Source organism: Amborella trichopoda, chromosome 4 (assembly GCF_054954075.1).
Source record: "Amborella trichopoda isolate Santa Cruz 75 chromosome 4, AtrichopodaSantaCruz75HAP2 v2.0, whole genome shotgun sequence".
Classification (NCBI taxonomy): domain Eukaryota; kingdom Viridiplantae; phylum Streptophyta; class Magnoliopsida; order Amborellales; family Amborellaceae; genus Amborella; species Amborella trichopoda.
In genome coordinates, this window is record NC_142339.1 from 58,419,238 (window position 1) to 58,491,326 (window position 72,089).

At 34.5% G+C, this 72,089-nt stretch overlaps 4 protein-coding genes and 1 long non-coding RNA gene across 7 annotated transcripts; 3 read left to right on the forward strand and 2 right to left on the reverse strand.

The window, feature by feature from the left end:
• Positions 1-2,373: 2,373 nt before the first annotated feature.
• On the reverse strand, positions 2,374-5,783 carry LOC110006720 (uncharacterized). 3 transcript variants are annotated; one of them, XR_002279921.2, is made up of 5 exons: positions 5,352-5,783; positions 4,955-5,250; positions 3,473-3,534; positions 3,306-3,383; positions 2,374-2,679 (listed from the first exon to the last, which is right to left on the reverse strand). It is a non-coding gene; the product is annotated as an uncharacterized LOC110006720 (long non-coding RNA). The 3 variants fall into 3 exon arrangements; XR_002279922.2 differs by having other exon boundaries at positions 2,374-2,653; positions 2,759-3,383; XR_002279920.2 differs by having other exon boundaries at positions 2,759-3,383.
• Positions 5,784-8,998: 3,215 nt separating this feature from the next.
• On the forward strand, positions 8,999-14,428 carry LOC18422217 (large ribosomal subunit protein eL34). Its single transcript, XM_006827169.4, has 4 exons — positions 8,999-9,139; positions 9,662-9,741; positions 13,490-13,599; positions 14,089-14,428. The coding sequence occupies exons 1-4, from the start codon at positions 9,061-9,063 to the stop codon at positions 14,180-14,182; spliced, it is 363 nt and encodes a 120-aa protein (XP_006827232.1). The 5' UTR covers positions 8,999-9,060; the 3' UTR covers positions 14,183-14,428.
• Positions 14,429-24,458: 10,030 nt separating this feature from the next.
• Positions 24,459-28,469, forward strand: LOC18422219 (alpha/beta-Hydrolases superfamily protein). The gene is made up of 4 exons (XM_006827171.4): positions 24,459-24,674; positions 26,248-26,563; positions 27,256-27,415; positions 27,776-28,469. The coding sequence occupies exons 1-4, from the start codon at positions 24,492-24,494 to the stop codon at positions 28,242-28,244; spliced, it is 1,128 nt and encodes a 375-aa protein (XP_006827234.2). The 5' UTR covers positions 24,459-24,491; the 3' UTR covers positions 28,245-28,469.
• Positions 28,470-29,041: 572 nt separating this feature from the next.
• LOC18422220 (uncharacterized) lies at positions 29,042-32,918 on the reverse strand. The gene is made up of 2 exons (XM_020664089.2): positions 32,731-32,918; positions 29,042-30,791 (listed from the first exon to the last, which is right to left on the reverse strand). The coding sequence occupies exon 2, from the start codon at positions 30,768-30,770 to the stop codon at positions 29,358-29,360; it is 1,413 nt and encodes a 470-aa protein (XP_020519748.2). The 5' UTR covers positions 30,771-30,791; positions 32,731-32,918; the 3' UTR covers positions 29,042-29,357.
• A 15,479-nt stretch (positions 32,919-48,397) lies between these two features.
• Positions 48,398-54,831, forward strand: LOC18422221 (aquaporin NIP2-1). The gene is made up of 5 exons (XM_006827173.4): positions 48,398-48,540; positions 48,641-48,865; positions 52,602-52,796; positions 52,950-53,011; positions 54,443-54,831. The coding sequence occupies exons 1-5, from the start codon at positions 48,418-48,420 to the stop codon at positions 54,615-54,617; spliced, it is 780 nt and encodes a 259-aa protein (XP_006827236.1). The 5' UTR covers positions 48,398-48,417; the 3' UTR covers positions 54,618-54,831.
• The last annotated feature ends 17,258 nt before the right edge of the window (positions 54,832-72,089 follow it).

Below are 72,089 nucleotides of genomic sequence, written 5' to 3' on the forward strand. Positions count from 1 at the left end.
ACGATCACATTATTAATGTTGATTCTAATATTACTATAAAAACAATTAACGATAATAATTTAAATTATTATCTTAAATTTTAATTAATTATAATAAATCTATCAAATTTTATTTTTATTAATTGAGTATATTAATAATATTTAATTATATTGTTAATAATTCTATATAGTTTTCATAATTGTAATTAATGAAACAATGCTTATTATTGTCATAATACATGAAATATTACATTAATATTAATAAAATTATAATAAAAATAAACACACATTGGAAGATTTATAGTTAGAAACATCTAATTATGATATTCATGAAAAATCATGATTACTTTGTTATTACTTTATTAGTAGTACATTATAACTATTAAAGACATCTTCAAAATAAATTAGTTTATTAATTCTTTTTTAAAATTTAAGATTTTAATATATATAACTATGTTTAATATAACATGTAGTTTTAAAGAGTTTGAGTTTTTAACAGTATGGTCCTAAAATTTCTATATATTTTGAAATAAATATTAAAATATAACATGCATCTAGCATTTTATTATGTAGAAGATACTATTTCTATTACATACTTCATTTATGTGTGATTAGGCCCATGCTTTGAATGTGAATGGGCCTTTATAGATGCCCCGTATAGGTGCTTCATTTACCATTTTAACTTCAATTTTCAAACACCGTAGAATTCAAGATCCATTTGAACTTGGATGAGAGTTAATTGTAATATTTTTCTTTTCAAATAGAAAATTGGAAGAGAGTTACCTTGAAATTTTTTTGACAAATATTATTAGCTTTTATCAATGACTAAGAAAAATAAATTACATTAGAAGAGATAACAAGAGACGGTAGGGAAGCACTACCTTTAGCCAAAGAATCAACTAAAAAATTAGCTGCACAATAAGCATGGGATAAAGAGACTCTCAGAGGTTCCACCAAAACCATGAACTGCAACCATAGAGAACCATGCTCCCAAGGAACTTCTTCTCCTTTTTGCACCATCCAAAGAGTTACCTTGAAAATTGGAAGAGAGTTATAGGATCTAGCTATTAATTTTAACTTTAACTTGGAACATTGGAAGAGACTAATGGTAAGTATATTTGAATTTACTAATAAAAAAACCAATATCCCCTACAATATTGTTTCCTATATAGGTTAATTTTTTTTTTCATGCTGAACCTTTTCAACTTTCCTCTACAAATATCTTTACTTCATTTAAAAATTAGTTTTTATAATAAAAAAATTCACTTTTTAAATGATAATACATGAATTACTACATTATTATTTTATTAATAATATGTTATAACTACTAAAAACATCATCAGGTTAAATTGATTTATTAATTCTTTTTATTTTTAATTGTAAATTTTAATATAAAACTATATTTAATATCATCTATAGTTTTAAAGAATTTGAGTTTCAAATGTATGATTTGAATATTTTGAAATAAATGTTAAAAAATAACATATATTTGGCATTTTATTTCTGTAGAAAATACCATTTTTATTACCAACTTTATTTATATGTGATCAATATGAATAGGCCTTAACAGATGCACTCGTATAAATACTTTATTCCAAATACCATTTCAACTTCAATTTTCAAATATTCTTTCTCAAGTAGATTAAAAGAAAATATTTTATATCCATTTTCTTTTTGACACTGTAAACCTTGTCAACTTTATCTGTCTATTTCCTTTGACTTATTCTCACCATCTCTCAGGCTTGTTTGATAACAGGAAGCAAGTTCATGAACCATAAATTGAAAGTTCTTGAAGAACTGTAAATTAGAAATTACTTAAAAAGTTTTTGGTTTCTGTATTTGATAACCTGGTATTTGTATTGGATTAGCTTTGAGTAATAGTCAAGATGTAAAAAGTTAAAATTGAGATATAGATATTATTTATTTATTATTAATTTGTAGAATATTATTTTTTAGAATACAATATCAATTGAATTATTTTATTAATTTGTAGAATATTAATTTGTAGAGTCTCAAAATAGAAATCAATATATTTTCTTAGCTATTGTGAATATACAATTTGTTGAGTCTTTTTACAAATATAAAGTGGAATAGGTGTTTAAATTTCATAAGCAGGCTGTCGACTTTCTTCTTAAACCGATTACAAACTTTCTCGCTCTCTATCTATTCCTCACACACACGTGCACACATACATGCACACTCATATCTGCCATGGCAATTGTGGGTTTGGTTTCCTGTATTCTATTGGATTGTGCTATAATAGCTTCAACACAACATACAAACACACATGCGCAATGAATGCATCCATATGCAAGCAATAAGAAAGCCCATTCAATAATAACCTATAATAGCTTGAATACTACTTAGACATACATTCACCACTGATACATCCATATCCCAACCTCAAAAATATATCTCATTCAACAATAAAACAACATTGTTATTTGTCCCACAATGTTACCAACATTAAAAAAAGAAAGAAGAAAGATTTAGACAACAAATAGAACTTTAATGAAAGGACAAACTAGATGCTTTAGAAGACAGTCTTGAGATGCTGAGATCCCTTGAGGAAGACATTGACACTTATTTCTTCCCCCTTCCACATTACTTCAATCTGAAGCATCCGTGCCAAATATCTTCTCTAATCATTGAAGTATATAAGCAAAGACTTGCCTCTGTACTTTGTCACATAAGTAAACTCCTGTAAGAAAAACACCCATATGTATTGAATTTGTGTGAACATTGCAGCTAAACTTGCAAAACAAATTGCAGTTGAGTACCTTATCAATATACCCAAAAAGCTCGAGGTGTATTACTCACCATCAATCCATGCATAATACAGGCAAACGGTTATTATTCACAGAGGACCAACTATATGGCCCTTTGAACCCTTCAAAATAGATAGTCACATGAACACATGTACACACACGCACACCTCTACCCCAAAACAGCCCTGAGTTGCGTTTGGATGCATGTGCTACAATAACAGTATATGGCAGCAAAAATGCACGCTCAAACCAAATTGAGCCTTTAATTTTGCTTTGTTCCATTTTGTTTTAGATACTGAAGCATGTGGTTGACAGCATCACTTTGAATGCCTTCTTGAAGACATTCAAAATGCTGAACGTTTGTGCATTTCTATAAAAAGACACAATCTAAAGAACAAAATTTCACTAACTAAATGAGATCACCCACACACTCGTCCAAGATGGAAGACAAAAAAGAATGTGTGCGATGCAAAACACCTGAAGAATCTAAATCATGAAAGCAACATTTCCTCAAAATTTCTAGGTGTAAAAACAAATGAACTAGGGAACCATGACATACCCATTTATCAACCAATTCCTTTGCCAGCTTCCTATTTGCTGTGGTCTCTTCTTCAGATCGTGACAAAAACATAATGACCTTGCATGGTACCAAAAGCAAATTTTAGTCCCACTACTTCCATTCACAAACTACAAAGATATGTGAAAAAGGCTAGTTTGGTAGCAAACCTTCCCCAAGCCACTTTTTGTAAGTTGTTATTCCAGTCAAACTGCTCCACATCAATCAGCAACTGTATCATACATGCAACACAAGCATGTATCAATCAGATCAGATGCACATAGAACTAGCACTGAAGACCTATGTTTCAAACAAATACAACTAAGCCTCACAATGAAGTTTAAGCATGATGAGGTGCAAAAGGTGCATACATCAGTTAAGATATTCACTAAAGCAGTTTGGACATTGATGTTGGGCAAACATCCATCTGGCAGGGGCTCTAGCCAATTTTTTAAGTACAAATAGCACACCGCGATCTAAAAACTCTTGTTGGAGCTGCCGTCATTAGAAACAGGCCAAATTTTGAGAAATAACTCAAATAAGATTTAGGATATCCATAATAAAAATAATGAATAATGTAAATGCATTTGTTTTTTGGAAGGAAAAACTCAAGTAATTTCAGTGTAGGGTATTAATCAGATTAAAGTTACAATGAAGCAATGAAAGATGTCTGGCAATTTGACAGTAGATGATACATTTGACATTTGTCCTTTTGAAATCCTTATCGGGATGGAAGGGGAGGTCTCTAAGCCAACATGCTTGGAGCATTCCCCAAACCATCCGAAATATCACATCTTGTTGACTCAGTATCAGCAAATAATGCATCATGGGGAATCCAATTCCCCAATAAGAGTTCCCAAACTTGTGTGTTATGTCCATAGAAGATGAGGAGATTTGGATTATTGCAATGCCTTTTCACTTGGTGGATCCAATAGTTTTTCTTTGCCAATTCTGGGTGATTCATATAACATTGGGGGCCTGGGGTGGTAGGCAGTAGCCATCTTCATTTTTTACCGTTGGTCGTGGTCAGTAGATGATGTGCATAAATTTTTAACGTAATTATGCACCAGAAATATATACATTTCAAATAACTAAAACCTATAATCCCATCATAAATTCAGCCATGAAACCATGATTCAAGGGCATAAACACCAAAGGCACTCAATTCCATCCTTAATTTCTACAAATATCCAAGAGTTTCAATGTGACCATATTTCACTGAAAACGATAAGTCAAATTCCAACCTTATACCCAGATTTAAAAACTAATGGATTGTAAACAAAATATAAACAAAAATTTCTTTGCAAACATATTTTATAAGATAACTAGGATTCGAACCCTAATTCCCACCTTGAAAGACTAATTTTGCCATCAAACCTTACTTAGAGAGAAATGAAATTCAGACCTTTTTTTTTGTGTAAGTAATGAAATTCAGACCTTAATCCCCGAATTGTGCACTAATGCTAGCTGCATTTTTCTGTTTCACATTTTACTCATAGATAACTAAAATTCAAAACCCCAATGCTTCGTTTATCTAAAATATCCAACGATTCACAAAATCAATCAATCTAACTTTGTAGTATTGACAATAATTTATCGACAAACACTGACTCCAAAAAATGTAAAAATAAACCCAACTCCAAATTCTTTACCTTTTGCACCCTTTCTTCCTTTGGTTTTATCTTGTTGCTCGATCCCTCCTTTCCCCTCAACTTGCCAGCTGAAAAATCCTCATTTTCCTGAACTTCATCAGCCAAAAAAAATCATTTTCAGGCGAGCTTTCCTTGTTACTCTTCTTTATAAGCCTCTTTCTAGGTTTAGCTTTAGGCTCATCTTCTTCACCAGAATCCATGATTGGCGTGGGTGATCGCTCCGTTCCCAATCTTCTTCTTTTGGTTCTGAACCCATGTCCGGATCCATCAATGGCTCTCCATCCTCATCATGGTAACTGAATTGAAAAAAAAAAAAAGGAATACTTATTATGGAAATTCACGCTGAAAAAAATGGCAAAAAAGAATTGGGAAAATCAGTGAAATGAATTGAGCTCACGGATCATCTTCATATGCCATGACTAAGAACTTGAGCTGTGGAAGAAAAATGGATCACTGGCTTCGCAGGGAATAATAGAAGGGGATTTTTAGGGTTTTCAGAACGAAAATCTTTATTCGGTGGAAAATCTATGAACGAACAAAGGGGTGCTTAGCGGCGAAGAGAGGAGTGCTCAGCAGGGAAGAAGAGAAAAGAGGGTAGGGTTATCAAATGACAGGAACTTACGAACTTCCAATTTTGAGTTCCGACCTTGCGATCAGAACCTTTTTTTTTTTTTTTTTTGTTACAAAGGGACTTAAGGAGATGAACAGTAAATTGAAGTTTTGATTTGAAGTTCTCATCTTTTATCAAACACGAAAGTTGGAACAGTAATAAGAATTTCTCAAGCTCCACAAAAACACTTGATGTTCCCTTGCTATATCTCTCTCTTATAAATTGGAATAGCATGTGAGATTACTGTATTTAACAGATTTAATAAATTTTTACCGTGATTTATATTTTAAAACTCATTATTTTCATCATCGTATACAATAAGGATTTGCTAAATTTTTTAGAGAGTAATTATTTTCTTTTAAATTTTTTTTATTTCTAGTACATCTACCCTACTTTATCTTTATATATGGATCTTGTTTTATTCTCACCGACGCAAGTCCACCCTTTAATTCTGGCTTGATAATGTAGTATAAATATTACAATGTTTGTCCAAACTTGAAAAGCATTCTACAATGTTTGTTACGTTCTAATTTTTTACTAATTTCGTTTCATCACATAATAGTTAAGCTCTCAATGATAATATAAATTTAGGAAATAATTTATGTTCTCAACTTTTGAAAAATAATAATTTTTAGACACCCAAAAAATAAAATAATTAAATTTAACATTACTTTTATTATATATTATCATTCTTCTTAAATCTACTTAAATACACGTCGGGCTTTTCTATCAATCTTCTTATTTATCAATCTTCTTATTTATGGAGTTCATTTTGTTATTAATTATTTCCGTATACAATTTAATTATTTTTCTTACGTTATTAATTTTTCAGTTCACTTCACTTTTATTTGGAGAAAATTTTATTCCTTTTTATTTTGATTTTTTAACACGAGTTTTTCAGACTTTATGTTTACTTCAATTTAATAAATGAAAATTTAAATGACACACATTCTCTCAATGGTTTTCAAAAGGGAAAATTCGGTAGATATCCGTTTTAGTTTACGTTATTATCAAAATACCGAATATTTGTTCGTTTTTTTGGACTTTATAACCATTTTTTATAAAAAAAAATGAAATTACCCATTTTTCGGTTTTTCAAAAACCTAAATCACTTTTTAAAAAGTGAAAATTTAAAACTTTTGTTCTTCAAGAAGGAAAATTTATTTTTTTCCTCTATTGTGGTCTACCTCTCTTTCTTTGCATTACATGGGTAAAAATGGCTTTTTGGATCTCTCTCTACCTACCCTTCATCGAGCGTCTTTGTTTTGGGTAAGTTTCACCCAGAGTCTTGAGAGAGGAATTCGGCCTGGTCTGGAAATTCCCTTAGCTTAAAGAGCTTGAATTGACGAAAGTTGGGCATCATGGGCTGTGCCTTCAGGTTTCCATTTTTGCTATGATGTATACAAGCTAAAACTGAGTCATATTGAGAGGACCTATCAAAACCAATCGAAAGTGAGAGCATAGAGGGTCTATATAGCATTTGGCAGCTGCGAATTCGTCTTTCAACCAGGGCAAGAGAACATTGTTGGGAGTAAAAGTGTTGAGAAATTGAATTGGGGCAGGATTAGGTGGTTGCAAAAGTATTGGGAGATTGAGTTGGGGTAGGATTGGGTGTCTGATGAAGGGCACGAGTTGGATAGTTGGTGCCATTAATGGAGGAGAGAGAGATAGCATTGGGGCGTGAAAAATAAAGGAAGGGAAGCCATTAGAGGTTGAGGTTGAGACCTCGTTTGCCCATCATAGATGCAGAGAGAGAGAGGTTAGTCAGTTAAATTTATGAGAGAGAAGAGAGAGAGAGATAAAATTGAAATTTTGCTGTTTAAACTTGATTAGTCGATAGAGAGAGAATACCCCACAAGAGAGAGAAAACATTTTTCTGTTATTGAAGAACGGAAAATTTAAAATTTTTGATATTTGAAAAACTTTTGGTTTTCGAAAAACAAAAAATAGGTAGTTTCATCTTTAAGAAAAAATTTGTTATGAAGTCCAAAAAATAGACATATTAGGAATAATGGAAAGTATTAAGTATTTTGGTAATAACATAAACTAAAACGCATATTTACATAATTTTTCCTGTTTTTAAAGTGTATAGCATTATAAAAATTTTATTAAATTATATCATTTAATATCAATTCATTTTTATATTTATCTTTTAGAGATTTATCAAAAATGTACTTTCAGATTAAACTTTGTTTATTATTAACAAGAAAGAGAAGTAGGAAAACAAATGTTAATATTGCCCATTATTCTCATTCCCATAAGTTCGAACAGTAGCAAATGTCCAAGGCACAACAAGTCCCTAGCAGAATCCATCATAATTTTGAAAAAGAATTTCTTAGATGGTCAGTTTTCATTTGTAACTTGAAGTCCCTAGCAGAATCCATCGTAATTTTGAAAAAGAATTTCTTAGATGGCCAATTTTCATTTGTAACTAGAAGTAAGAGAGTTTATTTCTCATTGAAATTGTACTCCTCTTCCAAACTCTACTCTCTCCCATCATAATTACATACTTCTAAATATAAATTAGTATACATGACCAAAAATGATGGTGAATTCCCCTAAATAGAAATCGTCCATTTTTTTAGTACAAGTTGCAAGCAGTCAGTCTTTTCCTTTTTCCATAATGATAAAATTTAAAAAACGATCCAAATCGAGTAGATCTATAAACTCTTGAAAACATTAAAAATAGACACTACAAATAACTTGTTATAAGATATATTATTTTAAAAGTGTGGTTTGTATAGAGCCTATGCTTTATAAACAATAAAATTAGAGCCTACATTCAAATAATGTCAATAAATGTGGTTTCAATATTGGAAATCTTTTTGACAGTCTTAAAATATATTTTTATCTTTATTTATAAAGTTTAAAGATTAAAAATTAGTGTAGATCGAGAGATCTATAAAAACTTGAAAATTTTGAAAATTGACGATCCAAAAATGCGTTACAAAATTCACTATTTTCAAAACTTGAAATCCATTTTTTTCTATGTCCATGCATCCAGATGTGTTGATGATCACTTTGAGGATATTTGGGCATCATAACAACATCTTTTGAGAAGATTTTTGAGGTAGGTTTTAATTTGATTGTTTAGAGTCTCGGTTCTATATAAACTTTTCTCTTATTTCAAAGATTTAAAATTATTCTTTATATTCGTAGATCTTTAGATCGAGAAAATTAATTGGAAGGTTTTATAGCTTCTAAATACTCTTTTTTTTTATTAGATTTTTGAGGTACGAAAATATATAAGTCGCAACTCATAAGTACAAAATGAAAGGATATTTTTGACATTCTGTAAAGAACAGAGGGCAGATCTGACTATTTACGTCTATCGAATCAAAATCAATCACAACCGTTGGATTAAACACTTCCTCACTGTCGGATCTAGAGTTTTCCGGCTTGTAAAAGCCTCTCTCGTTGCCATAGACCCTTCTGTTTCACTTCGGGGTTGCTCTGTTGCAGAGGAAGAGAGAGAAGGTTTAGAGAGGGAGGAAACATGGTGCAGCGGCTCACCTATCGCACGCGCCATAGCTACGCGACCAAATCGAACCAGACCAGGGTCGTCAAAACCCCAGGTACTCTGCAAAAAAACATTAGCTTCTCTCCCTTAAGCCCTAATTCTGAAGCCCTAAATGTTACCATAACGTATTGCCATTTTAGGGTTTTGTCTAATCTATTTCTGTTCATTCTGCCATTTGTTTTGTTCCGAGAATTGCAGCTTTCATTGAAGTTCTGTTTATTGGTTTTTGGTGTGTTGCATTTTCTGCTTCCTCAGATCGCTTAAACTGGAGTTCTACAAATTGCGTCTGTTGCTGAGGTTTTTTTTTTTTGAATGTTTAGTCTCCAACCTAAATAGTGCATTTTTTGTTTCATCTCTTTCTGTGTCTTTTTTATCTTATTCTGATTTAAAAGTAGTAATCATTTTAAATCGATGATTTTCTTTTGGTTTAATGCTGCATTGTTTCTTTTGATTCTCTAAGATCTGACCTGGATCCTTTGATTGCATATTTTTATTACTGGCCTTTCTGGTTTTATTGGATATTTTTTTAGAATATATGGATTCCCTCTGAATCATTTTTCTTTTGGATTGAGTGCAGGTGGAAAGCTCGTGTATCAGACTGCTAAGAAGAGGGCAAGTGGGCCAAAATGCCCAGTCACAGGCAAAAGAATCCAAGGGGTATGAAATTAATTACTGTTTATGTTTCTCAATCTAGATTATTAGTGTTGCATACGGATAATTATATGGGTTCATTGATTGAAAGATATTAAATTTGTTCATCTATTAAAAGCTGTTATATTTGTTCATCTATTGAAACCTATTATGAAAGATGGTGATGCTTTTGATTCTTCTGCACAATACTTTTCATGAATGAAATATTGTTCAGTGATAGAATCATCTGATACTTGTGGTGAACTTCTCTCTACCACTACCATGTCTTAGACATTGCCGTTATATATACACAATGGATAGTGGGTTTGATTGTTGAATGGATTTTCTTGTAATACAAAAAAATTATCTATAAGGATATTTTTGGATCAAAGGTACTTATGTTGACTTGTGTTTGGAGACTGCTTTTTCTGGTTGTGCAGTAGCATGTTTGAAACTGAGAATGTATGGCTGGTGAAGGTAAGGTTTGCCATATTTGTGGAATGGAATTTATGGCAACCATTTTGCTTACATGAGTAATTAATATGATGCTTCAGGTGCCCCCCCCAGTCTTTTTGGTGGCTACATAAAACTTGATGGTCTTTTTTTTTAGTTAATTATTATAATCTCGTCATATGTTCCAACTTATATTTGAAGCTTCTGGTAATATTGAAGGACATAGTGAGAGATGCTACTTGCAGATGTTCATATGGCTTACCGGATTTCAATATTGTATTAGGGGAGTGTGTTCAAATCTATGGGTTTGGAACACTAATTGGGTTACCGTTTAGTTTATAGAGATGGGGATTAATTTCACCCAACTCTTTTTGTTGCTTCAAGGTAGTACTGACTGTCCTGAAGTCAATGGTGTCGCCATTGTAATCTATTGTTGCATAATGTGATGTACCATGTCAACTAATATATTTGCGGAAATTAGTTTCATAATGTGATGTAATCTTTTTGAAATTACCATATATTTGCAGAAATTAAATTTTTGTATTAGACATCATATTTGAATGCCGGTTGTTTACCACATTCAGATAAAACCCTTATAAGGGATTTGTCGATAGTTCAGAACCGCACAAAATGCAGAGGATATGGTTGGGATGGATTATGATAGGCGTATTCTGAATTGTTATTTATTTTTTGGGTAAAAATGTGCCCTTTATAGATAAGGATACATTTGAAATTTCCACAAAAGTAGGTTGGTATCTTCAAGTAATTGTCTTAAACTTGATTAGTGTGAAAGCCATTGGATTTGGTGAAAATTTCTGCTTTGTCCTTTTTAAAATGGTAAAGGTACCTCTTGCCTTTTAGTGATAATTGCACATATGCCCTTATATATGAGCAAGCTACTCATGTAAAATATGCTTTTACTAAAAGGTAGTGACTTCTTTTATTAAATGCACTATTCACAACTCCATTCTAATCTTAACCTTTGTATTTTAAAGTGTTGTTAAGTGTAGATTATAAGGATACACCAAACTTAAGATTTCAAAATACAAAGGTTATGGTTATAATAGCTTGTGTAGGGTGTATTTTCTTGATGTGTTATTTTTTTACTTAAAAGTTTTTTTTGTGGGTGGCTTGGTTATTGAGTAAGGGTACATGTTTAAATATCAGTAGAGGACATTGGGTGTGTTTGTCATCTTTATACTGACACATTTGAAATTTTAACTAAAGTGTAAGGGTATTTGCTCGAATAAAATTTCATGATGATTACATTTGAAATGCTACTGTACTTCTCTGAGAACTTGAAATGTGTATTTATTTGAGGGCTTTTTAAGAGAAAAGATCTGTGAAAAATACTTTGGACATGTGAAACTCTCAATTTTTCTTCGGGCATCCTTCGGCCTTGTGGTCATTTAAAATGGGAAATGAACTAAATAGGCTCCCTTCCAGTCCTTCTCTTTTGTCACTGCTTTCTATTGAACTTGAAGGCCACAAGGATTAGAGCAAGAAGGAAAGAGAGAGCGAAGACTTGGGACCTTAAACATTTGGACTTTATCTTAGTGAGGATTTGTTCTGAAATCTGGAGAGGTGTCATGGGTGAAGATGTTAGGGATGAGCCAAATAAACCCCATTTGGAGAGGTTTTGGTGCTCCATTGAGATTTGGATGGAATTCCTGCAGGTCCATGCTGCTATTTCTGATAGCAGATTATGGAAATGGTGAACAAGTTTGGCAGTCCTTTAATTTTTGTGGTGATTTTTGGGAAATTGCCGACAAGTTTCCTTGGTGCCGACTTGTTGGAGAGGTATAATTACATTTTTTTGGAATGGAATGATCAAGATTGGATGGCTGTTTTCTGAGATTATTGAGCTTTCTGACTGGTTTTGGTGGTGGTTCCTCTGAATTCAGCATCTATCAAGGTGGTGTTGCCTAAGCTGCAAACATTTGATGGTGTTTTCTTGAATGGGAATAGTCACAATGTTAAATGTTTGGTGAGATTGAGGGAGGGGACTTTATTTTTTGAAAGATGATAATGGTTTTGTTGGACTGAAGAATATGGTTGTGGCATGCTTCTGAAAGTGGTGGGCATTCTGAATATTTCTCTATAGCCCCTACTTTTAGTAAAAGAAAAACAATGGACAGCAGGATTCTCTCTAAATATATGAATGGATTCTCTTCTCTTTGTCTCTACCTCTCCCCCTCTCTCTCTACAACCACCGTCCCTCCTCTTTCTAGATCTGTTCTGTTTCTCTTAACTACCTCTAGACCCTTAACTTTCTCACACACTTGCATTCTGAATGTTTACCTGTGGAAAGAAACTACACACTCTATCCAAATTGGATTTAGAAGAAGGGAATTCATTTGTGTACTTAGAGAGAGTATTTCGAGAGATTGTTATTTGATTTAATAGAGAGAGTGGGGTTGTGGGATTTTTTTTGGATAATGGGGTAATTTGGTCACTTGCTGCTATTAAATGATCACATGGGCAGGGAGCATGCTTAAGTCATAACCCATATTCCTAGATTTCCAAACTAATAAAAAATATCTCACATGTTTTTTATCTTAAAAAGCCCTGTAATTAATGGTTGTGTGTGCGTGCGTGTGTGCATGGGCTTGTGTGTGTGCGTATGTGTGCATGTGTCCTTGTGACTATCTATTTTAAAGGGTTCAAAGGGCCATATAGTTTGTCTTCTGTGAATAATAACTGTGCAATTACCTGTATTATGCATGGATTGACGGTGAGTAATACATTTCGTAGGCTTTGTGGGTATATTGATAAGGTACTCAAGTGCAATTTGTCTTCCAAGATATGTCCTTTGTGTATTCCTTTTTTAAGCTTGAGGTGATCCATTTCCATCTGTGAACTAAAAGACATGATGATATGTACGCCACTACTGCATCAAAGTGTTACATAAATATCACGGTTCTTCTATTGACTCAGTTTCAACATGATAGTGAACTTTGGTGGTTTATTGACTTGAATATGCCATGATGGTGGATTTCATTATCATGTTATCTAGATGTTCTATCGATGTGAATGAAATAATGTATGAATTATGTAAGTTTTTCAAAATGATAAAGTTTTTGAACATTCAATATTTGTTTTGACTTTTACTCATTACCTATTGTCTTCCTTGATTGTATTCTCAATAAAAAATGGCCCCTTCCTTCTTAATACTCTGATAATCACCTTTATATCAGTCTTGAATGTATCTTTACTGGATTGGTGAAGTAGATGTTTTACTATAATGTTTTTTTCGTACCCTTTGTTTTGGGGAAGGTCGTTGTGGAATGATAGTTAATTTATTGGTGTTTTTGTTTGACAGATTCCTCATCTGAGACCCACTGAATATAAGAGGACTAGGCTTTCAAGGAACCGGAGGACCGTGAATCGTGCTTATGGGGGGGTTTTGTCTGGTGGTGCTGTTCGAGAAAGGTATATGACATCTCTCTTCACATGTATATTCAAGTCTTTCCATTATTATCTCTAAAATACACTGAAATCAATTCTCGATCATAATAATTTCATGAATTGGTGTGTGGGGCACTTGTTTTATAAGCTTCGAAATTTCCTTCATGATGTATTTCATTTTTGCTTTGCGTATTTTATTTTTCCTTTCATCATTTATAGAGCGAATCGAATTTTGCAGTACATCCTGATTGTTTTGCAACTATAGAAGACTGACTTAGGAAAAGCTTAAATTTTCGAAGAGAATTTAAATAAACTAAGATTTTACAGTTTATTTCATTAATTATATGTTCTGTTTTTTCATTCATTTTCTTTTTATCCTTCGGTGTTTTTTCCATGAAAAGAATTTCCAAATGTAAACCGTAGTCAAATAAATATAGCCTGGAGGCACCTTCTACTTCAAATACTTAAAATTTAAAAGGTGGATATCAAGATTTCTGTTTAATTTTGGTTTAGGATCATTCGGGCCTTTTTGGTGGAGGAGCAAAAGATTGTCAAGAAGGTTTTGAAAATCCAGAAGGCCAAAGAAAAGCAGGCTGCCAAGAGTTAAGTACCAAAAGGCTTCCGTGTGCTCTGTACGCGAAACAAATTTTCAAATTTTGGATTACAGTTAAATGCAGCGAATGATAAGAGACTGTAACGGCTGTTTACTTGGCGACAATCCGTCTTTTCAATCTTGTTGGTTTCTTATAATTTGTTCCATCCTGTCCCTTTTCTGGTGTTTCTCCAGCAACATGAGTTAGTGATTTCTTTGTGAAAGGAACTGTTAAGGTTTAAAGTTTTCAGTAGTTTCCTATTTGCTTCTCTGTTTGCTTCTCATTCCTTTTAATACTATCTGAAATTTTTGTAGTGATGTTTTTCTTTCCTGTTATAATTTCTTTGAGGGCTTTCATTGCTTCCCAATGTTGGCTGCATCATGATTTTTAATGGCTTGTACATTTCCCTCAAAAAGTAGCAGTTCTAGGATGGGTAAGATTTAGATGTCCCTTGAAAGCAATGGAAAGATTTGTCTGCGTTCATAGTTCTCTGAATATAGGGTTACAAGTGTTCGACATAGATACCAGTTTTGGAGCTTTTTGTGCCAGAACCGGTAGCTGGGACATGACCTGTTTGTACTATAATTTCATTTTCATTGTCATTTAGGTATTGAAGAAGTTTGTACAGTGCAGCAACTTGTAAACACAAGGTTGCAGATTTGCAGTGATCTACACCAGCCATTACAGTTTGACGCTGTAGTGTTGATGCCTTTTAAGATTGTGTCAAAGTTTGGCACTTTATTAAAGGGTGTTGATGCGTCTATATGGTACAATATAATAGATGGTGTAAAACGGTTTTTCTTATATCTACTGCAACCATAAGATATTTGGAATTTGCCTTATATCTACTGGAACCCTTATATAATTGGATTCTGGGAAAGAAGTATCACTAAAGTAACAGGAAATAACAGAGTTGCTTTGTGTTATAGAGGGGCAGAAGAATGAATGGATTGAAGTCTTCATATAGTGAGATAACAAATAATAACAAGGTTTCTTTCAGTGGTTGTGAGTTGGCAACTAGTAAGATGAAACAAAGTTGAGTCTTTTGAAGTATGAAGTTTTCAAACGCTTCCCATTTCTTAGTTCAATGACCCTGTTATAACGTTGATCTCCATAAATGTGAACTAAACCAATTTATTATACTTATTTGAGTGGTATTCTTTAAAAATATGGTGCCTGATTGGATCCTTGTCTTAGTGTTAATTCTGTGCCCATCTAGTTGTGCAAATTGGGCTCTGCCTAACACTTCTTGAAGGGACACATTTTTACCTCTATTTAGGGAAAAGTTTATAAAAAGTTTCAACCTCTTTGCATGAGTAATATGCACTTCATGAGTCGAGTTGGAAAGGTGGTTTCGACACTGAAAAGACCTACAATTGATCATTTTGATCTCATGATGATGAATACCAAAAAAGAATGAATTTTAAGTAATAAAAATAAAACATATTATGTAGTTAATCTATTTTCAAAATTTTTAAATATTTATCGATTTCGATCAAGGCCATTTTATGGAGCTTTAAACTTCAGAATTAGATGTGAAAATGGATTGATAGACCACTTTTAAGTGTTTCCATCGAAACTACATCTTTTAGCGAGATTTTGAGGTGCGCCTTATTCTGATGGTTTAAGGTTGGCACCTTACACAAAACACATCCTTTTATTAAACAATAATAAATAGACATCCAAGATAACCAAAGTATCACATGACAATACACGATGTTTCTCTCTCACTGCTTTGGTCGACTTTCCGATTGCTTCAGCAGCGAAAACCAACTCAAAAGGGTTTATTTTGGGTAATAATCTGCATAAATACCCTTACAACATGAGAGGCCTCCTCATTCTCTATATTCTTTCTACTGATGTTTGGAGAATTCAAGTAGGATCCCTCTCCTTTTCTTAGCAAAGGCCAGTAGCTTGGCTTGATCCGGCAGTGCTTCTTTAACCATCCCAAATTCACAAAAATCAGTTATCCATGAGAACAAAAATGGGGTGCTCTCTTGATCTATCAGCTTTGCTCCTGTTTTGTGTTCGAGTAATTTGAACCATCGGATGCTCGAACCGATGACCAGTTCGAGATAACCGGGTGTTTCACCATTAAAGAAGGGTTTGTTGCTTCTAAAATCTATTTTTAGGCCATTTTCTAATATATTGAGGAACTCCTTGAGCGCTGGTACTTCCTTCTCTTGCTCTTCACCTTGAGTGGAGAAGATGGTCTTGCCGCTGCCTGACATCTGCAGGTGCAATAGAAAACATTTCTTACATGATGAATGTGTGTGTTAGGGGTGAGAATTTAACCGGTTTGGAATCAAAACTCGAATTGTGGACCCTATCCGAATCTGGGTATGGATCTCAGATTTGGATCCGACGGGTGGGCTCCAGATCTAAAATTTGGATTTAGTAATTTGGATCGAAACCAGGTTCATGTGGATCTGATTTGGATCTGACCCAGTTGTTAAAATATTATATAAAATAACTTGTATGTTACATAGTATTTTTTGTTATATATTATATTATAGATATAAACTAATATATAAATTTTTTTTTGGAGCTGATAGGGTTTGTATCCAGTTCCAAATCCCATGTATACTTCTTGGATCTAGATCCAGATCCGAATATTTTGAATCCTTTCGGGTTCAGATCCGAATATTTTGAATCCGTTCGGGTTCAAATCCGAATCCGGATGCCATGTATAGTTTTTGGATTCGAATCCGAATCACAGTGGATCCAGACCCCATCCGACCCATTCTCAGCCCTAGTGTGTGTGTGAGATTAATTGAGCAATGATAACATTGGGTAATGTTTTTTCTGCTATTGCTTGATGAGCCTTGCATTTGCTCTTCGGCATACAGATTTGAAAGTCCACCCCATCTCTCTCTCTCTCTCTCTCTTACCCTTTTGTATTGTGGTATCTCTCTTTGTGGTCCCATGCTTTTATTAATGTTTTTTTAAATGAGTGGATAGATGCACCACTAGGGCTGTTATTAATCAAAGGGTGTGGTTTCTATAAGGCTGCAACCTTAAACAATCCAATTGAGGGGCACCTCCAAATTTTATGGTAACTTGTAATTTTGGTTTAAAAAATTATTAGCGTTACTTGAAAATCTATTTTCATATCTAATTATAAAAGTTTAAACTTAAAAAATGGTTAAACCCAAGTAGATCTATAAACATATGAAAATTTTAAAAATGGACGGTCTAGATAAAGTGTTGCAAGATGTACCATTTCTGGGACTCTAAATATTTTTTTATTTATTTATTCATATTCGTACTTCTCGATGTGACGATGATCAATTAGATTATGTAAATTTTTTCCTTAAATCAAAACAACATATGCAATAGTGAAAATAAGCTAGCTTGAGTTGAATTTTTAACTTCTGATGAAGGGATGGGGTTTCAGAGCAGCCGTTGCATCTATTCAAATGCGGTCATTTGAGATCTAAAACTTCACAGGTCATTAGTCTCAACTCTCAAGTATCTCGTTCGTGAATTTGCAGAAAATAGCCTGAAGTATCATACTCATGAATATGAAGAAAATACAGATTTTGATTTTTAAAATTGTATTCTTTTAGACCTTGTTCTGCAATGCTTTTTGAGCTTCAAAATCATGGATCTAAAATAGAAATGCATCTAGTGTGCATGTTTATCGTACCTTAGTATTGAAGAAATTGGCCCAAAATCGAAGCAGAGCTCTCTCATGAGGATCTGTCGGCATCAATGGCGAATCCAGCTAGGTTAAATCAATGTATTTAAGAATAATGAGGGACTCCGCTAGAGGCTTTCCCTTATGCAAAAGTAACTGGTATCTTCTTGTGAATTGGGTTGAGTTGTAAGAGGAGTGGACTCTTGGTGATCAAGTCTTCTTCTATGTATTCATAGCATATGCCTTTGAGCTTGAGAACCACCTCAATTCTCACACACCAGGAGCTTGCCCACAAACCAATTATCTTTACTTCACTAGAGGTGGCTATGGCCATGGCTTCCTGTCTGAGCTAAAGACTGTTGTTTTTCTTTGTTGGTGGATAACTGAGTAGGGTTCATATTTATAATTTTGGGGGTGATTGAATTTATTAAATTTTTTTGGCTGTTTTTGAAGTATTTGATTCACGTGAATTGAACTATGAGGTGAAGGAGTGCTTGTGTGATAAATATAGAGGAGACTATGAGGTTTACCCTTAGGGAGCAAAACCATAATCTTATTCATTCAGGCAAGAGAGCTAGTTAGGAGGACTTCTTTCATCTAAAACTATGGCTTCGATGTTACAGTCACCAAATGGGTATTTTCGAAAAAATTTGGAGTTTGAGTTTAAAGGTATTTAGATTTATTTGAATTTTGAGTTTAAGAATACTATTGAGTTTTTTAATGCTTAGATCTGATCATCCGAAAATTAGCCCCATCAATTTTTAGGATGTAAATTTTTTTGGTCTTCTTTTTTTAGGTTGGTCGCTCCATCGGGGAGGCTACATCTCTAAAATTTAGGGCTCTAGTCATAATATTGAAGAGGTTACATCCTCAATATTTAGGGTCCTCAGAAATCCAAGGGAGTGAACGGTTGCTGTACTCCTGTATATGTAACCTTTGAGTAGGGCTTTCAATAGGCCGGGCCAGCCGTGGACTTTATAGGGCCAGCCCGAGCCTGGCCTGGCCTGCACCACGCCGACGAGGCTCTGGCCAATGCCGGACCCTAGTTCAAGTCCTCGTGCCAGACCTAGACCCTAGTTTTTATGGCCTGGCTGACTGGGTTGCCTGGCCCATTGTAAACAAAATCCATATCTTTTCAGCAAAATCCTAGTTCTTGTTATGGCGTGTTCACTGTTCCTCTCACTCTTAGTTTGAGTAAATCTCATAGGCCATAAAGCCATAAAGCTAAAGAGACATGAAAGAAAATTATTAAATGATATTTAATTGATAAAGCTTGGATTGCTCAAAATGCTACAACCGACTCTAAGCACCATCATTTCCTATCTCTGCTCTTCCTATTGATAAACTCTCTCTCTACTGATGTTTAGAGGACTCCATTAACATCTCTCTCCTTTTCTTGGTAAAGGCCACGAGCTTAGGTTGATTAGGCAGAGCTTCGTTTGCCACCCCAAGGTCACAAAACTCAGTGAGCCATGAAAACAAAATTGGGGTGTTCTCTTGGTCTATCAGTTTTGCTCGTGATATGCCTTCGAGGATTTTGAGCCTGCCAAAGCTCGGACCCATGACCAATTCAAGGTAACAAGAGGTTTCATCATTAAAGAGGGGTTTCTTATTGCCAAATGTTGGGTGTATGTGTCCATTAAAAGCCATATGAGTGCTTGTAAATAAATTATACAGTGGAACATGAATTTAGTGGGAGTGCGGTTCCGTGTGGACCATATTAAGCAAACGATGTTTGCTGATACTGGACTGTGCTTAACGTACTAGGTCAGTCTAGTTAAAAAAAATCCCATATTGCTTGGGCATAGAGAAACAAACCGATAAGGGTTAGATAAGTCATCCCTTGATGAGGTCGGAGTATGTTCGGAAGAGTGAGCTGAGGGACTGTGTACCTTTGTGTATGATGAAGGCCTTCAGAGACGGGTGCACATTAATAGCCGTTTTCGAGAAAACGAACCACTTTTTAGGGTGAAGCGTATGCATGTGCGAGAGATAACTCCTGATCCCCTATGCACAATTGAGTAATGGATTGTATCAGGTCAAGATGATATTAGTTTCGTCTTCAGGAGGAACCTGAAATCCATAGACTGAGACTACGACCTTTTGCCCATTGGCTAGACTTTGGTGACCTACTAATGATCCCTTGCATGAACTGTAGGTCATGGGCAATCTTGGATCGGTTTGAAAAAACATGTGCAGTTTGAGTCTGCAATTGGAGATGGAGTGCCCCAATATAAGGGAATGGATAGGAGATGACACGGATTTCTCTCTTCTCTTACCCCTTTTTCTCTATGTTTTCAGGCTTGCTCCTTGTTATCCCTTTCCCTCTTACTCCCTCTTCTTACCCATTTCTTACCAGCTGGTCGCACATTTTTGTTTCACAATTCTTCAATGAGACTATGTACCTTTGCTTTTTCTTTTTGTTTCACATTTATTCGATGAGACTATTTACCTTTGCTTTTTCTTTTTGTTTCACATTTGTTCAATGAGATTATGTTACCTTTGCTTTTTCACCTCCAATCATAGTACATGGACCATTTTTCGCCTCAAATCGTTGTACAGTAAACCAACCTTCACACAGTCAGAAATACCTTCACATGACATGCACCACTAATTTTGCTTTTTCGCCTCAAATCGTTGTACAGTAAACCAACCTTCACATGGTCAGAAATGGTAGTAGAGTACCACTAACTTGCACCACTACCCTTACATAATCAAAGAAGGGAAAGGTTTCTATACTTCCCTTTCGCATAGAAGACTTCCCCTACCATCCAGCCTTCCAATTTTGATCAAGAGAGTCATTCACTGTTTGATTTTAGATCCGACGTTTCAAAGTATTTTATTTTTAGTTTTTTTTTTATATAAATTGTATGAATATGAAATTTGGTACATGCATCTTTTCATTGGGGCACACCTATAAAAAATATTAAAAACAAAATTTTGATAAAATATAATGACCAAAATACCCCTTGAAACTTTCAGGGTATTTTTATCATTTTATATTATCGGAAATGTTTGTGTGTATATTTTTCGCTAGTACGAGTTTAATAGAGGATTGGACGAAGGTGTTAAAATAGTTTGTAGAAAGAAATTAAAAATAAAATAGTGTAGAGATGTGACATTATTATTAGAGCAATCTTAGCCCTCCATTCAGAGAGTTGGATAAGGAGAAATATATAAATTTTATGATTTAGGGGAAGCATAGAAAGCTTGTCCATTAAAAAATGAAGCTTTCATATATTTAGTTCCCCTTCTCCCGCTGACTGTTACCCCTTCCCCTCCTACTGGCTCCTCCTCTCCCACCCCTGCTACCATCATAACCAAGGACGACCAGACATTTTTCACCAACTTTGTTGGCTCCCTCTCTGTCTCTTAAGCTTATTCCTCCCCTTCCCACCTCCTTCCCTCCTACTCTCCAACCGTCACCAATTTTCTTTCCTCGGACCGAGGCGTGCTGGAATTATGCCTCATTGTCTCGGTGCAGTTGAGTGTGGCGGGAATTTTCTTTCCTCTCTCGGACCGAGGTGTACTGGAAGTATGCCCTTGCTAGTCATTACCCTCATTGTCTCGGTGCGGTGCGGTGCAGTGCAGTTGAGTGTGGTGGCTTGAAGTATGCCGTGGCGAGCCATTACCCTCATTGTTGCATAGCGAGTTGATAAAGAAAAGATAGCAGAGGTGCATTCGTTCATTCTTCGAGCCTGGCTAGCCATTACCCTCATTGTTGCACAGCGAGTTGAAAAAGAAAAGATATTCTCATTGCATCCAAGGAATCATTCTCCATCTATGTACTGAGTGTAGTCATTTAATCATATCATCTATTAACTGTATTAGATGTCAACCTTAAAATCCAAGTAAGGTTAACCTCCATTTTAGATGTTAACGTTAAAATCCAAGTAAGGTTAACCTCTTGTCGAAAGAGTTAAAAGGACTAGTCAAAATTTACTTATTAAATTATGAAATTTAAAACTAAAAAAATGGTAGAGATTGAATATATCTATAAGCAAATTAAAAGCTTCAGGATGGACGGTCGAGCATATCTACAAACAAATGAAAAGCTTGAGAATGGACAGTCTAAATAACGTATTACAAAATGTACTTTATTTATTTTTTTATAATATTTGCACATCTTGAGGATGAGATGATCAATTAGAGGGGAAATCTTTTTTTGATGGACTTATGAGGCGTGCTTTTTTTCTACCACCTTATATAATTTTTTTCCTTCATTTATTAATTAATTGTACCAAAAAAAATGAGTTTTTTCTGCATTCTGATTTAATATGCTTAATGTACAATCAGCCCTTGTTTTGATTGCAAAGAAATATAGTGTTTTTTGTTGCCATATGTCACAAAACACCTAATGTGGATCCACTCCTCAAGAACCGGACGACCCACTCCTCAACAACGCATCACCAACTGCGAAGACCCAGGAGACCCACGAGAAAAGGAAGGACCAAATACTAAGAAGAAAGAGAGGAGAGAGAAAGTGAATCATACAAGTTGAGATAGAGAGAAACTGGTTTTTTACATAGAGGTGTCCGGCAATGAGAATGCCTGACAGCATTAGAACCACTTAGAAAAAAAAAAACCGTCTCTGCATGGCCGAACAAGAAGGCAACTTGACGGAGGTAATGCTCGTAATTTCAGACAAATAACACAGTAATTAACCACTCCAAAATATTTATGTAGTTTGCTATTTAGTTTATTGTTTTGGACATATCCAATATAATGATTGCATGATATATTGACATTCAATATATTTCAAAAATGGAAAAAGTTTATATAAAGTTGCAACTTTAAAATATAGAATTACATATACACCTAAAAAATCCATAAAAATTTGTTGTTTTAATATTGAAAAACTATCTAATTGATCATCTCGATATCGAGATATATGAATATGAAAAAAAAAAAAAAAAGACGACTTTGAGTCTTAAAAACAGTGCATTTTGCAATACATTATCTAAACTGTCAATTTTCAAGATTTTCATATGTTTATAGGTCTACTTGATTTTAACTATTTTTGGAGTTTAAAATTTTATAATTAAAAATAAAAATAGATTTTAAGATAATCCTCAGAGTTTTTACACCAAAAGTACATCTTATGATAAAATTTGGAGGTACGCCTTAATTAGATTATTTAAGGTTTCAGCCTTATAGAAACCACGCCCTTCAAAAATTTATTACAAATTCAATATCTTTTTGAGATATATTTGATACATGCTACATTTATTTTTGTTGCATAGTAATTTCTTTATGACACCATTTAGTTAACGGACGAGTTTTGAAATTCGAAAAAGAAGTTGAGCTTGGCTACGACTTAGAAGCCATGTAAGCTGTCCCAATATCTAAATTTTTTCTCTTAAAAATAGTAATGAAATGGATACTAAAAATAGATCTAAAAAATCTTCCACTTCTGTTCAAGATAGTAAATGTACATTATAATCCCTAGGGAGTGCCATACACATGCTCTCTCCGTCTTTGAATCAAGAGCCTAGTTTATTTATCCAATTTTAATTCTAGATCAACGGTCATAATTTTAAATTCCTTGATTAATAAATTAAATCTTCTATCATTGAAAAAATCACTTGGCTCTACGAAAGACTAGAAAGAACATCCAAAAATTGATTGTAGACCATCCAATAAAGTTTTAGGAACTCAAAATCTAATTTTATGTAGAAATATTTATATTTCGATTCCAAAACGGTTTTCAAAAGTTAAGATCCAAAAAAACCTCTTTGCTTTTCACCCAAGGGACGATATCATTTTTTGTGGTATCTTACTATGTCATGGATATGTGCGCTTCCGGTGGGAGTATACTTTCTATTTGGGTATATCTCGAGCTAGAAATACTTTTATAATCCCAAAATTTGGGGATGTAAGCTCTCGAGCCTAACCACCAACTTAAAAGAAAAAAAAAAAGAAAAGAAATTCAAATCATGCATTTTTTGTGCTTGAAAAAAATAACGTTCCAAAATTGAAAAATGAAGGTCTAATTTTTGGCTGCAAGATCAACAAAATCCATGCTTTTGTTTTTGACAATACATCATCTAATTCTCACATGGATCCCAAAAATACAAATACTAGAAAAGAGAATCCTACCAAGTATTTCTCTTGCACAAGGGAGTTAATTTTAGCAATAAAAAAGCTAATTTTTTTTTATACATTTTCTCCCTTAGGTAAAACCTAATGAAGGAATAATTTTAGAATGTCTAATTTTTTTAGGAATGTAACCTCTTCAACTCATACATTAACATTTGTAAAAAGAATTTCCAAATTGTTATGAGAAAAAAAATTGTATCAAATTTTAAATGAAGACTGTCTAATTTTTGAAGGTGGGATCCAAGATTAAAAAACTAAAAAATTTAAAATATGTTCCTTAAAAAATAGTCATCTAGCAGTTCTTAGTTGGTTCACAAAATTTTAAATGAAAAAGAAGGAAAAAAAAAAAAAACCTCCCCAAATATGTCTTTTGACTAAGGGTGTATATCTACAGTAGGATCTCACGGGAGCATAGTATAATGCCGTCGCGAAGAAAAATCAAAAAAGAAGTTGGACTTTTGGACCTCATCGCGGGGGCTGAAAAGTCTCTGATTTTTTCCCTTGAAAACTCCCGAATATTTATGTAATTGTAATTCTTTCCTTTTCCATTCGCTGAATTTCTTGCAATTCTCTGTGTCTCTCTCATGGCTTCCTCTGCAACTCTCTTTCTCTCTCTTCCAAGCCCTAGTCCAATTTTGTCAGAGAAAGCCTCTAACCTCTCTGCACCTTTTAATCGTGGGTTGCTCTTGTTTAAATCAACTAACAGAACCCTAGCCATCAGATCAGCTCTAACTTCTCTCGACTCAAAGCAGTTATCCTCTTTAGCGGTAATTCCGTCTTTTTCTTTCGATTATTCTTAGATTTTCTCTACATTTTATTGAAATTTAATTCAGATTCATTGAAAAAGTTCAATTACTGATCCATAAGTTAATTTTATTTCTCTCTTGGATTGGATTTTATGTATTAGATCTAATTTTTTGTCATGTATTCATGTTTTATTCGTTTAATTATCAATCGGATTTTGATTAGCAATCCTTGGAGTAGGTTTTACTGAGATTACGTATGGAGCTGAAATTTTGGGACTAATTATGGAAAAAGAATGAGGATATCGTCTGAATTTCGGTATTTTAGTGCAATTTCTGGGACACATTTGAAGAAAGAAAGTGGATTGAAATTAAGTTTGCAAGACAAGCGTGAAGTTTGGATTTTTTACATGAAAAAGTCTCACGAGTTTAGGCTGCATATGAGAATTTAAGTCCAAATTTTCTTGGAACTTCATCATTTTTCATTTTGTATTTTTAAAAAATTCGCCTCCATTTTTTGACACACTTTAGCTGAGTTCATCGGAATTTGTAGAATTCCTGTGCAGATTTTGACTGAAACTTCTTAGAATCTTGTCTGATTTTTCCATCAATCTCAGTTTGGGATATAGGGGTCATTACTGTAGTTTCAGGTTTTGCGAGATTGAAACTTATTACGCCTGAACTTTGAAACTGAAAAGCAAAAACACAAAAGTTTAAGAAAATGAAATTAACTCTACTGCTTCTATAATGTGATACATGTGATAGGTTGTCTGTCAATTCACCATTTTTCTACCTTATAAATATTTGGATTAAATTTTGTTGTCTCAGAGTATACTTTTTCTCGATAAAATTTTGATGGAATGATTAGTTAGTTACGCCTTTTTTTTTTTAAGTTTTGGGTTTAAATTCACTGTTTTGGATTGCACTTCTTTTGGCTCAATTGTTATAATTGCTAGGGTGTCAAGGAGCCAAGCCAACCCTAGCTTTGGGCATTTTCAAGCTTGGCCTTCATGGTGGAGTACTGGCTTGAGCGAGACTCGAGCCTGAACCACCCAGCTTGAGGTTTGCTTGATTAAGGGAAGGTAATCCTGGGCTTGGCTTGGCTTGATTTGAAAACCTGAACAAATCCATAATCAAGCTTGAGTAAAGAAATAAACTAGTTGAGAACAAGCCCATAAGCAAGGCAATATATAGTAATACCTTTATTATATAATGTAACATCTTAAGGTGAGGTTTCTTTCTGAGGTGGTGCTAATATGATATAATATATATACACTGTTGTATATTAGATACCTAATATTGAACAAGTTCAAGCTGGTCAAGCAAAGTTTATCTAAGCTTGAGCTTGCCTTGTTTAATAAACCTGAGCCCATGGGGTTGGATTTTGGAATGGCTTGTTAAGTGGCTTGAGCCAAAAAGTATTGTTCAAGTTTTTCTCATTACGAGCCTTGCCAAGCCAGCTCATGAGCAGGCTTGGAGTGTTGCGCAAAGCTATATAATAAATCTGCTATTTATATCAATTTGGTCATCTTCATTTTCCTTTGTTTTGTAATGTTATGATTGTAGCCTCATAATGGTTTTCCTTTTGACGAGTCAGACTGGTACTTGGCAATGGAAATATCAAGACAACCCCATCAATGTGTATTTTGAAGAGCATAAGGGAAAGAAACCTGAACCTTCGAAAAGAATTCTTATGCTACCCACTATATCAGATGTTAGTACTGTCGAAGAATGGCGAGCAGTTGCTAGCGATATTGCCAATCGCGATGGTGGGGACAATTGGCATACAACTATTTTGGACTGGCCCGGATTTGGCTATTCTGATAGGCCTTCAATTAATTATACTTCTGAAGTCATGGAGAATTTCTTGGTTGAATTCTTGAAAGCGTCAGACAGTCCTTTGAATGGCTATGGTGAGATATCTTTCATATACCTGTATGTTGATAGTCTAAATTCTTGATTTATCCATGAATGATTACAAGGTCCTTCTGTGTGTTCAGCTATTTAAGGGGCCTATAATTGTTTTCAGCTATTTAAGGAAAACAGAGGCCTTTAGTTATTCCCCCATAAGGTTGGGATTTTTGGGCTTTTCTAAAATAGTTGGGGCGTATTGTAGTCTTCCAAGAAATACCAGAGAATTGTGTCTTAGTCCCCCAGGAGAGATGTTAGGAGAAAATAGAGAAGGTTGACGCATCATCTCTCTCTCATTTCTTATGAATAGGTGAGTAGATCCTCATATTTTTCCAAATGTTTTGAAGAATATTAATTAAAAATGATGCTACAATTTACTACAACCATGGCTTTTCAATTATATACCTCCATAAAATTGAAAGAAATTACGGACAGGCTTACATCCAGCTATTCCCTGCCTCCATATTCATGCTTTTTGAGTTGCCTGTTGATCCAATAGTTAACATATATCATCAAACACGTCTGGTTCATAATGACTAATGATCCACTCACGTGTTTTTAGCTGTCTTCAGTAGATTACTTCCTAAAATTGTTTTTCTTTTTTCGGATTGATAAAATATCTTTTTTTCTTTTTCCAGTCATCATATGAATATTCTCAAACTCTTTAATCATTAATTTCCCTTATGATCACCAGATAATGAAATAGTAATTGTTGCGGGAGGACATGCAGCAACTATAGCCCTTCATGTAGCAAATAAAGGTTTGGTGAAGGCATCAGCAATTGCTGCTGTTGCACCTACTTGGGCTGGTCCTCTTCCTATTGTATTTGGTCGAGATACAAACATGGAATCAAGGTAAGCAAATGACACAGTATTCTAGTTTATATATCATTATAAACTGATGTCTTGAATAAAATTGGTCATTCTAATTATCTGGACAAAGCCAATAAGTTGTGCATGATCCATCTGTCTTATAATTAGATTGTGTACCTCTGTTGGAAGACATATGACTTAGGCTCTCTTGGTGTTTTGATCATTAATTTTTAGTTTAGCTTCATTGTGCTGTACTTGCTCGATTAATTTCTCTTGACATGAAAAATCATTTAAGAAGAATTACTTTGGAACCTTTTCACTCCCTATGATTCTAACCAGTAGACGAACTTCAATGAGATATAAGGAAGAAAATCTCATATTTATATTGCTTGATTATTACAGGTACGGGCTCTTGAGGGGTACACTCAGAACACCTGCTGTGGGTTGGATGATGTATAATATGCTTGTCAGCAATGAGAAGTCCATACAATCTCAGTATGAATCACATGTATATGCTGACCCCGAAAATGTGACTCCATCAATTATCAGTAGCCGATATGCTTTGACGAAGCGAAAAGGCGCCCGTTATGCACCTGCTGCCTTCTTGACAGGTCTCTTAGACCCTGTGAAATCTCGAGAGGAATTTCTTGAGCTGTTCAAGAAATTAGCTGGGAAGATTCCAATTTTGGTTGTATCAACTAAAAGTGCACCAAAGAGATCCAAGGGTGAGATGTCTGCCTTAAATGGAGTTGAAGGGGTTACAAAGTTTGTTGAAGTTCCTGGCGCCCTTCTCCCTCAAGAGGAATACCCAGCAATTGTTGCCGATGAGTTGTACAAGTTCTTGCAAGAGCAATTTGCACTAGTGGGATAGAAGCTTTTGTAGAGGTTTTTGCAGGTAGTTCCCAATTGACTAATGGGAAGGAATTTTTTGTCATCTTCATTGTTGTTATCATCCTTGTCGATGTTTTCATCATTATTGTTGTCATCATCACCATTATGGAGTTATGCAAATACACGGCACCCAAAATCATGAGTGTAAAATTATAATGTTGAAACCTTTTTGTTTGGTAAATTATGATGCTAAGGATGTGTGCTATTACTGGTGTAGTATATTACCAATTCATTGTTCTTTATATATGTAAAGCAGTTCATTGTGAAAATCTTCCCAAAACTATAAATTACATAATAATTGGAAAATATGTCAAACTCACATTTGTGGGTGATGAACTGTGTGGATTTTGCACAATATTTAACAGACCTGTAATGTTTGTTTGAATGGTTCAATCAAATGTATCCAAATGTGGACTCTTATTTGAATCAAGTGCATTTGTGTTGATTTTAATTGGACTCTCTGATTGGTTCTGTTAGTTCCCTTAGGAGGGCTGAAATGATCAGAAAAAAATTAACATTGGATCAAGTCTCTCTTGTCTTTTTCTCTTCTTCTAATGAAATATTATCTTTTATATTAGTTAGTCTTCTTTTTTAAATTTCTTCTGTTATCCTAGTGATTTCAATTCGTTGTTTTCTTTGAGTGCAAGTGGGCATATCTTCCCCTTCTTCTTATTTCTTTTACTCTATCTCTGGATTCACATGATGGACGGCATGAATGGCCACCCATCATCTGTTCTTTACAAGATGTGCAAGAATAAGAGGAAAAGGAGAAAAAAATGCAGAGAAACAATGTTGATTCCAACTCAACCTAGAACTCAGAACCTCCACTCACATTCAGCCTTTTTTAGTGTAACCTTCAACCAACCTAGAATTATGACCAAACATGACTGCAGTGAGTTACAGATCGTTTTCATGTCACAAGCTTCATTCTCATTTACTATTAAATCATTTGAAATGTATTTTTTTTTTTTATTAAAATCCTTTCTAATGTTGAGCAAAAATGTTCTTATATAACAAGATCTGATATACATGAAGAACATTATATAGATAGAGAACACTAATTAGTGACCACTTATGTGCCACATACAATGTCTTAGTTTTCTTCTTTGTTTTTGTCGTTGTCATTGTCATCTTTATTTGGTCCTTCCCCTTGAAGAGATATGACAGTCTCAAAGGCACCCACTAAAGCCTTCACCTTGCTCTTCCTCTTCTCCACAAGCTTACTTGCTGTCTCTTCTATCACCTCATTAAATACCAAAGCATCCTTCTTTCCCTGAATGCTACCTTTGTTAAGCACCACTTCTTTTCCACGCTGATCAGCTCCATCACCATTCTTGGCTGGGACCTCTCGCTTCTTATACCTTCTTCTCCCTAAATTCTTGTTGATTTCCTCATTTCCAATCGTTCGGCCTCTCCGAAATCTTAGTTTGCGGGGCTTGTCATCAGAAGATTCTGGCACAACCACTGTTCCCCTCTGAAAGCATGGCTTTCTAGAAAAACAACCTTCTTCCCCTCCATCAATTCTTCTCTCTATACCTTCATTTTTCTTTCTCTCACTCCCATTCTCTTCCTCCTCATAAGAATCATCAGTATAATCATCCTCCTCATACTCGGCATCATCACTGTCCTCATCTTCATCATCAACATCATCATCAACAGAAACTGCATTAGCAGCATCAATGGGGGCATCATGCTCTTTGTCCTCAGCATCACTATGATCAGCGCCAGTCTTTTGGGTTTGTATTCCTTCTTGTTCTTCTGAGAGAGGATCCTTAATGGTGTAAGTCTCTGGGCTTTCTTGCTCTGGAGTTTTGGGTTCGCAATCAATGGGCAGGATGGTATCGCCATCTCCATCCACATTGCACCTTTCACCATCATCATGGCCATGATCCTCATTACCATGATTCCCATCATGGTCCTCTACAACTTCTATTACTTTTACAATGTCATCCTCTGGCTCAATTGAGTTGGTGGTCTTTGCCTCATCCTCCACCTTACATGCACTCTCGACTGTACTAGAGCTCAAATTTGTGGCACTTTCTCTCCCTTCCTTTTCTACTCTCTTTACTGGTTTGCTGCTATTGCCACTCTTTGGTGATTGCAATGGAAATTTGGTGGTAACCGGTTTTGCAAAAGCTGCAGTGTTGCTAGAAGGAGAAGTAGTCTTGGTCTTGGTGGCAGGTCGGTCCCTCGAGCATTCAGACTTGCAAGTTTTTGTGAAGAGGGATGGGGATGGGGATGGGGATGGGCTTTTGAGAGGAAGTTTTCTAGAGAGAGAAGGCTTCTTCTTCTCCTTTGCTTCACTTTCTTGCTTTCTTCCATACTTGCAGTAATCATGGCATGAACTTGTGGACGATTTTAGATACCGAGAAATGCTCTTCTCTGAAATTATCTCGCTTTCTAATAAGCCTCTAAGTGAAGGAATTCGTCTCCTTCTTGGGGGAGCGTCGCTTTTATGCGGAGTGGATGGCGAAGAAATGCTCTTTTCTTTGCTTTGTGCAGCCATGCTTATACCTCAAGCTCGTTACTTCCAACCAACAATAACAGAATTGTTTTAGATCACATGACAATTATTAGGGAAAAAAATGCAAGGGAAGTATATTATATGGTTTATGATACACCATGGGGACATTAACTGGTTGGTTCTTCATGATGGATGGCAGATATTAAACATACGTGGTTTAGTGTTCCACATTAGGTCCTGTGGTTGGTTAGTCCTCTTTATTGTTTGTTGTTGGGAATGGACGGCGGATGCCCCTGTGGTGTACCATATACCGTCTCTATCACCATTGTATTTGTACTTTTCCCTTTCAGTGATCCGTTGAACTCTCTCTCTCTCTCTCTCAACCTTCTATTCATTCCTTTCCATTCTGGGAAAAAGTGCATTCTATTTCAGTTTTTCCATTGTTTTGAGCTGTTCCTTTTCCCTTGAATTATACTATACCTGAATGGTGTATGGTATACGGTACACCATAGGAGCATCCACTGTCCATCTGATGATGCCCAGTGGATATTAATCATATTCAGCCAATATCTGTTACTGTGAACTACAGTTAATCTCCACCATCCATCACCATGGATGAATGTCATGATTTCCCTTCTTTCCTCTTTTATTTTCCTGGCATTGTTTTCGTTTATTTACTTATTGCATTTGAAAGGTTCCACAATTTACTTCGTATTTTCTATTTCTTGATTCTATTTATTTATCTTTTTTTCCCTTAACCCCTTTTGCTCCTTATGGAACTTTTATTTTATTTTTTTATTTTACATATTCAAGCTATATCATTTTGGTTCTTGTATTTGTTTCACTATTTATTATTATTTTTTTTTGTCCCTAAACATTTGGACCCTACATTTGTAAAAAAGAAATCAAATTCGATAAGAAAGAAACAATTAGGCTAGATAAAGGTCTCATTTTCCTCAAAAACATTTCATTGTTGTTTTGAAAATAATTTCACCTAAACATAGAAAATAGATAGAAGTTATGTTACAAGAGAATTCAGAATTCACACCAATATCTGTTCCCCCTCTTTGATATATAAAGTACTGTGCTTTATCTTTGTCTCAAATTTTTTCCTTTTTAATTACTAAAAGCTTTATATAAGGGCCTGAGAATATGGAATAAGTGAAGTGCCTATTTTCTAAGATCCTTAAACAATGGAGAAAATACCTAAGAAAGAAAAGGCTATGCAGTTTGATTCTGTTTTTTGGGACAAACTTCAAGGATTTGAACCCTCCACTTCCTCTTTTTTTTTTTTTCTCTAAATTCTTCAAATATAAATTTGAAGAGGATGGAAGAAACCTATAGGTCTCCAATGCCGGTGGTTATCTTCATAGCTTTTTCAAGTCCAATCAATATCTAATAAAAATATTACATTCTCAATAAACAATTATATCAAGTTGCTCATTATTTTAGTTGTTTATTGTGAACATATATATCCCAAGAATTTATACATTTTTAATCAGTGGAACCATCTGTATTTTTGTGATAAATCCAAACCCTTCGCGTTCAATGTGGGTTGTTTTCTTTAATTGCTGACTCAGTATTTCGTTATTTTGAACAGCCTATGGGACATTTTTTTTTTTTATAATGTTACCCAGCCTATGGGACATTAACAGAACCAAAAAGATTTTAACTGATTTTGTCAACAAAGAATCTGTTTTAACTGCCTGATTAGCATATCAGAACTACAAAAGAGAGATAGAGAGAGTATCAATAGCGGTGAAAACAACTACCCGAACTGAATCCGGGTCTCGTTGCCACTGCTTCCGGTGGATCAAGTACCAACCTGGGTTTAGCCCCAGCTCCGACTCATCCGGGTCAGGCAATTGTGTCCAGGTCCAATGGACTGGGACCTAGCTGAGCTCTGGTCCCAATCAACCACAACCCAATTCAAACCTGACCCGTTTGCAGCCCTACGCACCACAGAGAGAGAGAGAGAGAGAGAGAGAGAGAGAGAGCATACCAGAACCACAAGTCACAGAAGCCCCCACTCCCAAGAATTAGAGGGCCATCATGAATTGAATGAGACGAGAAAGTTACTACCAGTTACAGGGGTCTGGGAAATATAATCTAGAGAGAGAGAATGTAAAGTTTCTGCCACCAAAAACGCGTTGAACATTTGGATGGGTTTTGGTTTGTTTTTTTTGGAAAGATTTTAAGGTGGAAGAAGCCAAATTATAGGGCGAGTGGCCCAAGATTTTAGGGCGGGTATGAAACCGTTTAAATTTTCAAACCAACATTACAATGGTGGGTATGAGACCAGGTCAGCATTTAAAAACCACCTTTCTACAGTTGTAGCATTGAATCCCAACCATACATAAAAAACCCACTAGTTGACAATCCTCAATGCCACCCATATGGTTTGAGATCCTAAAATCCCTGCCACCCATGATGGTTTGAGAGCCTCTCACTAGCAATTTTTTTTTAATTTAATTGGGGTTGTAGAATTTTCTCTCTCTAGTTGTAAAGTGCGAAAATGGGGCGAAAAAGCGTGTTGTTTTGTTTGGTTTTTGAGGACAGGAAAAGTTTGAGATTCAAGGATTTGTGAATATGAGATTGGGATGGACGGTCCGGATTGTTTTACTTGGGACTTGGCAGTTTGTCGAAATGAATTTTCGGTTTTTGCCTTTAGCTGGCTGGAAGAGAGAGAGGGTGCTATATCAATTATAGTAGAGAGAGAGAAGAGAGAGAGGGTGCTATGATCAATTATAGTGGATAAACCTGCTCTGATTGCCAAATTCGGGTTATAAGAGGTTCTAGGGAGAGAGAGTTTGGGAGTGTAACTTTTTTTTTTCCTGCCTTTTAATGTCAATTATGAAAAAAAAGAGGAAAAAGTTCATACAAGATGTCAACCATATATTATAGAAATAAGGCACAATCTTATGTATGATGTTAGCCTTCTACTGTTGAAGTAATGCACACCTTAAAAACTCATCGGAAAAGTTGTTTTTATGTTGAAAAATCCTCTAATTGATCTTCTAAACTCCAAAACTTATGAAAATGATAATTTTTTTTTTTTGAGTCTGGGAATATCTTGTAATGCATTATGTAGATTGTCTATTTTCATAAGTATTTACATTATTTTTGAAACTTTAAATATCTTAATTAGGGATGAGAGATGAAAATGTATTTTTTGGGTATCACGTGGATCTTTGGCACAAACTACATCTTTAACTACTATTTCAAGTTGAGCCCTATTTGATTGTTTAAGGCTTCAACCTTATACAAACCACACCCATGAGGAAAATATGCTAGTTATGATTGAGAATCACCAAATCAACTGAGACTCATCTGAGTAAACCTCGGAATCGGTGTCCTTTAAGGCCTCTGAAGCGGGGAATCACTACGAGTTGAACTAAACTGGCCCGTTCAATGTATTGCACGACCAGTTTTTGTATGGAATTCAGGTGATTCCTAAATCTGAGGTGTCTCAGGAATTGCTCGAGTCCAACAATTCACCCATTTCTTGGGATTTTTTAGTCCAAGGTGCTTATTTCTTTTTTTTTTTTAGGGCTATTTAGCCCCAGATATGATCGGCATTTCTTGATGATTATTTGAATCTATGATAGATTTTGGAATCAAATAGTTATTTTCTTGGAACTAAAAGAATCCGAAATTTGAGCTTTTATATTGAAAGTTAACTTGGCAAGCTTTGGATTTTTCTGATCAATTTTAGTCCAAACCCAATAATCTTTGGAGATTTGATTTTTCAGAGTCCTATGGTTGATCAACGATAGATATGTACTCATAATTTGTTTGATTTGCATAGATTTGATCTATGATAAATTTTTTAAAAATTCATTAAACTACATGTACACCCATCTTAAATAATCGGGATAAGATTTGAACGATGATAATAATGATTAAAATACGAGTCAATTCTTTTTCAGAAACCAACGTTGTTTGATTTTTGGGAATTTTATCTATATTTTTCCTTCTTTTTTTTGTTAATAAGGAATATCTAAACTTGGCAAGCCAACCTAGGACTCACCATTGTGACTCACTCGGAGCCAAGCTTGACATCGAAGATGAGTCTAGGTGCATTGCTGCTAGGTATATTGTGTTTAGGAGCTATATCTGTAGAAACGAAAAGTAATCCGTGAAAACAAGAAAGAAGAAAGAAACAAAAAGAAAAGAAACAACTAACCACAATGTAAATATATATGTGGTTCGTCAACGTGCCTACGTCCACGGGAGATGAGAGCTTCTTTACTGGTAATAGAGAATAGAGTTACAATAACTCTATTCCTCACGCCTCTCTATTCTCTCTGATTACAAAGAGATCTGCATTTTTTTCCCTTGACCTTAAAAAAAACCCATCACAATAATATATATCGAGTCCCAGATAGATGGTACAAATTATCGAAATACCCCATGTACAGATATATATCGAATCCCTTGTACGGATATCCGAAATTTTTCTCGAGGACTGGCGCCCCCGAACCCTTGTAAGGGTCAAGTTAACCAAAGTCTACCTACCTAGATACTCCTCTGGGCCTCAAACCTTTCGAGCTTTCAACAGCCATCCGAGTTATCCTTTTAACTCCACCTTGGCAGATCTATTTTCTCATAATACAAGACATCAATTATCGATAAATCTCCATTTTGGCTTGAATTTTGTCGAGCGGCCATAAAGATATCTTCATCCTCGTATCTATGGAGGTACGTGACTGCACTCCCACCTACTATGGGGTGCTTCCCTCACTCTCAACAATGAGTGACATTAAGCAAGTCCAAGCAAAGCTTGAACTTCTCTGTAGTGACCAGCTTTGTAAGTATATTTGCAGGGTTCTCATTCGTATGAATTTTCTTCAAGTAAATGATTCCTTCTAACACAAGCTCCTTGATCTTGTGATATCTCAAATCGATGTATTTTGTCCTTGTATGAAACACTTGATTCTTTGTAAGATTTATGGCACTCTGACTATCACAATGCAGTACAGTATCTTCTTGCCTCACCCTCAACTCACGAGCCAAACCAGTCGACCAGATTGCCTCCTTTGCAGGCTCAACTACTGCCATGTACTTTGCTTCTGTCGTAGACAAGGCAATCGTGGGTTGAAGCATTGCCGTTCATGAAATAAGTCCACCCGCTAGGGTGAATACATACCCTATAGTAGACCTTCGCTTGTCTAAATCACCGGCATAGTTGGAATCGACATATCCCTCCAGTTTTGTATAGCATCTCTTCCTGTTGAACATAATTCTGAGATCTAGTGTTCCACTCAGATATCTGAAAATCCACTTGATTGCATTCCAATGCTCCCTGCTAGTATTACTCATGTATCGACTAACAACACTGATAACATGAGATAAATTCGGCTTGTTACAAACCATAGCATGTATGAGGCTTCCGACTGCGCTAGCATAGGGCACCAGAGATATCTGCTCTATCTCCTCATCCGTAGTGGGACACTGCCATTCAGATAACTTGAAATGACTTGCCAATAGAGTACTAACTGACTTGGTATTTTCCATGTTGAAACGCTCTAGCACCTTTTCAACATACCTTTTCTAAGTTTTCTAACGTTTACCTGCACTTCTATCTCTATGAATCTCCATACTAAGGATCCTATTAGCAGCCCCTAGATTCTTCATATCAAACTCGGAACTTAACATATACTTGAGAGATGTTATGTCATATGCATTCTTGACAGCGATGAGCATGTCATCAACATAACACATCAAGAGAATAAGAGAATTATCACTAAGAACTTTAAAATAAACACAACAATCATACTCACTTCTTGAATAGCCAATCCGCATTATGAAAGAGTCAAAGCGCTTGTACCATTGCCTAAGAGATTGCTTACGACCATAAAACGATCTCTTGAGCAAGCAAACTTGATCTTCTTTTCTATGCACCTTGAAGCCTTCAGGTTGCTCCATAAAGATTTGTTCCTCAAGATCACCATGAAGAAACGATGTCTTCATATCAATTTGTTCTAGCTCCAAATCAAACATGGCTACTAAAGCAAGTAATAACCTTATTGAAGTGTGTTTGATAACCGGAGAGAATATTTTTATTACAGTCTACTCCCTCCTTATGATTGTAGCCCTTTGCTACAAGCCTAACATTGAATCTCTCACATCCCTTTTCTGTTGCTGCCTATTTCTTTCGAAATATCCACTTGCCCCCAATCACTTTCCTTCCCTTGGGCATCTTGACAAGTTTCCAAGTCTTGTTCTTTCTAGAGACTCCATCTCCTCCATCATGGCTGTCATTCATTTATCATTCTGTGCATCACTTAGAGCATCTTCGATAAAGTCGATTTCCCCAGTACCAACTGTTAGAGTAAAAACTACCATGTCCTTAAAACCGTATCTCATAGGGGCTTTGTGAACATGTTTTTTTCTGCCTTTTCCCCGATTGTAGGGTTCACCATGTGGTTACTGCTGTTCTGGTATGTAGCTAGATGATTCTTCATTTTCTGGTATTTCAGACTTTTTTAGCTCCACCTAGACTGTCGATCTTTCTCCATCACTTTTATCTACTTGTACTATGTCATCTTGCATGTTGATTGACTTCACCATGTGAGATTCATCAAACACATCCTTGCTAAACACAACTTTATGTGAAGTAGGATCCCAAAGCTTGAACCTCTTCACTCCTTTATCAAAACTGAGAAATATGCACTGCTTACACTTAGAGTCTAATTTAGAACGTTACCCACTCTGCACATGGACATAGTGTCACACCCCGAGATGTGACAGACAAAACATATATACATCTATTGATAGGACAAATTTACAGTGGCGAGGTCTTACAAAGTAACAAAAAAAAAGTTTAAGCAAAACTACAATATCTTCCCAAAGTTGATCTTGACGAGGACACAAATGAAACCGCAGTTATCCTGAAAAATGTTTACCATAGTTTGATGAGTTTGGCTACTCAGTAAGTGATCATCATAATTCTAAAAATAATCATCGTTGAAAGATATCAATATTTTTCAAAATGAGATCTATTAACAGAAATGCATCAACAGTTTCACTTTCAATAAATGCATAATTAAGTATAATCCGAATAATTGAAATGCACATAACACTTTAACGCGTCAATGCATAATTCAAAAGATTTCACAAAATACCCTACTGGCGTCCCAAGTAGGTCACCTATATACCCCATCAGCGTCCTGATAGGTCCACTTAATCCCTATCGGCGTCCCAGATAGGTCCACTTAATCCCTGCAGGGCCACTTATACCTCACCGGCGTACCGGATGAGTCCACTTAATCCCTACCGGCGTCCCAGATAGGTCCACTTATACCTCACCGGCGAACCGGATGAGTCCACTTGCATACTTAAATTATTTCTAAATCTCTTTAAACATTCGAAAGCAGCAAATATCATGTACTCAACATATCACTGAAATCACTAATATGAATTTCACTAAAACCATTAATAATGGTCACTTTCAATAACATTTCAAAATAACCAATCAAATATTTTGGGCTCAAATTTAGAAAGGTAGCAGTTTGTAAAGGTATTCTAGCATAATTGCCAATTTAATATGTATAGAAAAACTCTTATAAAAATTCAAGAATACGGAATTATCACAATTTATGGAATATCAATTCACAAATAAACATTTCACAACAATACTATAATCAATTGCAAAAATGTCAATTTTTAAATAATAAGGCAGTCATTTGCACATGAATTTTACAATGTCTAAATATTCAAAACAGTAGAAAGAAAATATCACAATTTTACTAAAAGCAGAAATATCACATTTATTTCTAACAATAGACAAGAAAAATAAATAAATTTATTTTTCTAATTTACAGCATTCAAAATTTCTAACATAGATAAAATATCACAATTTTTATTAAAAAGATTATTTTTCAAGATAATGAGGTCACGTGCGCATAAAATTTATCGCGCCTAAAATTCATGATAATAAGCAGAAATAATTATTTCATTTTATTTTTAAAAAGAATGGATTATTTTTCGAGACAATGAGGTCCACTTACACACAAAACTGATAAAATAAAGATCCTAGACGGAAATATTACTATTTATTAAAAATAGACTATTTTTCAGAAAGACGATGTCACTTACCCACAATTACTTGAGAGGGAGCTTCCGATAAAAAAATTTCGGTTCGAGAGAGAAGTTCACTGTGTTTCGACCAGAGAGAGATCTCAAAATTTTGTTTTAGGGTGGGAGTGCTCACATCCCCTATTTAAATTCTTATAACGTATTATTATATTGTTTTATTACGCTCTACCTCATAACTGAGGTGTCGTGTTAAAAGCAGACTTTTATCATACGAAAACCAGGTCCGCTAAAGGACGCTGCCAGCTGCAAGCAGCAGGAGGCAAAAGCGGGCAAAGGAAAAGAAGTAAAGGCAAAGCAAAAGTTAATCCAAAGCAAAAGTTTTTGAAAACAGTGATGGTCCTCAAGGACCATCATACTCAAACAGAACATCACCTATTTATAAGCATATTTTCTCCTTTTTTTTTTTTTTTTTTTTGAAATTTTAGTGTTGTTACACATAGGTTGGACATCCAAAGATCCTCAGCATAGAGAAATCTATCGGCTTTTTTGTCCACATCTCCTCTGGAATTTTTCAATCAATCGCTGTAGATGGTGACCTATTAACGATGAAATAGGCCATGTTAACTACTTTTGCCCAAAACCTTTTCTTCAAATATGCATGCAATCTCATACTACGAGCTCTTTCCAAAAGAGTTATGTTCATCCTCTCAGCCACACCATTTTGTTGAGGAGTTTTTGGCGTGGTAAAGTGACGTACAATTCCCTATTCTTTAGGGAATTTTTGAAATTCTCTAGACTTATACTTCTTTCTATTATCTGATCTCAAGCATTTCAGTTTTTTTCTTGTCTTTCTTTCTACCTTTGTTTTCCATTATTTAAATTTCGTGAATGCTTCACTTTTGTGTTTTATGAAGTAGACCCAGATATTTCTTGAGTAATTGTCAATGAAAATAATGAAGTATTCTACCCCACCTTTGGATTTGGTTGGTGAAGGCCCCCATACATCAGGGTGTATATAGTCTAGTATATTCTTGCTCGTATGAACTACAATTATGAATCTAATCTTACACTGTTTGTCGAAAACACAGTACTTACAGAAATCCAGTTCATAGGATATGACACCCTTCAGCAATTTTCTTTTAAGAAGTTCTATCATACCTCGTTCACTCATATGCCTTAAATGCATATGCCACAATTTTGTGTCATCTGTACCGGACTCTACATCTGTGATTACATAATCTCCACTTGTAATTGTATTCCTTATCAACATGTATAGGTTCCCAACTATCTGACCCATCATGACAACCATAGATCCCTTACTAACCTTAATGACTCCACCTGTTGCTGTATACTTGCAACCATTCGAGTCAAGGGCCCCCAAGGATATTAAATTTTTCTTTAATTGTGGGACATGCCTCACATCTGATAAGATTCGTACTATCCCATCAAACATCTTGATTTTGATAGTTCATATTCCAATGGTCTTGCATACTGCCTCATTCTATTTGGGCACATATGAAAAGAACATCCAGAATCTAAAATCCAAGAATTAGTAAATTGATTCTTACCTGAAGATATAAAGAGAAGATCATCATCATCTCCGTCAGAGCTATCAGCCACGCTAGCTTCATCAGATGCTTTTCCTGTTTTTATCCTCTTTATATCATCTTTTCTTTTCATGCAGTCTTTCTTCATATGACATTCCTTTTTGTAGTAATAGTAAATAAACTTCCCCTTCCCTTTCGAGTTTGACCGACTTCTGCTTTCAGACCTCATTTGATTTAATTTGCCCATTTCATGACTCTTTTTGAGTTTTCTAAAGAAACATTCTCCTTGAGATTTAATACTTCTCGTCTTCTTTCTTGTCTCATTTGACATAAGAGTAGCAGTGACTTCGTCCGTTTCAAGAGTCTCATTACCGTACAGTAGAATCGTAACCAGGTGATCGTATGATCTTAGAAACGAAGCTAACAGAAGTAGGGCCTTGTCTTCATCCTCAATTTCGACCTCAAGGCTTGCTAACTGGCTTTATGATATGGTTGAACTCACTGAGATGTTCAAGCAGATCCGTACCTTCTTCCATCTGAAGAGAATACAACTGCTTCATCAAGAACAACTTGTTCATCAGAGATTTCGTCATGTAGATACTTTCGAGTTTTGTTTAAACCTTCGGAGCAGTTTCGAGGTCCACCACATAGCATAAAGTGTCATCTGATAGATTCAGATGAATCGTGCTTACCGCATTTTCCTCCATCTCTTGCCATTCTTCATTATCTATCTTTGCTGGTTTCTTCGATTTCCCTAGTAAAGCCTTAAGCCAGACCTTGCTGTATCAGAATATCCTTCATCCTTCGTCGCCAAAGCGTGAAGTTTATCTTTCCATTGAACCTTTCAATGTCATACTTGACGCTTGAGCCCTTTTCGGTCATCGTGGTAGCAAACCCCAGAACGCAGAATAACCTGGTAAGCTTTGATACCCATTTGTAGAGATTAAAAGCAATCCACGAAAACAAAAAAGAAGAAACAAACACAAAAAAAAGAAACAACCAACCACAACGTAAAAATATACGTGGTTCGACAACGTGCCTACGTCCACGGGAGATGAGAGCTTCTTTACTGGCAATGGAGAATAGAATTACAATAGCTATCTTCCTCATGCCTCTCTGTTCTCTTTGATTACAAAGAGATCTTTGTTTTTTTCCCTGTAAAAACCCCCTTCGCAACAATATATATCGAGTCCCAAATAGATTATACAAATTACCGACATACCCCATGTATAGATATATATCAAATCCCATATACGGATATCTGAATTTTTTCTCAGGGGCTACCGCCCCCGAATCCCCATAGGGGCCGAGTCAACCGAGTCTACCTGGTTGGATACTCCTCCAGGCCTCAAGCCCTTCGGGCTTTTAGCGGCCCTTCGGAGTCGTCCTATTGACTTGCCTCCCAAAGTATTACTTCTCTATGTTCCTCGCTTGTTTGTTGAACCAATCATTCTCTCTATGTATCCGACTTCTTTGGTCAAAGAGTATTTCCAAAGAAAGTATAATTTCTTTCTCTAGCTTAGTTAGGTTAATTTCAGAGGAGAAATTGCACTTGCAGCATTATAAGTTCTCACTCTAAGCAAAGTAAGAAATGATCGGTGTTTGCAAAATGGGCATTGGGTAATTAACTGAAGCAAATTTGCAAATCAAATTGTAAGCAAACTTGGTATTGGGTATTGAACGGAAGGCTCTACAAGCAATTTTATTTATTTGTACACGGTTGGGGTTTCATGATCCTCGAGCAGTGAACCAAACAAATTTTTTTTTTTGCATGGGTTGGGTTTTCACGATCCTGGAGCAGTGAACTAAAAGGCATACAAATTCAAAGCTCTTGACAAGGGCTATGAATTAAAATAGCTGAAATATCTCGGTGGCGGTAGAGCACGGATATGGGGTTGGGGAGAAAGTGAAATGAAATTTCTAGAACGAATATGAGACGTCAATACGGAGCAAAGAGGCTGTAACAACTTGGAACGAATCTGAATCCTGAAACGAATTTGAGGTCTCAATGCGGAGCAAAGAGGCTACAACAACTTAATGCGGAGCAAAGAGGCTACAACCTGGAACGAATTTGAGGCCACGATGCGGAGTAAAGAGACTACAATCGATACAACCTGGAACGAATTTGAGGCCTCAATGCGGAGCAAAGAGGCTACAACAATGTTCATTTCCACACACACTCACACACAAATATTTCAATTTAGGATCCTCTCACTTGCAGAAATAAGACTTCAAAATAGCAGGATTCCATGTTAGGTCATTTGTATAGTTAGCTAGAAGCGAAATAGATTAATGAAACCATAAATTGAGTGTAAGAAATAAAACAAAACAATAAAATCACAATTGTCTACAATCTCGACAAGTAGAAACACATTACCTTAGTGAACACTACAATTTTGGGTTACAAGAGATATCTCTCTTTACAAACATTAGTAAAAACCTCACCAATCTTCCATTCCAAACCCGCTCTGCTGATCAAGCATTACTATCGATCAATCTCATTGTTTCCGCTACTACCAAATAGATAGCCTTGAGAGCATCTGAGAGGCTTTTTTTATCTAGAAGTGATAGTTTAACCAACTCAAAACCCCATCAGAATACTACCTCTCTTTAAGAGGTAATGTCTTTCTCTCTCTCTTGAAGACCCATCTATTTCTTGGAGATCTCTTCTCATGACCCTAAAGGGTTGAGTATTATGCCTTATTGACAACCTTATATAGAGGTCAGTAGAGTTTCTTACTTGCTCCTCAAGAAACCTTTATTTCTTTTTATACCATATTAATATTCTGAAGAAGACATAAGTGTGGTGATTTGGCTATCACCAAACTTAACGATCTTTACCATGATAGCAAAACTCATCATAATTGCCTTGCCAACTTTATTGGATGTATTTCTCGTTTTCTTCTCTCTTGTCTCTAAGGTAAAATTTTTATAAATACTTTGGCCCCATATTTCTCTACTTCAAATATTATATCTATTTAATTTCACCATTTATCTTTTTATTCAGTGGAAATGCAAACATCATAATTGTAAACACCTCGCGTTCTGACACCAATTGTAACCCTTTGCTTGCAGAACTTGAAATCCTAAATACGGGAATCCCACCTAAGATGGTATACATAGTTGGATAGAAGCGAAGAAAATGAATGCAATCATAAATTGAGTGTGAGAAATAACTAAAAAAAAAAAACGAAATCACACTACAACAATACACTATTTACGTGCTTCACCCCGTAGAGTGATGTCCACGGCCTCGATAAGTAGAGATCCATTATCTCAATGAAAATTATAATTTTAGATTATAAGAGATATACCTTTCTTTAAACATTGGCAAAAGCCTCATCAATTTTTTCTTATATATCCACCCACGCAACTGTGCAACCACGTCGATTAACCTTATCTTTCTCACCGCTACACTACTATAAAAAATAGAACTTTGAGAGCATTTGAGAAACTTTATCTCTCAAAAAGTAAAAGTTTAACCCAAAACCTTATGGGAATACCGCTTCTCTTGGAGGTTGAGTCTCTCTCTTGGAGATCCATTTCTTTCTTGGAGATCTTTTCTCATAACCCCTATTGGGTGCCCAAAAGTGTGAGTACTAACTAGGGTTTCTTTCTTGCTCCACGAGAAATTCTTTTTCTACATGGAATGTATATAATGAGACAATTTACTTTTGGTGTAAGGTGGTTACAATAAATCTTGACCATTGGATGTGAAATTGGGTGGCTATATTTATTTTATTGACCAAGCTCAAAGTTCAAAATAATTTTTCTTGAACTTCGTGACACACCCAGGCTATCAGATTTCACATCGGATGATTGTACGTAATTGTGACCTCCCTATTCCAAAGGTAATGGTCTCATCCTTTTCTAAAACCCCTATTGTGTGCCGAAAAGTGTAAGTATCATGATTCTTTGACTTCGTTACATAAAAATCACTGGGTTTTCTTTGTTGCTTCCCAAAATAACTCTATTTTTTTTAACCATATTACCCTTGATATTTTGAGGAAAATATAAGTGTGATCAAACCTAATTTTCAAACTATTAAAAGGGGTCAGCATTTGATAGAGAGAGAGAGAGAGAGAGGAAGGTGTGTCCGAACCTGTAAAAGTCGTTTGGGGAAAAAGGCATATCAAAAGTAAAGGCACATTAGCTAAACTTGGATTCGATATCCAGTGCAAAGACAAATGGAGAAAAGCGTTGAGCACTGAGGGCCTGTTTGGGTTCAACTCCCTTCTCTAATGCAAAGACAAATGGAAGGAAATGGAGAAAAGGGTTTAGGTTTGTGTTCAGCTCCCTTTTGAACAAGTAAATGTATACGAGGTTCTTCCAAATAAATGTATTTTGGCCTCTACCCCCCATACTTGGAGATCCATGTCCTTATCCATCCCAATACCTTTCCCTACTTTAAAAACATACATCACAAAAACTCCAAATCAAGTCCATGAAGACGCAAGAGAGAGATATTGTTTACAGTCTACAATACATTTTCCAACCCAATTTCAGAGAGAGAGAGAGAGAGAAAGAGATTCTTTACAGTTAGTTTACACTACATTTTCCAGCCCTATTTCAGAGAGAGAGAAGTTGCATCGCTTTATTTAGTAAAAATTCCTTTAAACAACCCTTTAATGCCCTAGTCCCTCGTGTTTCCTCTATCGAGCCTACATAAGCCTTCTTAAATATTTTCATCGCTTGCCTTTTAAAACCCTGAAAACTGCGGGAAACCATCAAAGTAACATTTTTATTTTGCCTTGTATAGCATACTCTGGCGGGAGCATCGTGTGCATTTAATCCCTCAGGCAAACGACGATTCTTTCTCGTATAAAATCTTGAGATCCACTTTAAAATTGCCAGATGAACACTTTGAGAGAGAAAGAAAAAAAAAAGAAAAAAGGATCGGCATAAGACCTACTTAAGAGGATTCTGAATTTTTGAGATCTACTTTAAGATCACGAGATGATTACTTCAAAAAGAAAACGAATTTGAATTCTTAAACACATAGATCGGACCGACTAAAATTTCGACGGTCATGCGTTATTTTCTTAGGCAAATGTAGACTCTTCTTCTTCTTCTCCTCATCTTTTTTTTTTTTTTTTTTTTTTTGCTAGATTGAAAAATTTATATTCTCAAAATTTGTGGTCCTATAAAAAAAATGTTCCTAGAACAGATTTTTCCGTAAGTTACTTGTAAATGGATGAAATGCTCCGGTGGGAGCATATAATTTTTTCGCCTTCTATTTTCTTTCTTTTTGAAAAATAATACTCAAAATATGATCTAGACAAAGACGGGGTACGAGGGCCACAAGAGAGTGAGATGAGATTCCAAAGTGAAAGAAAGCTTACAAAATTTATATTAAAATTATAGGAGATGGATAAGGAGGAAACTACCAACTTGCAAATTAAAATCTTAAGTAGACTTAGAGACAGTTCCCTTTCTAATATGATTCTAAGAGAGATGGTGAAGTTTCACCCATTAAACAAAGTCAACTTATGTATTTTTATGATCTATTTATTCTATATGGAATTAAACTTATAATAAACACTTAAAAAAAAGAAAACTTGTAATATGGATACAAAATTTGAAGGACACTCCTTGACATAAACGTGATTAGCAATATAGTATAAAAATTTAGAGAAGGGGTTAGGTCGTGGTGGTAACACCACCATACCTAGATACTACATTGTAGTTTCCAATCCTACTAATCCATTTAGTAGCAAATTCGAAAAAAAAAAAAACGTAAAAAAATATTTAGAAAACAAAAAATGTGTCAGTCGTGTCGTTTCCTATATGTACTCTTGGTTTTTTTAGATAAGGAAAATGTTTGGAAATATTGATAAATTTTTGGAAAATTTATTAAAATACTCATCATATTTCAATTATTTGACATTTTTTTACCAATTTTCTACTATTATGAGTCAAAATCACGTCTATCTTGATAGAAAAATTGAAATTAATTCAAAACATGTGGGCAAAATGCTAAGTGGTTAATCTAATGCACGTATTTGGACAAATTTCTCTTAAATAGATTTATTTAAAAACAAAGTGGCAACCATCGATTGGTTATAACTTTCTTATTAGAAAAAAAAATTAGGGAAGTCTTTTTATGTCACTGTAGTTGCAGTTCAAGTGACGCTGCAATTGCAGTTCAGGTGCACCTAAAAAATCCATCATGGAGAAAATTAAGTACATAAAACTGATGAAATTTATTCTTTAGTCCTCCAAGTTCATGGATTCTAAGAAAAAAAAAGGGATTTGGAGCCCTGAACTCTCCATCTTGGTTGCCGTCTCAATGTCGGTTGTGAAAGTCGATTTCAAGATCTTGATTGGACCGCCCATTTCAACGTCTAATAGTTTCTGAGTTGGTTATAGCCAACTGAGCTTTCACGTAAGGGATGCTATTTAGTCTAGATGATGTGGATGCTTAAAACTTGCACAAGCACCTTGTAATAGTTCAGATTGAATCAACCTCATTCAAGAGTAAAAAATAATTTTTTATTTTTTACTTAAAAACAGTATTAACCTTAGCTTCATTTATAGAAGTAGAATTGAATAAAAATAATAAAGAATGTTTTGAATAAAAAACAGTGATAAAAATAAATTTAAAGGTATTTTAATTCTTTTTATTTAAAATGTTTTTGAATATTTTCTATTTAGTTATCATAATAATATACTTCAAAAGTAAGATAAATATTTGATTAAATTAAAATGTAAAATATGAAACTAATTTTTGGCCATTAGCTTGTCCATTCCCAAAGGGTGCTTGTGCACTCTTCCGATGCGATGCGGACATGATACTGTCCTTCTAAGAAACCGGAACCATGAAATTAAAGCTACTCCTGACGAGAGAGACGGAACGAGTGTTTTCTTAAAGGGGTGCCATTTCTATAGAGCCGAGGCTCTAAACAATCAAAATAGAACACACTTTTAAATGGTGTCGAAAAATATCGTTTCAATACTGGAAATATTTAAGATAGCCTTAAAATATATTTTTATATTTAATTATAAAATTTAAAACTAAAGAAATACTGTAGATCGAGCAGATCTATGGAAACTTGAAAATCTTAAAAATTGACGGTCCAAAAATGCATTACAAAATGCACTGCTTTTAAAACTTGAAATCGATTATTTTCTCATGTCCATACATCTTGATGTCGAGATGATCAATTTGAGGATATTTGGGCATAAAAAAAACCTCTTATAATGAAAATTTTGAGGCAGGCTCAAATTTGATTGTTTAGAGCCTCAGCTCTATATGAACTTTTCCTTTATTCAAACATGGCCACGTATTTGAGAGTTTTTTTTTTTGGTTTTTTTTTTTTGTGGGCAATGGGGTCATGAATTAAAAGAGAGACATGATTGTTTGTGTCCTTTGGCCAAGTGGTAAGGGTGAAAGAAGGCTGGGGACACACTAAAATCTAAGCCCCGAATCTCATCTTTCCTAACCAAAACACAAACCGATCAAGTAGGATCGATCGCAATACCATCTTTTAAGATGTAGAATATAATATTATCGGCACGGCACCCACAAGAGAAGAGAAGAGATGGCTTTATAGGTATCAAAAGGCAAAAAGATTACAAAGTTAATAAAAAAAAGAAGGGAGGGAGAAAAAAAAGAGTATACAATGATATCATTTACTCACTTTTGGTATGAGACGGTTATAATTATTATGTGATTATTAGATGAAAAATTGGGTGGCTGTATTTATTTTCTTGACCGAACTTAAAATTAAAAAAAAAAAAAATTCAAACTTTGTGACCTTAGTGTCCTAAAGGTAGATGGTCTCGAGTCCCAATTTTTTTCTCCATAGATTTGGGATAACTGTAATCGATAGAGACAAGAAAAGTGACGGACTATTTAAATGGGGTGGACGCGCATGCTTTACATCACCTATGCCCCCACAGCACTAATAAAAAGCTCCACCAACTTTGGCAGTACCACATGAACATCACTGATCTCTCTCTCATCAATGATCTCTCTCTCTTATTTTGGTCACTTTTTTTCTCTACAGTAACTGATTAATTCATTATAAAAGCACCCCTCTACCTCTTCTTGTGCATTATGCTCCCATCTCACTACAACGGCATCAAATCCAAGACCCAACATGGCAACTGCAGTTCTTGATTATGAATCACAGACGCTACCACTTGCAAACATACCAAGCACCTCAGACATCAAGAGACGCCTTGGCTTCTCTGAGCTCTATGCCCCTACTTTCCTTAGAAAGGTTAAACCTCAAAACCACTCCAACTCTCGTTCATTTACCCCTTTTCTCTTTTGGACTTCTTGATTTTTATATATGGTTTTCTCTCTCTCTCTCTCTCTAGGTTGTTGCAGAGATGATTGGCACATATATGCTAGTTTTTGCCACTTGTGGGGCTGCTGGCTTGAGCAAGAATGATGACCAACTGGTTTCAAGGCTAGGGGCTTCACTTGTAGGAGGGCTCATTGTAGCAGTGATGATATACTCAATAGGGCACATATCAGGGGCTCACATGAACCCTGCGGTCACTGTTGCCTTTGCATCAGCTAGGCATTTTGCTTGGAAACAGGTAAAATTATTTTTGGAAATTCTACTTTGTGTCTCCATATATATGTATGTGTTTAGAGGCCTATAGCTTTCTGATCTCGAATTAAAATGTGACATTATCGGCTCTTACCCAACCATCCCATGAAGATTGGATAATTCAATATATCCAAATACGTATAAAATTAGATTTATATGGAAACACGCATAAAACTTGCATGATACTTGGGTGCAGTTTGTATAGGGCCGAGGCTCTAAAAATCAAAATAAATCGCACCTTCAAATATTGTCGAGAAACGTAGTTTCAAAATTGGAAATCTTTGCGATAGCCTTAAAATATATTTTTCATAGCTAATTATAAAATTTAAGTATTGAAAATAGTGTACATCGAACAGTTCTATGAAAACTTGAAAACTGACGATACAAAATGCACTATTTTCAAAACTTGAAGTCTATTGTTTTCTCATGTCTATACATATTGAGGTCGAGATGATCAATTTGTGGATTTTTGGGCATCAAAACAACCTTTTCTAGTAAATTTTTTGAGGTGTACCTTTCAAAGACCCTGGGACTTATATAATATTTTTTCCTTCTTTTTAATATGTAAAAGAAACCCTAAACTGTATAACTACATATGCACTTCAAAAATCCATTGGAAAAATTTGTTTTAATGTTGAAAAAATCACTAATTGATCATATCGACATCGAGATGTGTTAATATGCAAAAAAAAAAAAAAAGATTTCCATTCCTAAAAATAATGCATCTTGCAATACATTATCTAGACCGTCCATTTTCAATATTTTAATATGTTTATAGATCTACTTGATTTTAACCATTTCCGGAGTTTGAAATTTTATAATTAGATATGAAAATAGATTTTGAGAAAATCCTAAGAACTGTTTTTACCAAAATTACATGTTATGATAAAATTTGGAGGTGCGCCTTAATTAGATTGTTTAAGGTTGCAACCTTGAAACCACACCCATAAGTAAATCGTTTAATACTGTAAATTTTCTTAGGTGGAAAGGTTTTTATACGATGAGTTATGGTGAATTGCCCATCTATTTAACTGGATGAACATGAAGATTAAACTTAGGTTCGGACAATGGACTTTGCCGGGTTGTGGATGGTCACTACCGTTCATTGATGGAAGCGGACGGCGGATGCTTCCATCGTGTCCTATTTGCCACAATCTGCAGTGTACAGTGTGATTTCAATTATCTAAAGGCGTAAAATCAAGGGTAGGTTTCGTTCATGGGAATGCATATCACCCATGGAAAATACTTCCCATAATGGCATCCCTCCAATGCAAAAAATATGGGAAATTAGTTTCATTCCTATCATGGGATGAAATTGCTTCCGGAACCGGGCTAGAATAGTGTTCAGGTGTTGGTTCAATTTTTGGACCCATATCTGCGCATGGATTGAGTCTACCCCTTGGGTCCGGGTTCATTGCCACCCCTATAGGAAATCTCTTCTGGAGGAGATTTCGATCGACCCAAACACAACGTTAAGGCCCATAACATTCATTTAGAAGATCAGGTATAACCCTATAACCGTTTTCTTTAAAGGCTGGTGATAGTGTTGATATTATTGAGAATAATGTGACTGTACCTTTCTTGCTTCTAGTTCTAGTGTCTTGCCTTTGGTTAGAGGACGCATACCACAAAATAATGTGTGTTTTCAAGAACTTTCATTGTCATGCCATAAAAATGAAAGTTCTTCTCACGTGTCCTGTATCACCAAGGGAGGCAATATCCAAATTAGGGGCATGGTTGTAATATTATGAGGTAATGGGGGCAATCTTGAAGTAAGGTATATTTTAATATTTGAATAGATTATAGAAAAAAAATGGTTGAAGAAATTATAAGAACATAAAAAGAAAATGATGTTGATGCATGGTTTTGAAGTTGGGTTTGTATATTATGAGGATGACGACTAGGGGTGATTGTGACTATTTTATACCAAATAAAAATTTATGAATTTGACGTTTACATTTACATCATATGCGTATTGCTTGATAAATGGGCTTTGGGTATAGGTGATTAGGGTCCTACATGACATAACATGATGTCTAGAGTTCTATTTTTTCTGTAAAATTATTTAAAAAAAAAAAAAAAAAAAAAAAAAAGGTTTCCTTTTTAGTCAAAAAGGTAAAGTGTATTGTTTTTTCTTTCCTTGAATGATTTTGAATCCCAACTACCCAACCAAGAAAAAAAAAGAAAAAGAAAGAGTTTATATTTCATGACAGACTAGGATCACTGGCTCTGTATACCTCAAAAACAACGCATATTGAGTCTAACCATATAATGTTTGTAAAATGGACATACATTTTTTAAAGATTTCAATGCCACTTTTGAGGAGCACGGAAGCATATTTTAGCTATGCCCCACTAGGTTAGAATCTCAACTAACATACCTTCATAAATAAATAAAAAGGAACAAAAAGAAGAGCATGCGTAGTATAATCCTGTACGAGTATATTATATATTTACTCCACGACTAAAAAGATTTCTTTTGAAATAATTTTTAATGTCAAATTTTATGATCTACTTTAAAATCATCATATGTATTCTAGAGAGAAAAAATAGATAGTGAGCTCCTAAATGCTTAAATTTGATTGTTGAAAAATTAGAAGGTCTTTTTCAATATTAGGATGTTATTCCTTTCAAGCACTTATATAATATATAGAACTTGTTTTTTTTTTTTTTTATTTATTGAAGCTGGTATCTAGGTTGAGGAGGTTACATCCCCCAAAATTTGGGGTCGCCGTGGTTGCACCCCCCATACCTAGTTATCACGTCCAGTCTTGCTGACATGACCCACTGAAACCTTAAAAAAACAGCCAACTCCAAATCTATTTGAAAAATAAAAAAGGCGTTTATTCCCCACGAAATTACCCAAAAAAAGAAAAGTTTCACCCAAGAGTGAATTTGTGGTATGTCCAGAAGAAACATAAAATCTTTGGGGAAAACAAGGAAAGGAAAAGTATACTACATACATGGTCCACTAGCTATGAGCCTCAAAAGAAAGTGAAGTGCTGAAAATGACATGATATGAAAACGAGAACACCATATTTTGACATGTTCCTGACAAATACACTTTGAAATAGATGGAAAAAGAAAACGAAGCTATATTCATGGGGGCATATTTCCATATTGTACCATACTTATAAAGAGCGGACCAGTCAGGACCGATGCTCCGACTGGCCGGATTACTGACAAGTGCCTCGGCCTAAAGTAAACATCCGATTTGGTAAATAAGGATCAAAATCAGTGTTTGACTGGTACCGACCGGTTGGTTTTGATCGGATCGACTTTATTCAACGTTTTCTAATATATTATATACTTTTATACTATTATTATATATTTCTTAATACTTTTAAAGCGCTGTCAAACCTTTTCGATCGGCAATAGGACCGATGATGGAGAACTGCCTGGCCTATACAATAGAGGAAAACATAGGGTGATAATTAAACCCTTTACGATCGTTTCAAGTACATTTCGGTAGAGGTGCAAAACGGGGTTAGGTAGCCAGCGTTCTAGTCCGTAACCTGGTGGTGGACCGAGCAAGTTGGGACCAGGTCCAAGAACCCAATCTCGTTGGTATCAAGTCTTGAATGATCTTAAGACCTCCTTGTAATAAGTCTTCTTGGGCAATTAGTTCTCAAATTGTAAAAATAAACCTGGATTGAATAATTGAATCCCATCTAACAGGATAGACCAGATTCAAATTTCAAAGAATTGGTGATACTTTTGCAGGTTCCTATCTTCATAATGGCTCAGTTAAGTGGAGCAATTGTTGCATCATACGTACTAAAAGTTATACTGGACCCAATCACTGAAATAGGGATTACGGCCCCCTCCAAATCTCCATTTCAAGCCTTGGGAGCGGAAATTGTTACCTCATTTGTTCTAATGTTTGTCACATCAGCAGTTGCAACAGATTTTAAGGGGGTAAGCCCTTCAAATATTTCCACTTCTTTTTTTTTTTTTTTGGTCTCAAGCTAAGTTTTAAGATTGTTTCCCCACAATTTCCTTTATTATAGTTATGTTGTTTTTGAGGTGTATTTTCACTCATTGTAAGCATTATAATGTGCAATTTTCCAGGCTGGGCAGCTTGCGGGTATGGCATGTGGGTGTGCAGTGACAATCACCTCAATTTTTGCAGGGTATAATATCATCTCCTTGACTAATAAACTTGAAAACATCGGTAATGTTATTTATACACAAATAAAAGTATTTGGTGAGTCCGCCTACTTAGGCATCCGCCTTTGTTTTTAAAGGATTTTGGACGTGGAACCAGTGTTTCAATACTCAGCCGAGTTATTGGCTTGGGTCAAGGCTGAGCCTGAGTCAAGTTTGAACACATTTCCTAAAATACACATCAAATCACTGTAAATCCATTTTCTCTTCAAATCTATGAATTTGGAGCTCCCAAGATAGTGCAAATCTCATGGTTTTTGAAGAATTAATATAGAATATCCAAAAACAAGAAAAAATATATCGATTCAATTTTTTTTTTCCCCCTAATTGATGAATGTGGTGTTCTTTAAGGATAGAAAATTATTTTGGATTTCAAGAGAGATTGATTCACTATAACAAGTGAGACTGGGACGTACTTAAACACTGTCCCATATATAATACCTGATAAAGTTGTATTGCTCCTTTCACATCAACTATTTTATTACAAAATTATACAACACCCCGAGCCATCCAAACTATACCGTGGCAATTGGGGTGTAACATTGTTATATACACAAAGTCCGATGAAAATTTTCTCAGACTTCTTGTAATAAATGATACACCTACGGCCCCTCAATTTCACATAAGTAGTTATGAATCAGAGTAAATTTTTTGTACCAAACATAAATAATTTTAGTATATATATATATTTTTAATATGAGTAATGATTCTACGAGACCCTCTTACATCTATGTGTGTAGGATTTTAAATGATCACTATTAAATATAACACAGATATCTAAAAAAGTCAAGTCCCACCCATGTGATAACTTTTCTAGAGATCTGTGCCATATTTAATGGTGATATTTTAAGGTCCTGCACACATAAGTGTGAGATGGTTTCATAGAATCATTACTTTTTAATATATATATATATATATATGAGAGAGAGAGAGAGGTTGTTGAGATTTTTTATTTGTATAAAGTAAGTACAATATGCCCCTAGAAGGAAATTTGTTTCATGCGGGATGGACCGCATTTCTACATATGCAGTTCAAAAAGTGTAAAGCATCTGTCTTAGATATGGATGCAAGTAGGTGTTCCATTTAAAAACAATAAAAACTAAGGGTTTAAATGTTTTTTTAATAAAATTATTAATTTTAGTTTTTAAAATTTATTTATTTATTCATATTCATGATCTCAAAGTCAGAGATTACATATCTTTAAAAATTAAGTCTTAAAATCCATCTCAAAAATAGATTTATTAGAAGACTTATATTTCTACACATGCTGGCTTGACCCGCATAAAAACCGGGTGCCCCCATAAAATTCACACATCTCATGTGAATTACCCCATCACTGAGCCACAGAGAGGTAGTTGAGATTTACATGAGGTTATTATCAAATCATGTTTGCTTAGGCCAATTTCTGGAGGATCAATGAATCCCGCAAGGACACTGGGTCCAGCTATCGCATGGAAGACCTACAAGGCAATATGGGTCTACATAGTGGGACCACTTATTGGGACTAACTTGGGTGCGTGGTCCTACAGTTTGATACGTGATGCTGAAAAGCCCTTCCGTCCCTTACCTTAAGGCTTTTCTCCTTCACTACAAGTGAGGCACCTTACCAAAGAGGCATCAATGGCAAGTGATTAGCCATATGTAGTTTTGTAAAATCTCTGCCAAGTAGTTCCACTTGTTAGTTCTTTTCCCTTTTTTTTTTTTTTTCTCTTTCTTCTTGTAGCAAGAAGAGCTTGAATGTACATTGCTATGTATCATGTTAGTTAAATATAGAAGGTTGAGCTCTATATGACTTGTTGCTCGGGTATTACGTGTGTATTTTATTTTGGAAAAGTATACAATTAGACTATTTACCTTTAGTACAGAAGGTCATAATTACTCTATGATGTTGGATGTGAAATTTGGTAATTTGAGGTGTATCATTAAATTAACTGGACTCAAAATCTAAAAGAAATTTTTTGAAGTTTGTGAGATATCCCTTAAATTTCACATCTGACAGTTGAAAGTGATTGTAACATCTTTATATTAAATATAATTAGATATAAATTGTCTTATAATAAACAATTCTTTTTATTTTTAAGCTGCACTTATCTTATTTTTGCATTGAAATAGCGAAATTGACCTGCATTTTTTATCCTTAGTAGGTTGCTTTCTCGAGCACGTCATTTAGATCAAGTTAGTATATTCGCTTAGCTTAGGCGGAAAATGCCTCCTAAATTGAAGTGAAATGAATCATAAAGATCCTTTCCTTCAGGGTGTGCTTCATGCCTCTTCAGATTTCTTTCAGAGTACAATTGATTGTTTTAAATAAAGTGAGGGCAAGTTTTAAGTGAAATATCCTCCAAAGAATATAAAAATAGGGTGCGGTTTCTATAAGGTTGTAACTTTAAACAATCCAATTAAGGCACATCTCCAAATTTTATCATAACATGTAATTTTAGTGTATTTTTTTTTTAGAATTATTTTAAAATCTATTTTTATATCTAATTATAAAATTTCAAAATCCAAAAATGGTTAAAATCAAATAAATCTATAAGCATATGAAAATCTTGAGAATAGACGGTGGTCTAGATAATGTGTTGCAAAATACATTATTTTTGGGACTCAAAATATTTTTTTGTTCATATTCATATATATTAAGGTCGAGATGATCAATTAGAGGATTTTTCAATATTAAAACAACATTTTCCGATACATTTTTGAGGTGCATCCATAATTCTACATTTTAAGGCTGCAACCTTTTATAAACTTTTTCCATAAAAATATATCAGAAGACCCTATTTTATAAGGTGAAAATTTCTATTTTCCTCACGATAAAGAATTTCTTAATCATTCTATCAATCGTTTCTTATTTTTTTATTTTCACTCACATACCCATGTAATTATTTTAATATTATATATATTTTTTAAAACAAGTCTTCCTTACTTCCCTTTCTCAACCAAATTGAAAAAGCCTTCAAATCACAGACACGGACCCATATAATTATTTTAATATCATATTTAAAAAAAAAGTCTTCCTTACTTCACTTTCTCAACCAAATTGAAAAAGCCTTCAAAGAAACTCCGATAACATTGATGTAGTTGTGTCATGGAAGGAGTCTTAATACTCGAGATGCAGCAGACATTTTCTAAGGATTGCCCCAATGGAATCGAGTCAAAATTTCCGAGGGTTAAAAAAAGAGAAGAAGTATAGAACCAAACTATTTACTTTTGATACAAGGTGGGTACATTAATATTTGATCATTGAATTAGATAGCTGCAATTATTCTTTTGACCGAGCTCAAACTTGAGAAATTTTTTTTTTCGAACTTTGCGACACATACAAACTATTAAATTTCACATCAAATGGTTCTAAAGAATCATGATTACTTTACATCAAAGGTAAATGATCTCATCGTATACAATCTCTAAAAAAAAAAAAACTCTCACTCGCGAGGTTTTTTTATTTATTTATCTGAGAGGGTTACCTGCTAATTTGAACGAATAAGCCCCTTAGACCCTACACATTGTCATTAAGAGAGAGACGTATTAGATAACCCCCTGCCCTGTAATGGCCATATAAGTATTGCTCAATCTAAACCGACATGCTTTCTCCTACCAAGGTCACTACGCAACTTATGAAAGTTAAGTTTTTGGCACCATGCTCTTATATGCAAGGAGAGAAAACGACAGAGCATCTAAACCCTCAAACATAGTGTTGGACGGTGGATTCCTTAAAAGTGATAGCTACATTCCTTCCTAGGGCCAACATACATTTTGCTTTTAAAAAAGTAGAAATCATTGATTTTGAGACCCCCTTTGGATTCTGCACGTTCATGAGATATACTTGTGGTAGAGGTTACTTTGGCAAATCAGAGTTTCCACCTCAAGCGACGTAAAGGTTCGGTGAGTCTGCTCACTCATCTGTCTGCCATTATTTTCGCATCATTTTCCGTGTCAAATCGATAAATTGGGTGATGTAAAAATAGTGCGGTATTGACCACGTTTAAAGTCATTTTATTTATTTATTTATTTATTTATTCAACACGTTCGTCATGAATGTAGTGGTCGACATGATTGACATATTGAATTTTGAATCTGAAATCCGAAATCTTCTCCAAAATAGATTATGGAGGGCCGGACTTACTACGACAGATACGCCCTTGAACACACTGTAGTAAAGAATTTGTTGAGTGTTACCACCACCAACTACTAGGGCATCTTGGGGAAACTTACTCCTCTGAAAGATTGAATAAAACTACTCTTGAGAAGATCGAATTCCATTCAAAATCACATGGAGAATTCACATGAAGTCTAATTGATTCTCTCTTGAAAAATATAGATGTTGACATGCACACAAGTTCTTGCCACTCACTTGGAAAATCATCATTACCTTGTTTACTCTTCAGATTATCACACATTGCCACTTCAAGAAAAGCAATAAGACAACACAATTGAGATTCTTGATATTTTTTTGGGTACGATGTGTAAGGATGTGATTGATGCCAAGAAGGCAGTTAACAAAAAATCGACCCAAGTACTGGGCCTTGGCCCGAGCTGAGAAATTCGGATGAGTTATGTAACAGCCCAAAAAATAGTGAAAAAAAGCAATAAAAGACGAAAACATTTCTAAAACACATTTAAAATTTAGAAAAATGTTGAAACGATTAATAAAATCGTAATGAGATTAAATAAGATGAAAAAACATTAAGAAAAAATTAGAACAAAAGAGAAAACATGAATTAATGAAAAAGTGGATTTATACTTTGAATATTTAGAAAATTTTAGAACAAAAGACAGAAATATGAAAGTCCGCAAATGATCCTAAAAACTAACAAAATCTTCTAAAGTAGTATTTTTAACCATTATTCTCTACTCTTTTCCTTTTTTTAATTTTCTTTTGTATTTTTATACTAGTTTTTCTAGCATTTATTTATGCCTGACAAGTTGTACACCTAACTCACTGGGAACACGCCTCACACATAGGCCGAGTTAGTCGGCTAAGTTCGTGTGGATTCTGCCAAGCCCAAGATATTGCCTAAACATCAAGACTCAAGGAATTAGTCGGGATCATCTGCAAGTAATGTTGCTGCCTTATATAAATTTTTTGTTGGGTTTGCGTGGCCATTAAAGGCCTTGTGAGTGTTTGTAATAAGAACATTTGATATAGTGGAACATGAACTCAACGGGAGCGTGGTCCCTCATGGACCATACTATGCAAACAATGTTCACAGATACCGAACTGTACTTGACGGTCTAGGCCAGTCGGTTGGTAAAAACCCATGTTACCTAGGCATAGAGTATAAATCGATAAGAGTTCTAATGAGTCATTCCTTGATGAGGTTGGAGTATGGCCCGATGAGTGAGCAGATGGACTATGTGTGATGGTGGCCTACATATACGGGGGTCAAAGCCTCATCCATGTACCATCACATGACATGCACTTTGATAGACCGTATCAGGAAAGCAAACCACCTTCATGGTGAAGTGTATGCATGTGGGAGAAACACTCTTATGTATCATAGGAGCTATGGTTGCATCAAGTCTAAGTGACTTTAACTCGTCCCTAAAGGAAAACCTGAAATCCATAGACTGGGATTACGACCCCTTGGCTCATCAGCCAGACTTTGGTGACCTGTTAATGAGCTCCTGCTTGGACTGTGGGTCATTGGAAACACTGTGTCGGTCTGATAAAACGAGTGTGATTTGTAGTCTACAGTTGAAGGTGGAATGCCTCATGATTGTTGATTCAATTCTTAAACCATATGGATCATTTTCTCATCAATTTAATTTAATTATGTTTGTTTTATGATAGAAACTATTTTAGAATTTGAATTTTTATATACCTCTATATATTTTATTTATAAAATTTGGATTTATAAAATTAAATATATTGATTTTACAATGGTTTAAATATTCAAATAATATTCTAAAATTTTTTTTATTAGTTTTAAATATATATAAAATTTATGAGGGTCCATTGTGGACATAAGTCCACCATATTTCTAGAAGGTGGGGCCCATAAGTGCCTTCTTTGGGTGGCACGCCCCACCTTTTATTCACTTGCTATATTTTCAAGATTTTGATATGTGGCCATATGGTTGGCTAATTATTGACTTGATATATCTTTGAAAAATTTTGTGAAAGTATGAGAAGGTTTGTTCTATTTTATAGAATACACAATATTTTGATTAGATAATTTTCTATTGATGGAAAAATGGTTTAGGAAAGGGGGATAGGTTCATGCGCATTTCATAATTTTGATGATTCATCTATGAAATGAATGATTCATATCTCTCACCCCACAAGTCACCTTGATCAATGGTTCATATTTAATCTCAATAGAAGAGGCAAAATATGAGAAACTCTAATAAACCCTAAACTCAAATTTTCATTATAAATAGGGGTATACCCCACCCTCTCTTATTCTCTACACCTTCTCTGTTCTCTCACATCTCGCTCTCCTCCCTCTCTAGGGGCACGCCCCACTCTCTCTAGACCTCTCTCTCCTAGCTTATCTCTAGAGAGGCACGCCCCAACCCTAGGCCACCTCCGAAGTCTCTCTCTCATCTTGATCAAACCTAAATGTTGGGTACTAGAGAATATGCTACATTAGGTCTTGGGGTTAGGACCTAGGTTCAAAGCTTGGGAGTTCTAAAAAGTTCTATAGCATAGTTAGACCTAAACTTGCTTTCCTAGTTGAGATTAAAGCTAGATCGTTGATTTCGCACTATCGGATGACAGTGACTCGGTGTGGGATGTAATAAGCCCGGTTGAGGTAATCTTCGGTACTCTCTGTTTTTATTTCTTGCAATTTCATCTTTATATTTCCAAGCATAATGAATAATAATTTCAATCACATCAAGTTTCAAGATCTTGGTTTTATTGTTTTGTTGATTTTAGTTTTGAAGTATATGTTATTGTAATAAAACCATTTGTAAGTGATCTTTTGCCAAAACAAAAGGGGTGGCACATTGGTCCTTTCTTTCATTTTTCCTCTTTCCAAAAGACTTAACAATCAACTTTAAATCACTCTCCAACTATATCCCCAAATCATTCCCATTTGTTTCATATTACAAAATGTGAACTAAATTAAACTCCCATGCAAAGTTTAGAAACTTGTCTTGGGCAAGGGACTCGGTCCTTGGCTAAGCTGAGTAACTGGGGCAAGTTCAAGTGGACTCACCCGATTCATGCACACGACAAAGAAAGCTTGAAAGAATGAAATAAAAGTAAAAATAAAAATATGAAAATAAAAAGAAATTAGGAAAAATGAAATAAAATTAAAAATTACTTTAAAAGGACCAAATAAGTTTAAAAAGTTTCAGAAAAATGGATATATAAAAAGAAAAAAAAACTGATTTACAGATGGGGAGATTTAAAAAAGAAAAAAGTTCATATAAGTTTGCAACCTTATACTATAGAAGCAAATTGCCCCTCAAAAATCTAATGGAAAAGATTATTCCAAAGTTGAAAACGCTTCAATTAATCATCTTGACCTCAAGATGTATAGTTCATCACAATCATCATGGAGATGTATAGATATAAAGAAAAAAAGAATTTCAAGTCCTAAAAAAATAGTGTATCGTATAATAAATTATCTGAATTTTCTGTTTTCAAGGTTTTCAAGTGTTTATAAATCTACTCAATTTGTACTATTTTGAAATTTACAATTTTATAATTAGGGTTAAACATAGATTTTCAAACCATCATAAGGTTTCTGACACTGGAAACCTAGAAATTTTTAGAGGTACACCTTATTTTTATATTGTATAAGGTGGGCATCTTATACAAATATCACCGATCCTTTCCAAAAAACAAATCCAAATCATATAAAAAAGAGCACGTATATTGTGCTCCTATGAGAGCAGGAGCATATTGTGCATCTAGTCCCTCACTCAAAACACCTATTTATTTAAGAAATTTTTTTAGTATAAGAGTTTGGAAGCCATATAAAAACTACAAGATGATTATTTTCAAAAGAAAAAGTTTGAATATTGGGTTTTTTTGACTTAGATATAGCCCTTTAAAAATTAGATGGATTTTATTCAATCTTGAGGCATTAATTGTTTTTTAAGTACAAAGAGAGTTTATTTTGGAGATTCTTTTTACTGAGGTTAATCTATAAGTTGTGGAGATTACATCCCAGAATTTGAGATCCAAACAATATTCCTTGCGGGATAAATAGGATAGTATACTTATGTGAGAAAAAGAAATCTCTTAGGATAAAAAAAAAGATGTATAATCATTACTATATTTCTAACAAATTTTTCGAATTTATTGTTTTCTTTCTTTTTTTTATGTACCCCGAGTTGTAGACATAACTCGGGCATACATTTGCTCAAAAAGAAAATGGAGATCAAGAAATGCATGAAATTGAGGCTACAACCTAAGAACCCACACCCTTTGCACATGCAACCTCTTTGAAACCCTAGAGTTTCTCCATTTTTGAGGAGGAAGCATGGCCTTATACGAACTTTTCGTGGTTTTTTGTACCATTACAAGCTTTACTGAGAACTTAAAGCATTTGATGCTTTTTTTTGCTTCCTTTTCATTCTGATGAGACATAGTTTGAGAGAGACAGAATAACTGGTTTTAGAGAGAGAAAATAGCAGTAAAACTTTGAATAGGGGCTTGAGCACCGGGGTGAGCTAAGGTGCCATGCTTTGTTAGAGTGTAATTAGCTCCTTGTTGAGGTGCCAAAGAATTTTACAATTCCTGAAATCACTTGGGAAGAAAGAGAGAGGGCGTTTTGTTTAGGGGAAAAGGGAATGTAAGAGAGAGATGAAGATGTGCAGAGAGCGAGATTATTGTGCAGAAACTAAAACCAACCTACCCACAAATAACTTAAATGCACTTTGTAAAAATCCTCCATATAGTTATTTATATTTTCATAAGACGGCAAATCCATTTTCATTTGCAACCAAACCAGCTCTTACTGTGAAGGTGTGTTCTCTTGCACATCAATGCTTCTAAATTGACCAAATCATCAACTCGGACTGGGCGAGTAACCTAGCCTCGCCCATAGGGTGTGGTGGAGCTTCCCCGAGTTGTTTAAAACTCAGGGATATTGTAGAATTGATTTATAATTTTTTTGTGCACTATTTACATGTTGTTTAATAAAGATTGGTGAGTATTTTTTTTTTTTATAAATCCCTACTTTTTAGTTCCTTTTTTTGAATTTGTTAACATGCCCCCGATTATAAATTTGTTTTTCTAAATCGTTCTTCCAATATTTTTTTTAATCTTATCTGGACTCCTTAATGCTCTATTTGTTTTATTTTGCTTGTAATATTTTTTATTTTTTATTTTTCTCATTTTCTTTCAATTTATGGAGGGCTTTTCAACTCTGTGTAGGACGACTCGGCCAAATAACTCACCGCGAGTTTCTTGGTTGAGGCAAGTCTCAACACACTCGACCAAACACCAGGATGTGGCATGGAGAGTATGGATAAGAATCACAAATAATCAGTGAAAGGAAAATTTAAAAGCAGGTTCCAAATAAACTCACGGTCTATTGAACGCAATAAATGACCACTACTCACAATGGGGCTGTAGTCGTAGTGGTAGCACTACTTGTGCCTCAACTAAAGTCTAAGCTTCCATTCTCATTTAACGTATTAAAAAATCACTAACGATTTCAAAAAACGGGTAAGAGTTCGTTATCGCCGTTAAATTACCCAAAAAAAATAAATGACCACTATTGACAATCACGAGCCATCCGGGGAAAGTGTTCTTATACTTTTAGACATGGAAAAAGTTTACATAAGGTTGCATCTTTACACTATAGAAGTATAGTGCTCAACCAAAATTAAGTAGAAAGGAGTGTTTTGAAGTTGGAAAACCTCCAATTGATCATCTCGACCACAAGATGCATGGAAATAAAGAAATTTTTTTTCAAGTCCTAAAAAGTGTTCATCCTGTAACAAATTACTAGGACCATCTATTTTATAGATTTTAAAGTGTTCATGGATCATCTCAATTTGTACTATTTTTAAAATTTTAAATTTCATAATTAGAATTAGACGTGGATTGCAAGCCATTGTAAGCTTTTCAATACAAGAACTACATCTTTCAGTAAAATTTAAAAGGTGCGCCTTACTTGTGTATAGAATAAGATAGGTATCGTATAAAAATCTCACCCTTTGGACACAACGATATGAAAAAAGTACATGGAGCATGCAGCTATGGCTTGAAACTTTGAATCCAAGGTAAATTGGGGGTTTATAGGTTCAGAGGTTGAATTTTTTGAAACGATTTCCCAATATGATAAATGCTCTTTCAAAAACCATGTTAGAGACAATTTTGTGATCCCAAATTTGTTCTCTTCATCTAAAAACAATCTCGAAAAACACAATTCTAAAATGCACTTCTTTTTTTAATACAATGAACATATGACATAGTTAGATTTGGGTTTTAAGGGAATTTTTTTTCCCAAAATTTGTGGATGACGTCTTCATCCTGTCAGTTTGAGAAAATAAAAAATTGATTTTGAATTATTACAGGTCTAGATCTAAAGATTTACCAAATAGACAACCTGCATTTATTGTTAGAGCGGGACTGATTTGGACACCATTGAGGGTGCAGTTTTTTTGTTTTTAAACTAATCTTTGGGTTCAATAAATCCTATTAATATAATGAAACTGTTCTTTCAATAACTGCGTTAGGCATTTGTATGACTCCATAATTTGTACAAATACTTTCTTTACACCAAATGTCAATCTCAATTTTTATTTTTTTTTGTTGAAAAATACAACCATAATATGTTCTCTCTCTCTCTCTAAATACGGTGATCATAAACACATGTATTAATAAAAGACTTATTGTGGAAAATATTATTACAAGGATCAAAACCGAATTGATAAAGAAAGTGGTTACCTTAAAAAGGATAATTTCACTCGGTTACCTTAAAAGGATAATTTCACTCAAGTACCTCCTCAATTGTTTTGTTAAAAAAATTCCTAAATCCCCTTATTCTGGATTTAGAATCATGAAAAGTATATATTTTTGTAATTTTCCTCATGAAAGTGACCCAAGCCAGATGGTGTTAATACCCTTGTTGTTTAAGATGCGGTTCAAAACATAGATCATGTTGTGTCAAAGGTGGACATGGAAGTGCATGTGATTAATCTTCTGATGCAGAGCCAAAAGGGTGTTGGGAAGCCCCAGTTATCGGAAGCGTTAAGTTGAACTGTGATAGCAGTTCGCAGGGCAATCCGAACCAGCTGAAGTGCGGGGGTATAGTAAGGGATTATTGCAGTGAGATTATTTTATGTTTGGCAGGTCCTTGTGGTTAAAAAACTACAAATGACACGGAATGCGGAATTGTTAGCTCCATTACAAGGGCTCCAAATCATTAAGGAGAGGGATATCCAGCTTGCTTGTACCATCAAGGGGGATTCATTGAATGTTATAAACTGGTGTAATCTAATATCTAGGATGCCGTGGAGATTAAGAGCCAAGTGGATGGAATCTATGGAGATTGTGCATAGTTTCAATGTTACATTCAGACATGTTTATAGAGACGGTAATTAGGTGGCCAATTCTTTGGCCAAAAAGGGTGTTTCTTTGCAATCTCTTATTGTTTCAGATATTTTTATTGCTTGAGTTCATTGTAGTTTTTTTTGTGATCAATAAAGTTAAGGAACATTGTTAAAAAAAAAAAAAAAAAACCATAGATCATGTTTCTTTCATTAAAATAGGTTGTTTTAGGCATGGAATAAGTATGGTTTGTTTAGTCGGTTGGCTCAGGTCACTTAAGCCAAAAGATGAAATTACCCACTACTCATTCCAAATTAAATCAGCAACATGCTTTTTCATTAAAATATCTTGTTTCTGAGTTTGGTATGCATGATTAATTCAAGCATTTTGGTAAATCTGCCTTGCTACCAAAATAATACTCCTCCTTGTTTAGTCTTCCAAAACTTGAATATCAGTAGTAGTTTTCGACAAAATAGTAGAAGATGTACCTGTGTATAATGGTCTAAGTAACCACTTTGATGACAAATTGGTCGATTTGACCGACTCACATGTTTTTTTTAATTAATTATATTGTCCCTTTTCAAAATGAAAGTATGTATTTTCAAGCAAATTTTTCCTTGCTATTGTTCAGTTGCAGATAGAGTACAAGGTAAAGATGAAAAGATGATCTACTAGTGCTACAAATTTTTTAAGCATAAGAGTGGAAATAAATTCTAGCGTTTTGATAGCTTATAAGCAATATTTTTATGATTTTATCAATAGGACCTATTCCTAATGACCCGTATCTTGCCAAGCATTTTTTAATATAAAGGAAACTGAAAGGAAATCTAAGACTTGATTATTTTATAAGCACTTCTTTTATGAATGATAAATGGAAAGTACGCACTTATAGTATTTGAAGGATATTACTATATCAAAGGATCTAGCTTTTGTACATTATGGTAGCTTTTGTACATTATAGTAACAAGAAAACCTCATTGCTTACAAATATTTTTTACTTGTTTGGTCAATAAGTGGGGATTTGAACCTTGGAATTTAGTCTTGTTCCCTTGTGCTTTTAAGCGCTAGGAAAAGGTGAAGAGGCTGAACCCAAAAAGTGGAGAGAGAGAGAGAGAGAGAGAGAGAGAGAGAGAGGGAATTTTTTAGAATTTAAAATGGTCTATTTTGTATTTGTTTTTTTTCATTTTGTGCTTTTTGTTTCTTAATTATTTAGATAGTATGCTCTTATGTAGCTCCAATTTCATGGTTCAGATTAGGGATGTGTTTCTGGTCCTGTATCTCTTGAAAACTAAGGCCGATGCATGAGTCGGCTAACTCACCTAATATTTACCCAAAACAACTACTCCAAGCATATTTAGTTAATTATGCAGTTGCTTGAACAGGCCCAAACCTCCCCAAGGGTTTTATATTTACGTGAAGTAAATCATATTATTGTTTAATTTTAACATAAAAAGACTATAATTATTTATAATTGTCAGATGTGAAATTGAATGGCTAAAGATATATACGCTCGACCCTCTGACTTTGTCGAAAGAAATGAGACACCTGATGTTTATGACCTTTGTGCATGCATAAATGCTAGCAGTCTTGTTGCATAGATAGCCATGCATTTTCACTAGATGTATCATCATATAACCATAGACATTGCATTTTCACAAAGATAAGCTATGTACTTTGTTATATACATGGAAAAGTCTTAATTTTTTACCAAAAAGGAGCCTTAATTGCGGAAAGCTAGCTATACATTGAAGCAAACTTTCTATGCAACATTCAACCACTGTCTTAGTTACTCACATATTGCTTTTAATTGTGCCACCCAAAACATGAGTGGCAAAATTATTTAAAAAGGGAGAATGGTTTGATAGGGTTGCAGCCCTATCAAAATAACTAAGCCTCACCCCATAACTCATAAAAAATTGCAATTCAAACATTGGAACTTGAATATTATGGTTGTGAAAAACAATTACCATTTTAAGCTCTAAAAATAATGCATATTGTAACAAATTATCTAGACAGTCTATTTCACCCTAAAAATAAGTATTTACGGATCTATATATTTTTTTAGTTTAAAATTTTATTGTTGGTGTTGAAAATTGATTTTAAAGCCATCGTATAATTTTCGTTGTCGAAAGTGCTTTCTTGATGAGGATTTGAGATGAGATTTTATTTTGTTTTCATAAAACCTAGGCCCTATAGAAACTCCATCATTTAAAAACTAAGTGACAAGTCCTATGAACCTGTTCGATATAAATATCTCTCATAAAAGTTTTTCAAGTTTATCGGTATTTTCCTTTTGAGTTATTTTGTTTTTCAATTTTCCTTCTGAGCTATTTTATAAGTACTCTTGTGAAGTCCTCTTTACTCCCTTATTCTTTGTGGGCACCCTGATCATAATGAATGTGCTTTTAAGGTCTCCATTAATTGTTGCATCTTGTTTATATTTACCCTAAAGTTTCCCTCAAATTTGAAATTCTAAAATATATTTCGAAAATTGACAAAAATGGCTCAATATTTTACTTGGTTTAATGGATACTCAGACTATTTTTCGAGGTATTCTCGGGCTGCAAAGTATACAATAAGATTATTTACGTTTGGTTAAAAAACATTGTATTTAGCCCTAACCATTAGATGTGAAATTAGATAACAAATAGCTGTAAATGTATCATTTATAGTGCTTGAAATTCAAGAAAGTTTTTCTCGGACTTTGTAAAGAAAAATGACAGATTCTAGCTACTTGATCAGACTTGATCTATTTGTGACCATCGCAAAAATATATTTCTACATTGGATTTGAAATCACAGACCTTTGACTTAGATTGCCCACTTATCAATTCCGATTTGAATAGCTTGATGTTGGCAAATTAGTAAAAAATAGAAATTTATAAAATAATAGAATCAATAGGGAAATGGGGCACAAACCCAAATTACCAATTGCGATCCATGATTCCCAATCCAGATCGACTGTTTTTTTTAACACTACAATTTCCGTGACAATCAACATGGCATTGAAATTTGCAAAACTTAATGCAAGCACGGTTTACCTTTTCTATATTAACTAGGGTGCAGTTTCCATACGGCCGCCTCCGTAGGTGTAGAGGTACGGTGCCCTTCAAATTTTATTGTGGCATATAATTTTGATGTAAAATGTTATTAGGATTATCTCAAAACCTATTTTTATATCTAATTATAAAATTTTAAATTTCAAAAATAGTTAAAATCAAGTAGATCTATAAACATATGAAAATCTTGAAAAATGGGCGGTGTAGATAATATGTTGTAAAATGCACTATTTCTGAGACTTAACATCTTTTTATTTTTCATAGTCATACATCTCGATGTTGAGATGATCAATCAAAGGGCTTTTCAACATTAAAACTACCTTTTCCGGTAGATTTTTGAAGGGGGCATCCATAGTTCTACATTATAAGGCTATTAACTATTTTTCTTTTGTAACTGGTTAGAAGTCTTTGCAAACTTTATCCAGCAATTTGACGAGGTTGAGGCATACATAAATAAATGAGAAGGTCGGCTCAAGTCGGTCGATGGAGGAGCAACGATCACAAATCGAACGGTTGGCAAGGACACAGCACCACAACACAAACAATCACAATATATTATTCAACAAAACCTATGTCTTCATGGGGTGGCACTAAAAAAAAACACTGAAAAGTGAAAAGTGAGAATGTTTACATGAGAACCACCAAGGTTTAGATAAGGATCCTTAGTTATCCACAACAACTTCTACAAACTTATAGTATTAAAACTAGTTTTAAATGGTAATAATATGAAGATATGGGGGAAAATTATAATATATGCCCCTCCAACTAATGTACTGGTATGGTATGGGCCAGACTGAATCTCAACGAGTTGGACAGCTACCATCGCATGCTGGCTTTTTAAATATAATTTTATACCAGTTGCAAACCCCAAAATTTGGACATGTGTATGTCATTGAGATAGAAATCTAAAAAATGATATGCATATATAAAAGCTAAAATGTGAATGCAATCATCCCCTCGCTGTCCAGGTTGTGACTTGTAGTTCAATCTGGTTTTTCCGGCTAATAATAATGGGCCAGAGAGCTCATAAATTTTTTACGTGACATCTTTATCCTAAGATATGTATTTGTATTACTTAGAATACAATCTCATAAAATTATTGAAACTTTTGGTGAATAGTTTCAAAAAGCAAAACACGCTCTTTCTTTTTTATATTTTCCATCCAAAAAGTTTGAGATTCAAACTTGCAAAACGACGTTCAGATGGAGCATACCATGCCACTAGAACTTGTCGCATATCCAAAACCCTAAATCCCAAACTTGGTCATTTTTTAATTAAATCCCAACATTGGTCTCTTTTTTTTTTTTACTAGAAAGATCTAGGCAGCATTAGAATCATCTAGGAAAATGTATTAATAAAGTATTAGTGTTAATTATAAAATAAGTGATGGTTGTCTCTCTCTCTCCCATAAATTTCATGTGGACGTAGTGTCTTTTCGTAGAGTGCAGAGATCCTCCTCTCTCTCCCCCGGGGTATGAATAGGGGTGGCAATGGACCCGTATGGGGCCAAGGGTCCAGGAAATAGATCTGACCCGAGTCTACGTATTGAAACCGAACGTTATTTGGGTCTGGGTTCATGTGGATCTGATCCGAATAGTATTATTACATAAATAATATCTAATATATATAATATTTTAATAATATTTAAATAAATATAAATATTTATTTTTAGTTATAATATTGGCATATATATTTTGTATATATATGGTTGCAATTTAAAATGTAGAATTACAGATACATCACAAAAATACATCAGAAAGTATCGTTTTAATGTTGAAAAACCCTCTAATTGATCATCTCGATATCGAAATGTATGAATATGAAAAAAAATAAGATTTTGAGTCCTAGAAATAGTGCACATTGCAATATATTATCTAGACCATCCATTTTTCAAGATTTTCATATGTTTATAGATCTACTTGATTTTAATCATTTTTAGAGTTTAAAATTTCATAATTAGATATGAAAATAGATTTTTAAATAACCCTAAGAATTTTTAACACCAAAATTACATGTTATGGTAAAATTTGGAGGTGTGGATTGTTTAAGGTTGCAACCTTATAAAAACAACACCCTTTAAATAATATATATATTTAACATAACGTTTAAATATATTTAAATATTTCTTTTAAATTTTTAGGTCGGGTCGGGGTCCATTTGGGTCCAATCAAGTCCGAGTCAGAGTGTGGCCGGACCCGAACCGTTGCTACCCCTAGTATGAAGAACCCCCCTCTATCTTAGAGAGAAAATGCACCTCCCTCTCTCTCATATTCGCATATGAATCTCTCGCTCTCATATTCGCATGTGAAATTGAAAGTTTGCATGTTTTTTTTGGTAATTCAGTGGGGATGATAAGCCATACCTATTTTATCAAGTAGATTAGGAGTTCACCCGTTTTTTCAAGTAGATTAGGAGTTAGCTTTTTGAACTCTTACCGGAACTCGATTGGATCCAAATACACCTCCCTCTTTCTCTCTCTCATATTATCATATGAATCTCTTGCTCTCATATTGGAATATGAAATTGAAAGTTTGTATGTCTATTTTTTTTTTTTTGGTAATTCAATGGGGAAGACAAGTCTTACCTATTTTTTCAAGTAGATTAGGAGTTCACCCATTTTTTTCAAGTAAATTAGGAGTTAGCTTTTTGAAGGTGGTAGTGCGGTGGTGTTAGCGGTGCGAATGAGATTAGAAGTTCACCCATTTTTTTCATGTAGATTAGGAGTTAGCTTTTTGAAAGTGTTAGTGGGGTGGTGTTAGCGGTGGGAATGAAAACACCAATGTGGTGACTAGGATGCGGGGTGCTACCACAACGACCCCAACCCCATCCCAAAAAAGTGGTAAGTCAGTAGGGATTTGAGCCCTACCTTTAGTGAGAATGGAGTTAGACATCTTTCCTTAGGCCTCATCAATACTACCGCAAAGGCCCCAGGCCATCCTCTTATATGCCTGCTTTAAGTCACGGGAAAACATATATCTGCAAAATAAAATAGGAAATATTTTGGGTCCAGTTTGCATGAGGTGTCAAGCTCAAATAATCCGTGTAATGCGTAACCTTATGGTAAGATGTAATTTGAGTGTCGAAAATTTCAATGATGACTTAAAAATCTCCTTTATATCTAATTATAAAATTTAAAACTAAAAAACTAATGTAGATTGAGTAGATTTACAAACACTTAAAAATCTTGAAAATATATACTGTCTAGATAGTGTGTTACGAAATGCATCATTTTTAGGACTTGAAATTCTTCTTTTTTCCCTTATTTTTGTATGTGTCGAGGTTAAGATGATCAATTTGAGGGCTTTTCAGCATCAAAACAACTTTTTTCGATGGGCTTTTGATGCCTTACTTCTATTGTATAAAGTTGACACCTTGTATAATTTTTATCTAAATAGTTTAAGTAAGCTTTCAATATAAATTAGTTAAATACTGTTAAAATTTTAATATAGATCATTTTCTATTTACTGATGTCATAGTTTAAAAGAACATGATTTCTATGAGTCCATTTAGAAATGAGTCACCTCTTAAAAATCTATTTTTGAAATGGACTTTTGGACCTAATTTTTAAGAACATGTAATCTCTAACATGGAGATCTCGAATATGAAAAAAATAAATATATTTTGAAAATTAAAAATAATAATTCTATTAAAAAACATTTGGAGCTTTAGTTTCAATTATTTTTAGATGGACTACCGATTAGCATCCATCTTACCTTGGTGACCGCAAATGTAGAAATGTGGTCCCCAAACAATTTTCCTAGTTTAAAATTTCAAAAGGCCAAAATCTAAGTCACTACTTTAAATGTTTTTTTGAATTTAATATTTCATAGGATTCCATTAACGTAACTTATTCTTTTTGTCTTTCTGTTTTCATGATAAAATATCCAATATAAATCTCACATGTTCAAGAAATCGAGTCTATTTTATTCTTTTACATTTATTTTTGATGAATTTATTTTACTTTATCAATTTAAAATTGACGGCTTACTCAAAATTAAAAGTGAAATCCTGTTAAAATTGTGCGTCTTTATATTGAGATAATATATGGAAGCCTTAATTTAACGTGATAAATTCAATTTATAAGGATGGCACTACATATGTTATCGTCATGAAAACAAATCATAATAAATTCAGATTAATCGCATTTACGAAAAATAACAATATCCAAGCACAAAACAAAACTACGACCTCAGATAGTTTGATGTCATTGATAGTTCTCATTTGAAAGGGACCTTCAACCTACGTGATGTTGTATATTTATAACTTTTTACATATTTCAACACACCAAAAATATGACACATATATTAGATATTTTAGAAATCGAAATATATTTTTTTAAATATTTTTTTCTGAAATATATTATATAATTACCTCAATATCATTTGAAATCCTACTTCCTACATTATTTTATGGTGCACAAACGTATTGTGTTTGAAATGCTTATTTTATGATTAAGATTTCATATATTCATACCTATATTGGCCACTAACACACATAGAGGAGGCAAGCAAGTCGGGTTAAACGAC

What these genes read in the sequence shown, in the direction of transcription:
- LOC18422217 (XM_006827169.4), top strand. Translation starts at nt 9,061, where the DNA reads ATGGTGCAGCGGCTCACCTATCGCACGCGCCATAGCTACGCGACCAAA. An exon ending in CAGGCAAAAGAATCCAAGGG is followed by an intron (nt 9,742 to 13,489) that starts GTATGAAATTAA and finishes TTTGTTTGACAG; the next exon opens with ATTCCTCATCTGAGACCCAC. An exon ending in GGTGGTGCTGTTCGAGAAAG is followed by an intron (nt 13,600 to 14,088) that starts GTATATGACATC and finishes ATTTTGGTTTAG; the next exon opens with GATCATTCGGGCCTTTTTGG.
- LOC18422219 (XM_006827171.4), top strand. Translation starts at nt 24,492, where the DNA reads ATGGCTTCCTCTGCAACTCTCTTTCTCTCTCTTCCAAGCCCTAGTCCA. An exon ending in AGCAGTTATCCTCTTTAGCG is followed by an intron (nt 24,675 to 26,247) that starts GTAATTCCGTCT and finishes TTGACGAGTCAG; the next exon opens with ACTGGTACTTGGCAATGGAA. An exon ending in CAGTCCTTTGAATGGCTATG is followed by an intron (nt 26,564 to 27,255) that starts GTGAGATATCTT and finishes TATGATCACCAG; the next exon opens with ATAATGAAATAGTAATTGTT.
- LOC18422220 (XM_020664089.2), bottom strand. Translation starts at nt 30,770, where the DNA reads ATGGCTGCACAAAGCAAAGAAAAGAGCATTTCTTCGCCATCCACTCCG.
- LOC18422221 (XM_006827173.4), top strand. Translation starts at nt 48,418, where the DNA reads ATGGCAACTGCAGTTCTTGATTATGAATCACAGACGCTACCACTTGCA. An exon ending in GGCATTTTGCTTGGAAACAG is followed by an intron (nt 48,866 to 52,601) that starts GTAAAATTATTT and finishes ATACTTTTGCAG; the next exon opens with GTTCCTATCTTCATAATGGC. An exon ending in TTGCAACAGATTTTAAGGGG is followed by an intron (nt 52,797 to 52,949) that starts GTAAGCCCTTCA and finishes GCAATTTTCCAG; the next exon opens with GCTGGGCAGCTTGCGGGTAT.